This window comes from Nuphar pumila, chromosome 2 (assembly GCF_984573655.1).
Source record: "Nuphar pumila chromosome 2, dmNupPumi1.hap1.1, whole genome shotgun sequence".
Classification (NCBI taxonomy): Eukaryota; Viridiplantae; Streptophyta; class Magnoliopsida; order Nymphaeales; family Nymphaeaceae; genus Nuphar; species Nuphar pumila.
In genome coordinates, this window is record NC_143250.1 from 21,833,454 (window position 1) to 21,905,542 (window position 72,089).

Below are 72,089 nucleotides of genomic sequence, written 5' to 3' on the forward strand. Positions count from 1 at the left end.
GCCTAAGGCGCAGAATATCGTGATTTCTAATGTTGTGTTTGGGTTTCTTTCTAAGAAAACATATCTTTCTCATCATAGTAGTACTATTAGACATGCACAACATGTTAGTATAATGATGAATGGATTGGAGGTTTCTGGTAACCTCGTAATGCGATAATTCACCATGTTAAAGAAAATCATAAAAATGGAGATGATCGCCTTCACAAGCAAGATGCTCTATTTAGTTTAAAAGACCATATCATACTGAATCAGTCGTCAGAAAAATAAGACCTGAAGTACTCATTCATCCTTTGGTTCTGTCAAGAGAGAGGATATGAGGTCCAAACTCCTATGGACAAGTTGTTAACAACTATGCTCCTCGAGTGACAATGGCTCGACGTCCCCAATCATCGAAGTTAAGAGACTAGGCTACCAAATATTATCCTAGGTGGTAGATCTCATTGACTTTTGCAGAAGTTTGAATGCATCCCTCTGTTACAAGTGGCTTCTGGAGAATTCTCTCTCAGTCATTAGGTCGTCCCTTCTGGAGAGGATTTAGCTAGTCGTCCGGGGTATCAAAACATATAGAATAATAAACCCCCGAACGGTCTAGGTTGTTTCTACGTATTATCCTATGAGTACCCACAGGTCATAATTATCAAAATGAGATTATCATGTTCACTTAACTTCTTCTGAAACTGCATATTGTGAAATGTAAAATTCATATGTTAGTCGTGTTATGACTTCTGATATTGATTCACCTACCAGGCTTTCATGAGTCTGACTCGTTTCATGGGATACAGGCGATGAGTAGGATGATGCTACAGGAGATGGCGCAATGACGCGATGGTATAAAAAAAATACTCTCTTTGTTGTTTCGCTTTTGGGCACGTTTTGTAATTTTGTATAAAAGTCTCTTGTGTAATAACTCTTTCTATATAAAATCATGTTGTTTTGAATCTATATGGTTTCGAACGAATGTATGAAGATACGAACCTAAAGTATTGAAAAGGAAGTTTGCATATAATCAGCCCAAGGTCTGTTGACTTGTTTTTTTCAAATATTGTTTTCCACTGAACTATCATTTTTAGCTTTGAAAAATGATTGATTGTAAAGTTTCAAAATGTTTCTAAAATCTTACAAGTTCCGAATTTTGGGGCGTTACAGTTGGATATGAACCAAACCCAACCCGTTGACACCCCTAACTATAGCAAATGCCAACCCCCCCCCCCCCACACACACACACATATATATATATATATATATATATATATATATATATATATATATATATATATATATATATATATATATATATATGGAGAGAGAGAGATGGAAAGTTATGGACTATCAACATGCAAAAGCGAGCAAAAAAAAGCACAAAAATGCATTTTTTTCATTTTTTACCCTTTAGTGGTTCTTTGAAACACCCCTAAAAGCCAAGAGGGGACATGCCTGACATTCTATTTTTTGTGCTTTTAGCAGCATTTTGAAGCACCGCTAAAGGTCCCAGTGGGATTGGGATCTTTAGCGGTGCTTTGAAAGCGCTGCTAAAGGGCTCCTTTTGCCCATTTTTGCATTTTTGTGTGATTTTTTGTTTTTGCGCATTGACCGTCCATCACGCACACAATGAACAGTTAGCATGTTTGAGCTTGGGTTGAGCACCTATGGATTGAGCAGCTACCAATCACTATATGTGTGTGTATGTTGAGAAGGATAACTTAGTGGAGTGGAGGGACCCTTCTTGGAAGGTGATGAAGAATTCTCTCACAGCAGAACAAGCAAAGAAAAAAATTTGTTCTAATGACAACCTATAGGCAGGGCATTTTTGAGCAGCAACTTTTTCAAACACATGTAGAACAGTCTTATCTTGACCATAGTCACAAATATCAATGATATTTTGAATTTCTCACAAAAAAGTGAGAAAATCAATAAACAAGATATTAGCGATGAAAACATAAGACATTCAATATATTGCCTAGACTGAATATCTCACGATTTTATTGCGTATTTAAGAGAAAAAAAAAGTGAGATATAACACTTACAAATGACCATCGCCTTTTACCAATAGGTGGCTTCGGTTGTTTGGTAGGAGCAACTAGTGCATATCACCTTGTGTTGGGATGTTGCAAGTTCAAATTCTAATGGTATTGTTGTATAAGCACATGTGTTGGGACCTTGAATTAAGCACCTAATCACCCTCTATCTTGAAGACAGGCCTATCAGTTGTGGGGCCCAAGGCCTCATGGAGGGCGATCAAGTGCTTAATGTACAAATTTTGTGTCATGTGATTGCACCCAATTTAGACTCAAAGAGGATCCGTTCTTTTATATCATGCAAAGGGTCCTCCCTCCTCCAATCCGGAAGCAGATCAGGTCATGCTGAACATGAACGTTTTTTCTCATGCTGACATCGTGACCGTCTATTTGCATTTTAGATGAATGCCACGTGGTTTTGTTGACTTTTGAGCTTTTTAAAATGCAAAGCGAATGGCCACGATGTCAGCATGAGCAAAATCGCTCATGTTCAACATGACCTGATCTGCTTCCCTCCAATCCAGTCATTATTGGACTATTTTTGCTACTCAGGAAATTAATGCAATCTGATACCTATTAGGTTAAATTCCCATTTTTATTCACTTCATTTTTTGTCACTGAAACCATCTCTCTCTCTCTCTCAAATAAAAATATATAATATTTATATATTTTTAAATTTTATCAAGATTTTTCTTAGAAAAACTCATCTTTTGAATATATCCCGGGATATTCCTTTGCTGGGAATATTCTCAGAACGAGATTTGTGATTATGATCTGGGCACTGTTGGATGAGTGCAAAAGGATTTTCAAGTGCTTGCACCAAATTTTTCGAGCATATTTGATAATACAAATAAAAAGTCAACACCAGGCCTCATCACCAACCACACATTGGTTAGCCTCCAATTGGTAAAACCTTTGAGGTCACCCCTGCCCACTAAGAAGTTGATGTGGGAGCGGAGTAGAAGACCAGGGTCCATAAGGTTCCGTTTGAATCGATTTTGATGTTTTGGATATTTTTATCATTTGGATCATTTTATGTAATGGATCTATCTCAGATCTAAAGTAGACTTAGGGTTTATCGTGTTTTCCTATAAATACTCGTTATAGGGATTTTTGAGGGAGGGAGTTGATGAACGAGAATTGTTATTTTCTTGAGTTTTATGCAATTTTTGGTTTTTTCCTGTTATTATGTATTTTTCTTGCTTTTTTTTTGGAATTTGTGCATAGGAGTAGTGTAACATCGGTTTATTGTCTTCATGAAAAGAACGGTCTGTTGGGCGGTGCCCCAGCACCGGCCAAGATTTGACCGGCGACCTTTTGTAATACCCACCAAATTTTTAGAATTTTGAAGTAATTAAAAAGAGAATTATTCTAGCATTCAATTTAATTTACCATTTTGGGCTAATTAATTAGCTATTATTCATCGATTATATTTAATTAACAAATTAAATAATTTGTTTAAGAATTTAAGAGAGACTAATCTAAATTATCCAAGTATTGATTTGGATTTGCGATATCAAAAGAGGTATTCGAGTTTGGATATTAGTAAAGATCCGATCAAAACCCACCTACGAAATTTTGAATTCGAAATATCCATCCAATAGATCCAAAAGTCATTTATGTTTGGATCTTAACAAATCCACATGAGTCAACCCACCCGAAATGACTTTTTTTAACCCAATGTGTTTGGATCCTTATTTGGATCTAGGTGACCCAAATAGATCAATACAGTTGATTTAGATTGGATCTACTTAGTGGATCTGATCCAAATTAAAACTAAATTGTGTTTGGATCCCTATTTGGATCTAGATAAAAAAATGTGTAATGAATTTGAGTTTGGATCCAAAGACCCAAAATCCAAAACCATCACATTTCTTATTTCTAATCTCTTAAATCTCTCACCAAACTTCATCACAATCTCCTAAATCATTCACTATCTTCCCTCCTACATCATACATCTCACATCACACTCACCATTATTTATTTCGCTCTATAAATACTCCCTTGTTAACTCTTGCATGCATGGTTTTACGAATATAGGTATATATTTGCATGTGTTAAGGTTTATGTATCTCGTATTATAAAATATGTATGTTTGGAATTAAATATGCGCGTTCAGAATTATATACACATGTTATGAAATTTGATTGATTCGACGTATCAAATACACATGGTTTGAATTTTCGTGTGCATGCTTCAAGGTTCAATTTATGAACATATGAATATTATGAAATATGATGTTATGATATGCTGCTAGATAATATGATATCTGAAGCGATACATGTTGAATGATGATGTATGAAATGATTGAATTACATCATGATATTAATGAGATATATGATAGTTTCTTTTGATATGAGATCAACTTATTGATCAAGCCTAGACATGTGGCTCATTACCTTTCGTATGGTCATCTAAATTGATATACGTTGGTGCCTCAATGTGGTGGTTGATAATCTTGTGTTTGGTTAATCGAATGGATATGGGATGTTGGCATGGTGATGAGAGACAATCATTTTCCTTTTTTGGACTTTGAATTTTGGATACATGTTATTAAAAATGTTATTGTTTTTTGGGTTATAGTATTTTGAATGCAAAAGGTTATCCACATTAAATTCAATATGATTGTTATTATGTGGAATATAACCCGCCTGAGGTTTTAAATCAAAGTTAAAAAAGTTTTCGTTGACAATTTTAATAAAAAAGAAAGTTTTAAATTTTTATGTTTTATGAGTGGTTACAAATCTTAGAGTGTTACACCTTCCAGCGGTCGAATCCAGCCTGTCGAACGTCGCACCACCAGAGGATGCCCCGTCAGGCCCCCAACCGAGTAGAGGACTCCATACCCCCAACTCCCTCAAGGAGTTCCTTGTTGGCAGTGAAGTCACCGCTGGTGGGCTCCCAACCAGCGTGCGTTCGTCGATCGATTCCCATTGGCCGATGCACCCCATGCCTGATGGAGGCGACGAGGAAGAGGAAGTGGTGGTGGTGGCAGTGGAGGTTGCCTCCTCCACCATCGAGTTGCAGCAACCGTCCAGTGTGTGGACTGCGGTCATGGGGAAGATCTCAGTCAACGTTCGGTTGCCAATCTGATCTAGCCTGTCGGTGCACCCCCTGCCTGTTGGAGGCGATGCTTGAAAGGCCGACAGAACAGTCGTGGAGGGCGTGCCTCGACTAGAGGCTCTAAATTTGGGAGGGCAACTTCTCGACCCTCTTACAAACCGAACCAGCTCGACCTTGTTACACTGGTGGAACCAATATCTATCGACGATTTACTTCGGTCTAGACAATAATCAGACCGGTTTGGAGTAGGTTTTTGGCAGTTTGCATCCTAATCGGATCGAGTTAGAGACTGTCAACATCGGTTCTTGACCTCCAGACCTGAGTCTCAAGGGTCTAATCCCAGTTCAAGCTTCGATTTATGCTTTTAAAGTCGATTCAGATCGAGTCAGTGGCCATGCATATCGATTTGTGCCTTCAAATCCTGTTTCATTCGTCAAAGGACCCAAGTTTCTTGATGTCTTCAAGTTTTTGGGTCCAGAGCCATATTTTAAACCAACGTTTAGATCGCGGGTTGACAAAGCAGGTGGTTCAGATCCTATATTCAATGATTTCTTCAAGTTGGATCAAGCCTATATCGAGGGTATTTGATCTATTTCATCTAGAGCATTGTAGGGATTCATGACTGTCGATGGTTCAGAAAGAATGCTTCAGGGTTTTATATACATATTAGAGCAAATCTAACTCGGTTCACTCAATTTGTGGTGTAGTACACACACAGATATGGTTTCGTATTGTGGGCCCATAACCCACAAGGTGAAACGAGATTGAAAAAAGTGTAAGCAAAATCTAGACTTGAGGGCAAGTCTTTTCCAACCCAGGAAGAATGATGTAGGAGCGGAGCAGAATACCTGGGTTCATGAAGATATGATTGGATCCATTTTGATGTTTTTTAATATTTTTATCATTTGAACCATTTTATGTAATTGATTTATCTTAGATCCAAAGTAGACCTAGGGTTTATTGTGTTTATCTATAAATACTCATTATATGGATTTCACAGGGAGGGAGTTTAGAAATAAAAATTGTTATTTTCTTGAGTTTTATGTAATTTCCAATTTTTTTATTGTTATTCTCTATTTTATCCGGCTTTTCTTTGGATTTTGTGTGTAAGAATAATGTAACATAGTTTTCTCGTAAATCCAGCCTTCTCGATTTACATCAATAGAGCGACAACCTTGCTGCAAGGGACACTACCCTTGGAATGCCACTTAGAAGTCACCTCTTCCATATGAGTGGGCCCCTGTGCGCTATCGACACCAAACATTTAGTTAATAGAAAATCAATGAAAAATAGTAAGACCTCAAGGGTCCGACTTTTTCCCTGCTTTTTTAGTATATTTAATCCCTGCAATGCAAAATAATCCGAGATTAACTTTTACCCTATTTGAAATGCTCGAGGCATGAATGTGATCCATGTTTTTTCTTTTTTACTATGTACAGAACGTGGTCTTACTAACTCAAAAAGTCCTGGTTTATCTTTAGGCCCCCATTTGAATGACAAGATGCAAAACCAGGTTTTTCAAAAATTTGGTTTCCTTGTAAACTTCTGGTTTGCCAAAAAAAAAAGGTTTTTGCTGTGTTTGGATGACCCAAAACCTTAAAACCAAGTTTTAGATTTTCAAAATTCAAAAAATTAACCAAAAAAATAATGGTTGGCCACTTTCAGAGCCGCCACCAGCTGCAAAATGGTTAGCTATTATCGCCTTTGTCAGGCAGCACCAGTCCAATCATTTTTTGGTTGGAGTCCGGCAAAAAAAATGTTAAAAAACTACAAAAATAAAAAAATGAATAAATTAAAAAATAAGAAACAAACTGTCAGAAAAAACCAGAAAATGGCCGGACTGGTACCTCTCGGCAAGGTGGGCACCAATGCGGCCACTCGGGCAATGGTTCAAAGCAAAAAAAAAAAAAAAAACAATAAAAAAAAAGTGAAAAGGGGAAAAAAATAGAAAAAAAATTGGCTGGCCATTTTCAGCTAGCCATCAACTGGAAAAAAGACCAGACTGGTACCCCGGCAAGGTGGGTACCAATTCAACCATTTTCCGGCCAGTGGCTGGCAAAAAATGGCTGGAAAGTGAAAAAAAATAAATTGGCCGACCATTTTCTAGCGAGCCACTGACCAAAAAATGGCTGGATTGACATGGCCAAAGAGTTGGATTTCAGTTCGACCATTTTTGTCCGATGGCTGGCTGAAAAAGGTCAAAAAGTGAAAAAAAATAAAAAAACTTGAAAATTAGGGGAAAACAGAAAAAAATTTGGCCAGCCACTTTTCGGCTACCCACTGACTAGAAAATGGCTGAACTGGCACAACTAGGCATGTGGGTACCAGTCCATCCATTTTCCAGCCAGTGGTTGGCCCAAAAATGGCTGGAAATTAAAAATTAAAAAACAATGTGAAAAAGGGAAAAAATCGAAGAAAAATGGCTAGCCATTTTCTGATCGATGCCTAGCCAGAAAATGATTATAAGTTTTTTTGATACAAAAGGAGAAAAAATCTGGTCTTTTTCTGGTTGATCACTGGCCAGAAAATGGTCGATGTGGTTTCATGCCGGTCGGATGGAACCATCCCGGCCATTTTTTGGTCGGACAATGGCCAGACATAAGAAAATGCTTAAAGGTAGTGTGGAAGGGGTGGTGGAGAGGGTGGCCCCTCCCTTGCCATGTAAATCAAATTTTGGAATTAAAAAACAGGAGGACCTCATTTTATAAAGCTTTGTAAACCTAGTTTGTGTCACCCAAACAATACACAAACTAGGTTTTAACACATAAACCAGATTTAACACCCAAAAACCTTGGTTTTTAATAAGGTTTTGGGTGTCATTCAAACGCTACCTTAGAGAACGGGATTTAAAGCCTAAACTATGCTTAATATTCTATAAGAGTGTTTGAATACACTTTTTTTTTTGGATTTATAACCCGAAAAACCGCATCAAGCATGAAGACCTGGTCGCGCTAGCTCAGCCTGCCATACCTATGGTTGTCGATAAAACTTCGAGGCTAGGACTCCTGCCAGGGCCTATGCTACGCGTTGGCTTGCACAAAGGGGTGACACCCATGAGAATCAAACCTTAATTGCCGGTCTAACAGCCAAAGCCTCACCCCACTACGCCAAACCCACTTGGGGCTTTGGATGCACTCCTTAACCTCGAAAAACTAGGACAAGTTGAAACATTGTACTTTCACGCTTAATACAATATCCCAATTTATCCCGGATATCTGGATAAATAGGTGTAACCAAACACGGTTAGATTGAGTGAGAGAGAGGTTGTTGACTTAGTTAAGCTGGGTGCACAAAAGTGCTCACGTTGGCCAATGCATACCTACCAATCAATGTGTGTGTGAGAGAGAGAGAGAGAGCGAGCTTAAATTGCTGTTGTATACATATCATTGTTCTTTTTATCCATTCAGATCCTTGGTCGGTTCGGATTGTTAATGTGGACAGATATTTGGTATATTAGGTTCCCCGTAAGCGTCGGTGTCTATACTACAAATAGCGAGATAATAGGCTCAGGTATTATGTACAAACTCTTTGGGGTTATCATACATCCAAGGATCAACTCGTTTTTAAAATGAGTCCAAACTTTAGCCCGACCCGAACCATGAGACTGAAAAACCGGATCGGGTCCAATCGGTTCGATTCTTCGGATCCATCCTGCTTAGCCGACGCAATTGCGTTGCGCCCCTTGAACTACTTGAAACGTGTTTGGCATGTTTCAATAAATAAGTTATAAGTTGGGCCGCTCTTTCGTAAAAACCTAAATTCAAGAGAGAGAAAGGGGAGAGAGGGTGTGCGCGCTGTTTCAGATCCCCTCGCTTCTCCCCCTCGATTTGATTCCCTTTTTTTCTCTTCCGATGAAACAAATCTATTAGGGCATCGCCGTAACAGCGGAAACCTAATTCCCCAAATTCAGGGTTCGATTCGGTCTGTCTGCAAAGAGGTACGAGTTCCCTTCTCTCTCTCTCTCTCGTTCTCTCTCTAGGGTTTTCGGCTTCTTTTCTTCTTCTATCTGTTGGGCGTTTGGGAATTACGGTTTCTGGTGGTCGGGGCGCGAAAATTTGGGTGCCTTTCGTGCTTAGAGCGTGGTTGATTTGGCTTAGTAACCGGTAGGGTTTGTAGAGAGTTTGGGTTGATGGGGATTGGTGTTTTTGGTGGTCTGGGGCTTCGGTGGATCGGAGGGGTTTTTTGTCGATTGAGATGCAGGTATTTGTCTATGTGTTCGGGGGCGGATCAGATGGGGTTTAGTTGTGGAAGGAATCGGATTCATGATGTTGTGAGTAGTTTTGGTTGCGAATTGTGTTTTTTTTTTTCGGTTGCTTTTGGTGGGAGAGGGGATAGTTGATTATGGAAGTGGGTTTTGTTTGTCATATTGAGTAGGGATGAATCTGTGGTTGAATTTCTCAAGATTGTGTTGCATTAATTTTTTTTCTTAATTAGAACAGCGTATTTTGGCAACGATGTTTTGTTTGTTGTCTTTTGACTATTGTATGCTTTCTTCTTCTTCTTTTTTGTCGTGCGCAGAAGCTATTTTTTGATGCTTTTGATCTCCACATGAATCGTGTAGTTCTTTGAGATGGGTTTCCCCTAATACTGCTGGAGATATATCATAGAATCCAAATTTCAATCTAGAAATCTGCCCCGCAGGAAAAAGTACCCATCTCCTGCCAAAAACCAATTTATTTTTCACCCATTCCCACCATTTATCTATCATCTATACCCAAACATGCTACTTCAAAAAACTTTATGCATTTGATAAAATGTCATTTAATTGCTTTCTAGTCCAGAAAACTACAACGTTAGCAATTGTTAGTGTTCAGCAAACTCACACTTCCTCTCTTTCTCTTTATCCGATTTTCGAAGCAAACTCACCCTCATATTTTGAAGAAGTTATAGTTCCTTCCTAATGTTACTGCCATGTTTATCCAATAATTACTGAGTTCTATAGTTTGAGTCACAAACTGGTGAAGGATGGTCATCATAGCCTGCCTTGCTGGGTTCATTAGAATTCAAATCTTTCTATGTGACTCTGGATTTCTGGCCACCTACTGGACTTACTTACATCTTTCTATGCGACTCTGGGCTTCTCGCCACCTACTGGACTTTCACTTACTACTGAAAGTCCTGGTGACTATGTGACTCCTTTGTCTTATTGCTGTTCTGATATATACTTTTCTTTCTTTGGTTATTCCTCCTTTACGTCCAGTGCCTTTTATTTTTGTTGAATCTATATTTTTCCTGTCCTTTTTAATGGTTTCTAATGTTCAAATTTCAGTTCAATCTTTTTTTGTGGCAATGGATGCACCAGCACATGGTGCACATTATTTGAAACGTGGGTTTGCAGAAGGCTCTGAATCCAAGAAAGGGGATGGAGAGAGGTTTGAAGAAGATGAAGAATATGAAGGTTCTGAAAAGAAGAAGCTCCGATCAGGCAAATCAAGGAAGCATAGTAACATGGATGAGTCTGAAAATTGGGAACGTGAAGCAAAGGGAAGAACTTCTGTGGAGCAGAATGAGAGCAGAAGGAAATCTAATGGCTTGAGTAGAGCAGATGGCTTAGGTGAAGATGGTTATGATAGTAGAAGAGAATCACACCCCAAGATTCTTAGAGAAAGCCCAGATTTTGATGAGCAAGTAAACCGTGGAAGCAGCGGAGAGAAGAGAGAGAAGAATGAGAAGAAACTGATCAATGGGTATCCTGATGTTTTGCCAGAAATTGGCAAAAGGAGCAAAGATGATGCTGCAAATAAGAAATATGGCCGACTGGAGGAGGAAGTTCGGCCTAGAAAACTTGATGATGGTAACTTCTTTGATGATGATGAGCAAAATTCATCAAAAAAACTGATTGGCAAAGGTTCAAGTCTGGAGAATTCATGGAGCAAGTCAAAAACCAAGTCAGAGTACTTCATTGGATATCAAGTTGACAAAACACCAGACAAGTCAATCAAGGGTGAGTCTGAAGATTCACGATATTCAGAGAGGAAGGATAGTAGTAGGGAGAAAGCCCAGGGAAACCGGGGCAGTAAGCATGATAATGAGGAGCAGGGAAGGAACCCATGGAGGAAATGGGATGAGTCTGATGTGGTTATGAAGGCCAGCTTCATGAGTGATGATGGTTATACAGAAAGAGAAGATTCAAGGAGTGGTAAGGTTTCTGATAAGCCTGGGATTTCTCGGGAAAGAACTGTTGATGGAAGGATGGAACCAAGTGACATCTCTCCTAGAAGCCGTAGCAGATATGGAGGTTCTGGCTATGACAATGGTGACAAAGCTTGGAGTCATGCAAGTGAACCCAAATCTGTCAGATCAAGCAGTAGGGAGGAGAACAAGGTTGAATCTGAAAGAAGTAAGACCAAGGGCAGGTGGGAGACATGTGAAGAAGACAACGATGACAATAGGGTGATCACTGCTAGCCGTGAGAATAGATCAGACGAGGCAAGGGATGATAAAGCAAAAAGGCTGAGAGAAAAACTTGATTTTATGGAGAATGTAGAGTGTAGGCAGAGCTCCAAGGCTCATGGCGAGAAGCAAGAAAAATATCGAGAGCACAGAGACTCTGCGCATGGTGGGCGAGGTGAATCAGAAAGCTGGGAGAGATCAGCTAATACTGATGATGAAGGTCATGCTGACAAAGCACGGTTGAGGAATAGAAGGGACTGTACTTGGGAGGATCTTGACAGTAGAGGCAGGTCCAGTAATGTGACAAGGAGCACTAGGGCTGTAAAGAATACAAGAAAGTCTAGGAGCCCTGAGGGAAGTGGACACTATCGTCAAGACTCTGAAGAGTTTGACAGAGGGTTCTCTGATGATAGAGCTGAATCAGATAATGAAAGAAGCATCAGTTTCAAGGGAAAGGACAAGGAAAGGGAAGAAAGAAGAGATGATAGATCCAGGGGTAGGGGTCATGGGTATAGTAGTAGGGAGTGGGAAGATTCAAAAGATCTTTGGAAGAAAAGGTATCAAAGTAGGCATGAGAAAGGTATGAAAGATGGGGATGAAGACTCTGATTATGACAGGGAATGGGAGTCAAGTAGACGCCAGCGGGAGAGGATGGTTGTTGATAAGGTTCATGATAGAACTGCATACAGAAAGGACAGAGGTCGAACAGAGAGTACAAAAGGGGCATCAAATTATGCATCTGGAAACGATAATCCAGATACTTTTGCTGTCAGACAGAAGTCAGTTGATTATGAAAGAGGGGAATCTGGATCTGGTCTTATGATTAGGAGAGGTGATGCAAGAGGCCTTCCTGATTTTACTTCAAGCATGGGTGATGAAGATTGGGGGTATCCATCCAGTGATAGGGCAAGGATGACTGACACTTATGCTTCAGGCGAAGACCTACAGGAGCGATATGCTGATGATGGCTCCTCTCTAATTGATCAAAGTATTGTTTTGAACTTGGGAAGGGTTGACTCTGATTTAGCAAATGCTGGAAGAGGGAGGGAGATGAAGAGTGCTATGAGTGCTCCCCATGTTTCTTTGAGTCAGACAACCACTAATACACTATCTCCTTTTGGGAACAACCAAGGATCAGTATCATATAATAGAGTGGTTCAGCAAGGAGGAAAGGTTAACAGACCTGGTCGAGGAGGAAGAGGAAGGGTGCCAGCTAGAGATGCACAGCGGGTTGGAATTCATGGTCCCATGATGGGAAATCCATTTGGTCATCTTGGTCTACCCCCTGGTCCCATGCAGCCAATGGGCCCAAACATGTCTCCAGCTCCAGGTCCTCCAATTGGTCCTGGTCTTTATATGCCTCCTTTTCCTGGTCATATTGTTTGGCCTGGACCTCGTGGTGTAGATATGAACATGTTACCTATGCCACCTGGTGTTTCTCATGTTCCACCACCTGGACCTTCAGGACCTAGATTCCCTCCTACAATTGGAAATGGTCCAGGTCATGCTTTGTATTTTAATCAGCCTGGCCCTGTCAGAGGGGTTTCGCCTAATATGCCTGGTCTTGCTTTTGGCGGTTCTAATGCAATACCACTTGGACGTGGTATGGGGAATGATAAACCACCATTAGGCTGGGCTCCTCCAAGAAGTAGTGGGCCTCCTGGTAAAGCGCCATCCAGAGGTGAGCAAAATGACTATTCTCAGAATTTTGTTGACACAGGTATGAGGCCTCAGAATTTTATTAGGGAGCTGGAGCTTACTAATGTGGTGGAGGACTATCCAAAACTCAGGGAGCTTATTCAGAAAAAAGATGAGATTGTTCAAAAGTCTGCTTCCCCACCAATGTATTACAAATGTGACCTTAAGGAACATGTCCTTTCTCCTGAGTTTTTTGGAACCAAGTTCGATGTCATCCTTGTGGATCCACCGTGGGAGGAATATGTTCATCGTGCTCCTGGTGTTGCAGACCATATGGAGTATTGGACTTTTGAAGAAATACAGAATCTTAAAATTGAGGTATGAAATGAGTTTTCTTCTTTTTCTTCATTTTTTAATGCTAATACTATTTTCGAATGTGCAAATTGTGAGCTATTTTGGTTGCATTTTCTCCTAGCTGTTTGATGGCAGATTAGCAAGACTCATGGGATTCACATTGTCAGTCTACTCTCTTCTGTGTAAAGAATCTTCTTGTTATACCACACTGTTTTATACTAAAATATTTATGGTCCCTTGTCTGCTTGATGTTTACTATCAATAGATGCACATTATGCATTAGAAAATCATGGGGCTAGTTTTATCTACTCAATTGGACCTATAGACTTAATTAGCATGGTTAGTGTTTTAGGAAACATACTCTGGAGTGAGTTTGTTCATTGTAGGAACTCAATATTTTTTAATCGTGGAATTTTAGTGCATTGCAGGTTGTTGTTTTTTTGAGGATCTTGAAAAAGATATTTAATATGAGAATAACATGATGTAGAGCCTTTCTTTTTTTTTTTAAATTAAATAACCTGTTAAGTTTGATCCGCAAAACATTCAACATTAAAGTTATTGGTGGACTCTACTGGACAGAGTGGTGCTATCTATGGTAGCCAATGTTTACCCATATGTTTATGCATGTATATATATGTACGTATGCATGTATATATTCAGGCCATGCTTTATATTCATAAAAGTTATTTAGCTTGGTGGGTGTAAGCCTCTAACATTAGGATATTCATATTACATCTAAAGGGCCTGTACCTAGTAGTTTTTCCTCAGATTACCTTAGCTTTTGTGAAAATTAAATCTATATCATGCCTTAACTTTCACTAGGAAAACTGTAAAACTAATTTAGACACCTTAGCTATGTTTAGAAACATGTGTGGCTGGATATAGGTTGGTCAGAGTTGATCTACATCCAAGTCTATCTAAAATAAGACAATTAAGGATGCTATTCAAGTATGGTTTTGGTGTGCACTGATGTAAAGGAAAAATAAGAAAAAAAAAACAGAACATAGTCTAAGGCATGGTTTAAACCCAATGGCTCGTAACCCAACCTGGCATGGGTTTGACTCGTGACTTGGCTGGGTCATGACAACTTTACATTTTATATAAATTAGGTAAATCAGTGTCACCAATATTGCCGATATTTTGAAAATATTGTGATATTATCGGCAAATATAGGTCAGCCAATAATATCGCGATATTTTCAAAATATTGCCAGGAACAAAAATATCACAATAATATTGTAATATTATAACAATATTTTTTGAAAAAAGAATCTTATTTTATATATTTTATGCCCATTTTTTGTATTTTTGGTTTCTTTTTGTATTTTAATTTGAAGTTATTTCCTTATATTTTCCAAGAATACCTATTATTTTCTTATATTTCTTATTATTTTTCTTTTTTTTTTTGTGTTTTTAAAACTCAAACTCCTGAGATTTTCCAAGCCAAGAAAATACCTTGAACTATATAGGTGGCTATGATGTAAATCTATGTCTATAATTTGCTTTTTTTTTTATATTATATTACAAAATATATGATATATAATACATATTATAAGATATGTGTACAAAGTGGTATCTTTTATAATATGTTTATTATACATTATACTGCTAATATATGTATATATTCTGTTGCACATAATATATAATATACATAAGAGTAGGAGAAACTTATAATATGTATATTATATGTGATGTATGAATTATAATACATAATTGTATATAGAATATGTAATATATGTATTTTTGTGTGTGTATGTGGGTCTCTCTCTCTCTCTCTATATATATATATATATAATGTGACTTGGCGGGGTCATGCCAAACCCGGCTGACTTGGCCAAGTGAATGGAGTCTTGTAGCATTTTGGGTCATTCTGGGATAACCCAGTAAAAAGGTCGATCAGGGTCGGCAAGTTTCCAAAACACTGATCCAAGGAGCATAAAACAATGTGACAAGAGACCAACCCTAGATAAATAGGAGTAGAGGCACAGGTTAAAAGAAAAACAAAGTAATAATGATGGATTCTCATAGAGCCGATCCAGCTCACAGTCAGTTCCTTTCAAAACTTGCTTGACTTATGAATGAATCCCAAAGGACAAGGAAGATGCACCATAAAAGGTTCTAGATTTCTTCTCTTTCCATGTGAGCCAGATGCAAGTGAGCCGCCATTTTGAAATCTGAGATCTTACCATCTATTTTCCACTTGTAATAGAAAAATTTATGAATGAAGGGAAAGATATAAACAAATGCTGAGAATTTTCTTCAGCTTGTATGCGTAAAGGACATTGGCTGGCTAGCTGAAAGTATCTCAGCGTGCACCTGGCCTGAGTTGGAAGGGAGGTCAACTATATAAATGTAGGCACAAGCTGATTCAGATTAGTTCTCCATACCGCACCCTGGATGTCATCTGATGGAGAAAGGAATGATGGCAAGATTTAATGGGAAATCTGACTGGCTTACAACAAGGCTAGACTAAACCGCCCGCATTTTGTAAACTGAATACTGTAAGAAGCATAATCAAAATTTCCCACTCTTCTATTTCATGTTAAGTTGGTTCATAACAGACTAATCTACAACCTGGGTTTCTCTGTATCTAGCAATCTGGAAGATGGAAGGGAATGATGAAGCCAAAGGTACATCACATTCAATATCATGCCAAAAACTAGTACGCCAATTTGACACAAATATCTTCTTAGAACCTTCCAATGCACACAACCAGCTCTTCCATCAACCTGAACTGTGCTTCCATGTTAAGTTGCTTGTCCAAGAATAAGGTGAACCCACGTCATATTTTTCTTTTGATAGGGAACACCAATAACTCTTATGAATTAACAGCCACCTTCATTTCATGATATAACTAATACGAAGACCTGTAATTTTCTTTGGAAGTATAAACATTAAGTGTCACAAAATGGCACAGACCCCAATGCACTCCGAAATGAATACCAATAACTGAAATATAATGTATTTGAATACAATCTCACCATAAGAAATAAAAAAAGAAAACAAGTATTATGAATGAATAATTTTATTAAGAATGAAATTAAAAAATACAAAGAAGAAATTCAAAATACAAAGAACTTCACTACAAAATGCTCATAAAAACCTAAATCTACCCATCACTCTCTCGCTTTACAAAGTACACATCCACACATATTTATAGAGAAAAGAGGAGAGGAAAGAGAGTCCTCTCTAGCCGTGACTAGTTTGACTAGTCGTTGGACCTAGTCCAACGGCTAGAAAGGCTACCCGTTTGGGCTTAGTTCCCAATGACTAGAAGTAAGTAAACTTTAGTTGACTTTAATATATATATATATAATATAAATATATATTATATATATATAAATATATATATGTATATACATCTATATGTATGTATATATATAATATATTATATATACAAAAAGGATACATCAGTGTTATCAAAAACGCGCCTTGAGGCACAAAAGGCGTGCTTCGCCTTGAGGCACGACCCTCTGTGCCTCAAGGCACAAATTTTTTTTGTACAACAAGATTTCTAAGACATAATCAACAAGATTTTTGTAGGTTAATCTCATATATTTTCCAGTTATTTCAGTTATGTAATCAGTTTCTTAGTATATTTTAACTTTTGTTGGTTAATCTCCTATGTCACAGGGATTCGGCTAGCAGGGTGCCGCACCTGCATCGACGCGGGTGCGGATGCGAAACCGGATGCGGTCAACCCGTCCCTGGGTGCGGACCCGACCCTGGGTGCGGTCAACCCGACCTTGGGTGCGGTCAACCTGACGCACCCAGGGTCATTTTGGTCCAATTTTCAGACTTAAAAAAATTTTTTGCCAAGAATTTTTTTTAATATATGTCACAGATTCTCCAACTAGGTGCCGCACCCGCACCCGATGCGGTCAACCTGACCCTGGGTGCAGTCAACGCACCATGGTCATTTATGTCCAACTTTTGGACTATATATATATATATATATATATATATATATATATATATATATATATATATATATATATATATATATATTTGCCGCACCCCCGCACCCAGGTTTTTTGGAAGTGCCACATCCACGCAATCACAATCACAATCACACTCGCACCCGCACCCGCACCCGCACCCATGTGACATAGTTAATCTCATATATTTTTCAGTTATGTAATCAGTTTTTTAGTTACTTTTATATGTTAATCTCATATTTTTTAGAATAATCTCATATATTTTAACTTTAATAGGTTAATCTCATATATTTTCTGGTTATTTCAATTATGTAATCAGTTTCTTAGTATATTTTAACTTTTGTTGGTAATCTCATATATTTTCCAGTTATGTAATCAGTTTTTAGTTACTTTTATATGTTAATCTCGTATTTTTAGTACTTATTTGATATTTTCTATTTCTTATTGGTTGTTATTTCATCAATAAAGCATTTCTTTATTTATTTGTATTTTTAGGTATTTTTTTATAATGTTTTTAAAGTTTTCAAATTTTTTTTGAGGCTTACGCTTTATGCCTTGCCTCGGTTTTTGGTGGAACGCCTCGCTACGCCTCAACGCTTTTCACAACACCGGGATACATTAATCTTAACACCCCTCCTTAAACTTACGGTGAGTCACTATAAGTTTGCAATTACAAAATAAGGAACCCATTATATAAAATGTCCTCATTGACTTTATCAAGTTCTTGCATTCAGTGTTTTCTTAAAGGGTGCTCTTGATCTTCAATCATATGCTCTATTATACAAAGGATCTTTAGGATCTTCAATATCATCAATACTTAAAAACCTCTAAATAGAGCTAACTAAACATCCCAACTATACACACACACACATATATATATATATATATATATATATCATAAACTATAAAAAAGATTTCAAAATTAACTATATATATTATGGATTGAGGATGACCAAACACACCAAAAAATACAATATATATATATATATATATATATATATATATCCAAAAAGACGAGTGTTAAGACAAAATGTTTTCTAATAATTTTAAGCATAAAATTTTAAAAACATATATGAAGTCATAAATACAAATCTTTAAATATCACAAATAAGATCAAAAGAGAACAATTTAAATAGGACAACTTACCCGGGAGTTAAATCCATACAAGGAATAAAATATTCATGAAAAAGGTTTTTCAAAGAAATAGCCAAATGCAAAGCGGAAATAATGATAAAATTTACAAAACCCACGTACAAGAGAAATGATATTTTGCAACAATGGAAAATATGGATCAACAATTATATCAGTTAACATAGATACAAAGGGGATATTTTAAAGAGAAACAAAGACTCAATCTCATTATAACAATTTAAATTTCAAAATATGTTAACCTATGCAACCAAGACACATTATATGCATGCTAATGGACTATGTAATGACTAAAATAGAAGAACAATGAAAATGCCTACAAGAGCAACAAGAGAGTAATATGTAAAGGCCGCTTATAGACCAAGCACTCATACACAAGAACCAAATTCACAAGAGAGAATATATATATATATATATATATTATTTCACAATAATCAGCTTAGAAAAAGTCTCAAGATCTCACAAAGTCTCAAAAGAGTGCCATAAAGGCCACAGGAGATACCAATACAATAGTGGTCACTTATGGACTAAAAGAACTCTCACAATGGAGATACATACCAACAATTCACAAAGAGAGTCACAAGTAAAAATATAAGAGATCTTTCATTAACAAATGCTTAGAAAAGCATTAATTAAATTTATGCAAAACACGCAAGACAACCAATCATGAAATAAATTTAAAATATCCTTGATCATGCAATTAAAGCATATTCAATGCAAAATGCATGAAAATATTTCAATAACCATTTTCCATACAACAACAAATGAGTAGTAAAAGTATAAAAATTTTATGGAGGGATTTAAAAATCTCACATAATACAATGAATGATATCTGCAAATCTTAACAATAGTTTGACCACCACGAACAATCACTTCACTAGACCTCCAAACCTCAAAATTCAAGTGTATCAACTACTAGAACAAGAGCACAATACAAATGCCAGCCATTACCAAATCAGTTCAAATCTTAACAATAGTTTGACCACCACAAACAATCACTTCACTAGACCTCCAAACCTCAAAATTCAAGTGTATCAACTGCTAGAACAAGAGCACAATACAAATGTCAGCCATTACCAAACCAGTGACTATGCACCAACAAATTGGTAATCGAAATTGAACACAAATGTCAGCAATAATCATTCCTGTGTCCATGCACAAGCAATATAGGCTCCTTGACATTACAAGATCAAACACAAATGTCAGCAATAATCATTCTAGTGACGATGCACAAACAATACAGGCTCCTTGACAATACAAACCAGTTATAACCACAAGAGGTGCACATACCTCTTAAATGATTATAAACCTGCAAATAACATCAACGGGTGCACATAACTTACCACATTGAAAAACATCTTTTGTCTACATAAAATGACACTTAAATAAAAGGCATAATAGGAGGAAACACACGAGGTAAGAGATCTTGTAATGAAATCAAACTAGGCATTAAGAATTTTTTTTTTTACAAATCAAAGCAGAGATATTAAATTTTACAAACTTTCGACATGGTTTCAAAAAATAAATAGCCATCACAGATAAACATAATTGTAAGCATCCATAATAACAATGACTAAATCTACAGATGAGTGATACAACACACTCACAAAACCAGAGATCAAACAACCGTCAGTTATAGCCAAACTACAACCCGACAATCTAAACTGACAAAACCGAGATGCATACAACTCACTCCAACAAACAACTCTGGTTCAACACAAACAACATAGATCCATAGGCCATTCAACTATCAATCAGATCCAAAACAATTGGCAACACAACACTCATAAACTTTGGTAATTACAAACTAATAAGATGACTTGAGGTGCACGCATGACTCACCTCAATGACTAACTCCGACCCAACAACAACAAGGCCAAAAAGAAACGATGCATCATATAAAATTCTGTGATGGACAAAACAAGTGCCCCATAATAAGGCAATAAATACCCACAAAAATCAATTTCCAAATAATGAAGTTCATATATAAGAACTGATTTGAAAAAACAAAGTTTCAAATCAAATCCAATAAAGGTAGATGATAACTTAGAATGAATATAGTGCAATCAAATGCACATCAAGATGTCAATTGGTGCAATCATATGCATGGTTAATATAAGCAAGCTATATAGAGAGATAACTCAATCTATATTATAAGTTCACTATGAACCCACATATGTCATACAAGAAATTTTATCAGAATGCAACAAATATAAATTTTTTAAGAAGCATGTAATGAAATATCAATACACAAAAAAGCGACCACTAAGGGTTACAAAAGTGCACAAGCACTCAAAACAATAAGCCATCAATGGGAAAAAAACACATAAAGCTACTAAGTGCTAAACAACAAGCATACAAGAGTCTAAAAAATATAAGTTTTATTCATAAAATGCTCAAGAAGCAACAAAAACACAAGCCATTAATCTCGAGAATAATTTTACTTAATAAGATATTTTAAAATAGAGCAATATCACTCAAACATACATGTAATAACACATTCACACGATGATAGAAAGACCTTGTGAGAGCATAAAAAACATCTATGTTATAACCAATGACAATGCCATACAAAAATTTCTAAGATTCACAATCTTATTCATGGAGTTCACACAATATATCTTAAAATTCATGTTTGGTCACATAATTAAAATCACCAAAGATAATCTATGTATACACATATGTTAAGAGACATACAAAAAATATAACATGAAATTTAATATTTTGCAAAACATGAAACACATAAAAAACTTTAAGAAACCACATATTTTTGCAAAATATAATTTTTCAATATATATATTCAAAATCTAGAACATATATTTCATATATCAAAATACAACAATTTCTATATATTCTAATTTAAAAAAACATTTATTTTTTAATATAACCCTTTTAAAACACCTACCATACATATGAAAATAGAAAAACCAAAGGTACATACCGGAATGCGAATCCTTGAATCCATACCATTCATTGATTCAAATCTTTTCCAAGACCACGATGCCTTGCTCTCACACAATGTCACAAAATGGCGCAAATCCTGATGTACTTCGAAAGGAATATCAATAACCGAAATATAATGTATTTGAATACAAGCTCACCATAAGAAATAAAAAAAGAATACAAGTATTATGAATGAATAATTTCATTAAGAATAAAATTCAAAAATACAAAGAACCTCACTACAAAACACTCAAAACACTCACAAAGAACCTAAATCTGCCCATCACTCTCTCACTTTACAAAACATACACCCACACATATTTATAGAGAAAAGAGGAGAGGAAGAGATAGAGGAAAGAGAGGAGAGAGAGTCCTCTCTAGTCCAACGGCTAGAAAGGCTAGCTGTGGGGCTTAGTTCCCAACGACTAGAAGTCAACTTTAGTCGACTTAAGATATATATATATATATATATATATATATATATATATATATATATATATATATATATATATATATATGAGAACTTAACATATTAGGCCCCACTTCTCATTTTGCCCCATTCTACCCCATAGGTTTAATGTGTTTATGATAGATCTGAACCGTTAGATGTGTTTAGCATGCTTGATTTAGTGGGAATCAACTCTTGGATTATGTTTTTTTTTGACTAAAAAACATATTTTTCTAATCTGGGAAAAACTGATACCTTCATAGCCATTGATTTTGGATGACCGGAAAAACCTGTATACAGGTCAATTTCTGGCGATCCAAAAGCTGGTTCCCACTTAAAAAAACCTATAGATCACATCTACGGTGTTAGACGTGAGAAAAAATACTTAAAACTACGATTTTTGAAGGGGCCTAATGAGACCTAAAGAAAAAGGGTTCCTAAGGAACGCATTACTCTACATATACATATATATATATTATATCAATATATTATATAAAAATATATATACATATATACGTATCTATGTCACATAGGTGCGAGTGCGGATGCAGGTGCGGGTGCGGTACTTTAAAAAAACTTGGGTGCGGGGAGGATATATATATATATATATATAATTTTTAACTATTTTAAGTTAACACCTATGTCACAGGGATTCGGCCAACCAGGTGCTGCACCTGCGTCGACGCAATGCGACGCAGGTGCAGCACCCGGTGTGGTCAACCCGACCCTGGGTGCGGTCAATGCACCCAGGGTCATTTTAGTCCAGTTTTTAGATTTAAAAAAAAAAATTTCTGCCCGATGATTTGATGATATTGTGATAATTGTTTTTTATTTCATTAGTGTTAATGTTGTTAACTGATAAAACTTAAAAATTATTATATATATATATATATATATATATATATATATATATATATATATATATATATATATATATTTTTTTTTTTTTGCCGCACCCCGCACCCAAGGTTTTTGAAAGTGCCGCACCCCTGCACCCGCACCCATGTGACATAGGTTAACACTATGTGTATTTGTGTGCATTTATGTATTTATATATAATATAGATAAAAATGGACTGATTAGGGTTAATTGAATCTACTTTTGGATAGAAATGGACTTCAGTGTGGGTGACTTCACCTAACACAAAGGAAGCTGTGTCCAAGTGTCGCACCCGCCTGGGTGCGGTGCAGTGCCCTGTTAGAAGAGTCCGTGTGACAAAGATACGTATATATATGTAATATTATGTATACAAAAAGGATACATTAATCTTAACAACATGAAATACATCCCGATCAGCATTTTTTTGAAAAGGAACTTTCTCTGATACTATGAAATTCTTTTATTATATATATAAAGTAATAATAGGGTGCACTACTTCCCCCCTAGTGGAGACCATAATTTTCCATATTTTTGAGTTTTTGTGTCTATTAGACTGTATGAATATGATCTACGTAGATTTTTTAGTAGAATGAGTTTTGGATATGTGACTGACACATGCAGATTTTTTCAAGAGATTAAAAAGTCAATGGCCTTTAATGTACCAAAATCTCATGACTTGTAAAGTCAATAAGTCTTTTTATTTTTCACATTAAAAATATGCAATCCAAGGTAGATCCCTAGCAAAAAGATTATGCTGAAGACACCATGGGGTCTGATTGATGGAATAGTTGCTTTCGGCGCACCTTATCATTACAATGTATATATATATGATTAACTTTAAGCTAATTATATTCAACATTCAACTGATTCAAATGACCAAAACAATCTTAAATCAATGGCATGTTTGAAAATATGTAGTTACTTTCAGGGGGAGTGAATCATTTGTTTGATGAGAAAAAATTAAACACATTTTTTAAAAAGTAAATTTAAAAAGTAAAAGTAAACCCCAAAAAGTGGCTATGTAATTTTAAAAGTGCCATTGCTTTTAAGGTATGTTGGTTATTTCAATCATTGAATGCTGCTAATGTTATTATAACTAGTTTAAAGTTATGTAAACCATTAAATAAATAAATAACTTTGTATGTGCGTGTGAGCTTATACGATACTATTGGTACTGGTAGTACCACACTATCTAGCGAGCCCCATTTATTTTCCAACATTCTAATGAATGCTCTTGAATCAAACCCTACAAATATGATCTTCTTAGTTTATTATTCAAGAACATGTCCTAGATTAGGAAATTTTGATGTTTGGTCAGTGTTCTAAAGAAATTTAAGTTCAATGACTCATATTGCACCAAAATATATGTACTTTTATTTACATGAAAACACTATCTAAAGCATGGTTTCCTAGTAAGTGGACCATGATAAACACTAGGCTGCACATGATACAAAATTGAGCTTGACTTCACCTTCAAGTTTGGTTTGATAATGGTGAATATTGGGTCAACTTCAGCTCGAGTTTGGTATGAACTCTTCAAGCAAGCTTGAGTTTAAGTTTGATTGACTTGAGTAAAGTCTCAAGTTCGTAGCGTACCAGGCTCGAACAGTATATATATTAAAAACTTTTATTAGAGAATACTTGAAGCAAAAGTCAGGACTCAAACCCATTACCATTTTTCCAAGAAAACATTGTTAACCACTAGGTTGATGTTCATAAATGTGATGAGTGTTTACAAATATAATACAGATATCTGGCTCCTCTTAACGAATTATATTTTGAACTTTTACTGTTCTTTTACTAGCGTTAGATGGATTTACAAATGAACTCAGTTTGATTTCAACTTTGGCTTGTTTAAGGAAATAACCGAACTTATAACCGAGTATCTAATGATAAAAGTTTAGGTACTTCATGAACTACTTAGTTTGATGCTCACATAAATAACACACACAACTATGACTTTCTATATAGGACAATACTACCAAATATAAGACACACAAATGCACTAGCCTAACTACTACTAATATAGGAATAAAAGTCAGAGGGAAATATTTTTCTTGTTTTTGGTATGAGAGAAATAAATCTATTCAGTTAGCGAAGCTTGCTGACAATGGGAGGTCACCGAGAGTATAGATTGCAGGTAGAGATTAAACTTATAAATTGAGAGAAAACAACCTGGATAATCCAATACAAGTCCCAAATTGAATTTGCACATAAGTATTAATTCCCAGGATTATCTACCAGTGTGTTAGAAGTGATATCCTTGAATACCTGACTGTTCCTCTCCAGCCACACAACCCACCATGCAAGTAGCAACCACCACTTCCAAATATGCCTCCATTTTCTTGATCTTCAAAAGGGTGCTGGTTCGGCAAGACCTCTAATGCATGAACTTGGATAGAGGTTGAAGGAAAACAAATTCAGCAACAATAGTTTGTACATATATTTTACATGATTTGGAGTTGAAGAAGAAAAAATAAATTTCAATACAAGATTTTAAGAAGCATACAAAAAGAGAAGCACATGCACTTACACACATATACGGGCATGCATACAAACACAAATCATAGTCACTACTAACGGAAGGGTTTTTTTTTCTTGGGAAAAGTTATAGAATGATTCATGTTTGGCAGGGCCGCAGGGGTTTTCTCTGCGGAAGTTAGAATGGTTCATCTTTGTTTAAAAAACTTGGGGATTTTACGAATAAAAACTAAATCAAGACTTAGGCGCTGTTGGGATCTGTTTTTATTTATTGTTTACATGCATAAATTAAATCACATTTTATAAAGAAAAATGTTGCCTTTTATTTTTAATCAAGTGAATGTTTGGATTACCAATTATTTAAACTAAAATGAAAAGAAAAAGAGGCAAGTATTAACAGTGATGATGGTGGTGGTGACAATAGTGGTGCTGATGGAGGTGGTGGTGCTAATGGTAGTGATGGTGGTGGGGCTGATGATGATAGAGGTTGTAATGGTGGTGATGGTGATGGAGGTGGTGGTGATGAAGGTGGTGCTAATAGAGGTGGTGGTGGTGGTGGTAGTGGTGGTTATGAGGTGGTGGTGGTGATAGTGGTGGTGGTGGTAGTGGTGGTGGTGATAGTGGTGGTGGTGATGTTGGTGGGAAGTAGGAAAATAGATTGTTGCAGAAAAAGAAAAAGTAGGTTCCTCCCTATTTTTTGTAAGGCACATGCTAGTAAATTGCCTATGTTAGTTATGTTATATAATTTGGGCTTTCTATCAGAACCAAAATTATGCTCCTAATCTGTTTCCTCATCTTAGTCTGATGCTTTCTTTTTCCCAGGCAATTGCAGATACTCCATCATTTATCTTTCTTTGGGTAGGCGATGGTGTGGGACTTGAGCAAGGCCGTCTTTGTCTAAAGAAGGTATGTTGCTTTAAGTTTTTATATAAATGGACAATCAGTACATTCTTATTTAAACGCTGGTAGGTGGAATACACCAATCCATACATCCAAAAAATAATACATTGTTGAAATCAACATCATTAATAATGACTAAATACTAGTCTATATGCTTTTATGTGGGAAGTGCCTTGCTGATTGGTTTCTGAGACCAACATCTTTGCCAATTTCTAGAAATTGCTTTAGTGCTAGTCCTATGTTGGTCATATTTTTTGTTGATGAATTTAGTCGTGGATGCAAGGAAATTATATTTGTACCTCTTTGTGTGTCGCCAAAGCTTTATGTTGCTATTTCATGGAAATACTTTTAAGTGTTGTCTGTTCTTAAGTTTTAGAAAGTACAAAGCTTTTCTGTAATGACAAAAGTTTAATTTTTTATAGGTGTTTTCTTGTTTTAACAATATGTGTCGGATATGTGGTGTTTTAATTTTTGAACGCTATCCTTCATTTTTTGAGCTCTTATGTATGTGGTGACCTCTTGTGGATATCAAGCACCCAGTCATCTAGTTTTATGTTTTGTTGACCTAGGACCCCATGCTAGCAACTGAGAGTATGTGGGTATCTGGTGATCCACAGTTTTAATGAATGTCCTATAACCTTTAGTTATGGAATCTATGGGAGCTAATTCCTCAACTCACCTTTCTTCTTAATTTAAAAAAAAACACGTGGCTGTTCACAAGTATCTCATATTTTTAAAACAGTGCTATTTTATGAGATTCCCAGGAAACAAAAATAAGGGTATTCCATAGAAATATTCTGGAGAAGTGTTGGCAAACTTTAATATTACTGTAATATTTCTGTGAACACATCACATGATAATTTCCTCTGTTTGAAAATTAATATAATAAATTCTCCTCTGTTAAATAAAATCTTTTGTTAATTTCATATTTTTTTTAACAGTGAGGTTTCCCTGAGAAAAACTTATTTTTGAATTTTCTTAAGATATTGCGTTGCAAAAAAAGTTGTTGAAGATGAGGTGTCCTAAAAAATAATGCAGTTGATAATTCTGAATAGTGGAAAATGTCATCTTCGTTTTTTTTTCTCTTGTTGGAACTTTGATTATCAGATTTAATGATTATATTTTCACTGTTTAGCTTTTGGACTTGAGTCCTGTTCCAGGGAAGTCAGCATTTTCCATGTGGACTTGTTTGGAACTAGGAAGTGTTGCCATGTATAATCAATGAGAAAGATGTATGAATAGATAAAACATGTGTGCTTGTGCATCAAGATGAACTCCTTATTGAAGCATGATTTGCTTTGTTGTGTAGCACATCTAGGTACTCATGCTTTTGACTACTATGCATATTCAGGTTTTGATTATCAAGCCACATTAGGTTTAGGATGAGCGCCTGCCACAACCCGTTGGAGAACAATAATAATTAGCATGATTTGCTTTGTTGTGTAGCACATCTAGGTACTCATGCTTTTGACTACTATGCATATTCAGGTTTTGATTATCAAGCCGTATTAGGTTTAGGATGAGCGCCTGCCGCAACCCGTTGGAGAACAATAATAATTAGCATGATTTGGTGTTGCAGATATGCTCCACCAGGTTTCTCATTGCTGAGTTTGAAAATCTGATGAGTGACAGATGACCATGTTCTCATGGAAATAAAATATGAAAGTTTCACCTAAACATATGATAATTTGATCATATTATCTTTAAATGTCATATCATGTCACTTTATTCTTGAGGCTTTATGACTTAGAACTTCTGATTAAACTAAATGTAGTCATACAATATCTTTGAGGTGATCCTCATTTCCCCATGATGAAAGTAGTGTGTGTCAAGGTTATTCTGTTACCTTTTCATACACTAAATCTTTTCTTTTATTATAAACTACTCATAAAAACTGCAATTTCTTTTTATTTGTGTGTTAATAAGACTTCATGTATGCTTCCGCCCCTTTTGTTCTTAATTTTTTGCTACTAATTCTACTTTAGTTTCTGTTGGACTAGAGTTTTGATAATGCATAACCTTGGTTTGTTTTTCTGAATAATATTTGTACTTCTATAACCAGTGCCATCTGATGAGCTTGAATTGTTGATTTCAGTGGGGATTCCGGAGGTGCGAGGATATTTGTTGGGTGAAAACTAACAAATCAAATGCAACCCCAGGACTGCGCCATGATTCTCATACTTTGTTTCAGCGTTCAAAGGTTGGTACTGCTCTGTTGTACAATCTAACAAATAAACTTGGTTTCCAGAAAGGTAAACTTGCTTAGGCCTGATGTCCTATATCACATGAAAGAAACTTAGGTGGTTATGCTGAATGGGACCTAATCTGATTTGCGATCTATCTATGCTCGATTTAGGTTAGGTTTTTTTTTTCATGTGGTGTACAATTTATGCTGTTGGCTATCCTCTGCCTATATGGATTTGTAATTATATTGTCAGATAAATTTCTTGATTTGAGTTGGTGTATTGGTGACAGGAACACTGCTTGATGGGTATAAAAGGAACTGTCCGCCGCAGCACAGATGGGCACATTATCCATGCTAACATTGATACAGATATAATAATTGCTGAAGAACCACCGTACGGTTAGTGTTTCATCTTTGTTCTTTTTGGAACCTTTGTCTGCTACTGCAGTTCTTGGGCATATTCAGATACTGGTGCCCTTCTGTTTTAAAAGCATCTGAATATGCTGGATTATGTACCATGTTAATGACTGTTTGAATTTGCATCTGATTGTTTATCCATGATTTGGGGGTCTTCTTGACACACACATACACAGTGTGTGCGTGGGCGGCGCACATGCATATGCATATATGCTACAATAGGCTGTATGAACAATGTACTTGGAAATCATTGGTGCAAGTTGAAGTCACTCAGTCTGATCACATAGATGTATTTAGCATGATTTGTTTGCTAATATCACATGGATCATGCTTTTTTTTATAATGTAAAAATGTGGTATTTTGAGTCAAATTTTTGCACATTGTAGGCATAGTCACAAATCTCATTCTCGGAATATTCTCGGCAAAGGAATATCTCGGGATCTTTTCAAAAAATGAGTTTTTCTCAGAAAATTTTTGGGAAAATCTCGGCAAATAAAAAAATAAAAAATATATAATATATTAAGAGAGAGAGAGAGAGAGGCCCTAAAGGGGTTTGGCGTAGTGGGATGGGGCCTAGGCTGCTAGGCAGGCGGTCTAGGTTCAAATCCCATGGACGTCACCCCTTGCACAAGCTGAAGCGTGGTGACTCCCCGGGGGCAAGGGGTAAGACCTCGGAGTTTTACGCTGCCAGGACAGTGATCGTAAGTACCGCAGGCAGAGCCAGCGCGGCTAGGTCTCTGATCCTGGGGGGCGGTTTCTCCGTGTAAATATCAAAAAAATATATTAAGAGAGAGAGAGGGTGTTTGACTTGGGCAAGAACACAAAACACAAGTATGCAATGAACGAGAGAAGTTTAAATGGATATTGGAATTTAGTATATATACTGCATAATAAGTGACCTCCTTTCAAGGGACTTGAAATAGTCCCATATCGCACAGAGTGGGGGAGGGAGGGCCTTCCACATCTTATAAAATGAGGTGAAGGCCCTCCTTCCCGCAGCATAGCCTGGTTTGCCATTTTCCAAGGGCAGGCAGCAATCAATGCTGCCTGCCATGCGGCATTAAATGTTGCTGCCTGCCATGCAGCATTCGCTGCTTTACAAGGCAGTCATGCAGCATTGAATGCCTGGTATTCAATGCTGTTACGTGAAAAAAAAGAAGACTGCCATCAAAACCATGTCAGTAATTCAAGTGTTTTTTTCTGATGTTTTTTTTCAGATTTCATGAAAAAAACACGAGATATTGAGTTTAAGCAAGATTTATTTCATTTGATATTTATGTTGTGTTTTTATCACGAGATATTCAAAATATCGGCGATATTTGTTACTATGATTGTAGGCCATTGTTTTTTTATTTCGAAGCCTTTGAAAAACCTGCCTACTCATTTGCAAACACATGATCCAAAGCTTGTTTTCTGCTAACAAACCATGCAGATCACGTCTGTAGAGTCAGATCTACCAGAAATTGAAAAATGTGAAAAATGGATTTTATACTCTAGATTGTATGTACAGTCAACTGTACCAAACTTATCTCTTTCTCTCCATCTTTTTGTGAACCAAAATTCTCTCTCTCTCTCTGTATATATATATATATATAAGAGAGAGAGAGAGAGAGAGAGAGAGAGAGAGAGAGAGAGAGAGAGAGAGAGAGAGAGAGAGAGAGAGAGATGAGAACTAGAATTATGGGTATTTCCAACACTTTTTTTGCAAATCCAACCATGTGAATGTGCTCGACATGGTGAATTTGCTAGGAATAAACCATTGGATCATGTATTTTCAATGAAAAAATCTGTTTTTTGAATGCTTGAATATTTATGAAGATTATGAGCCATTGATTTTAAAGCCTTAAAAAAATCTCGTTTATGCATCAAAATCGGACGATTCAAGAATGAGTTCTTATGAAACCAGGCATGCAGATCACATCTGTATGGTTAGATTCAAGAGAAAAGAACAAAAAATCCATGAAATTCGCGGTTCACACATTAGTTCTTATATTTTCGGTTCTCATATTTTAGTGATTATATATATATATATATATAATCACATGCACACACATCTTGACCAGGAAAACATAAAAAGAATAAAAGACAAAAAATAAAATATGATCAGCCCCTAATGGGCTGATGCCTATTACAGTAAAAAGATCGAAATACCGCTGATGGGTATTTCGGTTTTTATATATATATATATAACAGTAACATGGGTACTTCTGGGATGCTTCTGTACCAAGAGTTTGCCAAGTAGAAAATGAAATTGAGGTGTCGAGAGCACTTTAGTGAAGAAGTCCGCGAGTTGGTACTCCGATGGAACATAAGGCAATGTGATGGTCTTTCTTAGAAATTCTTCACGAATATAGTGACAATCCGTTTCGATATGTTTTGTCCTCTCATCGAATGTATGATTGCTTGCAATGTAGACCGCGCTACGATGTGAATTTCCAAGTCCTCTAGTAGTTGCCACAACTATACTAAATCAAATGTGGTCGTTGCCATGTCATGATACTCAGCTTCAGTGGAGGAAAGCGACACCTTCTGACATGAAATTAGGGAATCACCTATAAACACACATAAACCAGTGGTTAAGCGTCTATCATTTACGTTCCCTCCCCAGTCAGAATCAGAATATACAATGACTTCTAATGAGGAAGAGGATGATAAAAACAATCTCTCATTGATGGAATTCTTAATATATCTAACAATTCTCATTTAAGCACTTGTATGTACTGTAGTGTGAGTATGCTGAAATTGACTAACAGAGTGAATAGCATGAGAAATATCAGGACGAGTAATTGAAAGATATGACAAAGCTTCAATCATTTGTCTGTACGAAGTTGGATCTTGTAGAGGTTTTTGTTAAAATATGTATATATAAATATATATCTATATATATACATATACTTATATATATACATGCATATATATATATATATATATATTTATAATTCAAATACCCGAAAGGGGTATTTGTGTAATTCCCATGTATTTTTTTACTTTTTCTTTTTCTTTTTGTTTCTCTTTTCTTTTCTTTTACTTTTCCTTTTTTTCCCTTTTTTCTTTTTATTGTAAGAGGACCACTAGGGGCCCCACCTGGGGCTCCCAACAACTACAAGGGAGCCCCTATGTGGTCCCTTCCTCTACCTTTTCTCCTCTATAAAAAGAGGGCCCTTCCTCTTGCATTGTAATGGGTTTTTCACCCTTTTCTTTCTTTCTTCAATAATATTCAACTTATGACTTTTAGTCATTTTCTCCTTTAGTGGGTTTTGTATACACTTTTAGTGTGTGTTCTTGGCTTCACTCTTCTAAAAGAGTGGTTTGCTTTGTTGGTGCTTTCGCCCTTTTCATTACATGGTATCAGAGCCAGGTTGGTGATCGGGCTTCTCTTCTTTTTTGGTATCTTGGGACGTGTGTCTCTCAAGTTTTTGAAGAAAGGAAGGCTATTCGGTACCTATGGAGCACGAATCTAAAGTAGAACTCTCTTTTAAGCTCAATGGATCCAATTACCTTATGTAGGCCTCCGCTATGGAAAATCATCTAAGAGGTAAGAAACTTTGGGGTTTTGTTGTGGAAACTACTCCCGAACCCTCTCTTGTTCTCACTAAAATTGAAAGTGGGATTGAAAAAGCTTTAGATGGCGATGAACGCATCAAAGCTATCAATAACCATCAATCCAAAGTTGAGGATTGGGAAAGTAACCATGCCAAAATCTTGGCATGGTTTATGAACAATGTTGACCTCAAAAATTGTGCCAACATTGCTAAGTTTAGAAGAGCTAATGAGGCATGGTTCTTTCTTAAGGGTATGTATACCCAAAAGGATCTAACTAGACAATTTTTTTGTCAAGAAAAAATTTCTTCTACTAGACAAGCGAATATGAGTGTCCGTGATTACTTTAGTTCTTTAACCCCCCTTTGGGATGAGCTTGTTCTTCTTGAGCCCAAATAGGTGGCTCCGGAAGATATTGAGTTAAGAAGAGAACAAATTGAAAATGAGCATTTTTTCCAATTCCTCCATGGTCTTCGGTCGGAATTTGAACAAGTTAGGGCATCCCTTCTCCATAGAAATAAAGCCTTACCCATTGAAGACGCTCTTGCCGAAGTATGCCAAGAAGAAACTCGTCTTGGCATAAGTATTAAGAGTGATGAAATTTTGGCTGTTACTAGGCCCAGATCAAATGTAAAAGCATAAAGACCTTCCCACTTTAACAAAAATAGTGGATATAGAAAGAGAGTGATTTGTCACTATTGTAATGAACCGGGACATATCAAGCCGGTTTGCCCAAAGCTTAAACGAAAAGTGGCCGCAGTTGGAGAAAATTCTTCAAAGAAGGAAGAAGAAAGCATCAAGGAAGGAGATATCAAAGAAACTTTCAACCATATCTCCGAAGTTCTCCAACATCTTCTCAAGACTTCTTCATCTTCAACATCAGGAGCCGCCATCGCCTATTCTTCATCACCTCCAGGTATGTGGATACTAGACTTCGGTGCTTCTTTTCATATGACATCTCATAAAAAACTCTCTTTCTAATATTTTTTCCGAACCCATATCTTCTTATGTTTCAACGGCCGATGGGACATCCTTAAAAATTGAAAGTATTGGAACACTTGATTTTAAGACTTCTCAAAACTTTTTCGTTCCTAAAGTAAGAGTCGCTCCAAAAATTAATCTAAAACTTTTTTCTGTTTCCCAAATCACCGATCATGGATGCTAAGTCTCTTTCTCACCTAAAGATTGCACCGTGCAGGATCTCCAGTCAGGGAAGTTGATTGGGCAAGGCCATAGAAGGGGTGATCTTTATTTTATGGACTTTTTGACTCTTCCATCGAAGTCATTTTGTAATCTTATAAAGGATAAAAGTATTGGAGTTTGGCATGAGAGACTTGGTCATCCAAATTTTGTAAAGATGTCTCTTTTTCCTTTTTTGAACAATACTTGTAAAGTTAAACACATGACTTGTAAAGATTGCATTTTTGGGAAATCTAAAGCTATCCATTTCCTCAAAGAAATTATGTCACCACTCGGCCTTTTGAACTTGTTCATTCTGATGTATGGGGACCTTCCCCTATTTTATCCAAAGGAGGCTTTTCATACTATGTGGTCTTTATTGATGATTTCACTCGATTTACATGGATTTACTTCTTGAGTCGCAAATCCGAAGTTTTCTCCTTTTTTAAAGAATTTCATGTAATGATTAAAAATCAATTTTTAGGAAACCTATCCATTCTTAGATCCAATTCGGGAGGCAAATATATGTCCAATGAATTTCAAATCTATTTGAAAGAAAATAGTATTTGTCATCAATGTTCTTGTCCAAACACTCCGCAACAAAATGGTTTTGCAGAAAGAAAGCATAGACACATAATAGAAACCACAAGAACTTTATTAATTTCAAAGAACATTCCAAAATCCCTTTGGGCCGAAGCGGTTCTAACATCAACATATCTTATCAATAGAACTCCTTCATCTTCTTTGAAAAATCTTTCTCCATTTGAAAACTTTACAATATGTCTCCCGATTATAAAAGAATAAGATTTTTCGGGTGTAAATGCTTTGTTCTAACTCACAAAAACGATAAACTTTCTTTAAGGGCGATTGAATGTATTTTCTTAGGATATGGCGAAAAACAAAAAGGTTATCGATGTTTTGACTTATTCAAAAACAAACTTTATATCTCAAAAGATGTCACGTTCTTAGAAGAAGAAAATGGTTTTTCGCATAAACTAAATGAAAATATTGATTACTCCTTTTTATTTGACTTGTTACCCCAAGAAAAGGTTATAGATGATCATGTTGAATCTAGTGAAGCTCTCGTAGAGGATCATTTTGAACCTCCAAATGATGGGCAACATGACCAACATGAAAATTTAGAAGAAAATATACCAAGTCAAACACAAGTTTACTCTAGAAGGAATGAAAGTAATCCTCCTTGTGTCCTTGAAAAATTTTCTCAAAACGAGTCGGTTGAAGAATCCTCTCAAAGAAGATCAAATCGTATTTCTAAAATACCAAATAGATTTGTATCTTATGATTCTTTTTCTCCAAATTTTCGAGCATGTTTGCTAGCCCTTCACTCATTCCATGAACCATCTCATTTTAATGATGCTAAACGATATGCTCATTGGAATGAAGCAATGAAACTTGAACTTAATGCACCTAAAAAGACACAAACTTGGGAAATTATTGATCCTCCTAATGGCAAGAAACCCATTGGATGTAGATGAGTTTTCAAAGTAAAAACTAAGAGTGATGACTCTTTAGAAAGATATAAGGCTAGGTTAGTAACCAAAGGATATGCCCAAGAATATAGGGTAGATTATGATGAAACTTTTGCCCCAGTTGCTCAAATGACTAGTGTTTGAGCTCTTATTGCAATAGCCTCTATTAAAAAATGGCCAATTTTTCAACTTGACGTTAAAAATGCCTTTTTAAATGGAAATCTAAGTAAAGTTTATATGGAACCACTTCCTGACATGAATTTAAATGGTAAAATTTTGAAATTGAAAAAGGTCTTATATGGTCTTAAGCAAGCTCCTAAAGCTTGGTATGACAAGTTTAGTAATCTACTAATCAATTTGAGATTTATTTCTTGTTATACTGACACTGCTCTTTTTATTAAGAAAACAGGTGACTCCATTGTTATTTTACTTCTATATGTTGATGATATGATCATCACTGGAAGTAACAAAAAAGGGAGTAAATGAAGTTAATGTCATGTTAAAGAAAACTTTTGATATGTATGACCTTGGATTTTTAAGATATTTTTTAGGTATTGAAGTGACATACTCTCCGCGAGGATATATTCTATCTCAAATGAAATTAGCAGCAGACATCTGTACCAAGTCAGGAGTATCTGATGAAAAGAAAGTGGAAACTCCTGAAGTTATTAATGCAAAGTTGAGACTTGAGGATGACGTTCTACTTGAGGATCCCACTCCCTATCGGTAATTGATTGGATCCCTTACTTACTTATCCATCGCCCGTCCAGATATTGCTCATGCAGTTCATACTGCAAGTCAATTTCAGCATGCTCCTACTATAGTTCACATGGCGACCATGATGCGAGTTGTGCGATACATCAAGAACACCATTTCCAAAGAGCTTTTCTTATCCTCTTCTTCATCTCTTAAATTAACTGCTTTTACTGATGCAGATTGAGGAGGAAATCTCAATGATCGTATCTCAACTACTGGTTTTTGCATTTTCCTAGGTGAATCTCTTATTTCGTGGAGATGTAAGAAGCAACAAAAAGTCTCTCTATCATCCACTGAAGCCGAATATCGGGCCATGACAATGACAACTATGAAAATTGTGTGGCTTAAAAGTCTCCTCTGTGACATGGGCCTCCTCATTTCTTCCTCCACCAAGATGTGTTGCGATAACAAGAGCGCAATTTACATTGCAAGCAACCGTACTTTCCATGAGCGCACCAAGCAGATTTCAATGGATTGTCACTATGTTCGAGACAAATTTCTCAAAGGAACAATCACACTACCATATGTCACTTCAGAATATCAGTTAGCGGATTTCTTCACCAAAGCGCTTCCAACTCCGCGTTTTTTGTTTCTCCTTGGCAAACTTTCGGTCTTCTCCCCGTAAAGTTTGAGGAGGCATGTTAAAATATGTATATATAAATATATATATACATGCATATATATATATATATAATATATATATATATATATTTATAATTCAAATACCTGAAAGGGGTATTTGTGTAATTCCCATGTATTTTTTTTACTTTTTCTTTTTCTTTTTGTTTCTCTTTTCTTTTCTTTTACTTTTCCTTTTTTTCCCTTTTTTCTTTTTATTGTAAGAGGACCACTAGGAGCCCCACCTTGTAGTCGTTGGGGCCCCAACGACTACAAGGGAGCCTTTATGTGGTCCCTTCCTCTACCTTTTCTCCTCTATAAAAAGAGGGCCCTTCCTCTTGCATTGTAATGGGTTTTCACCCTCTTCTTTCTTTCTTCAATAATATTCAACTTATGACTTTTAGTTATTTTTCCCTTTAGTGGGTTTTGTATACACTTTTAGTGTTTGTGTTATTGGCTCTTGGCTTCACTCTTCTAAAAGAGTGGTTTGCTTTATTGGTGCTTTCGCCCTTTTCATTACAATTTTCCATCATCTTTCTTTATTTTTGCATTCATGACCTTCGGAGTATCAACCCGTTTTTCATTTGAGAGTCCTGATCGTTCAATGATCTCTGCTGCATACTTAGTTTGTGATAAAAAATAACCAGAAGGTGAGTAAGCCACTTATATTCCAAGAAAATATCGTAAAAAACCAATGTCTGTCATATCAAAGTTATCTTTAAGAACATTTTTGATATGATTAACTCCCTGCTTGTCACCTCTTGTGATTATCATATCATCTACTTAAAGTAGTAATATCACCATTCCTCCATTGGAAAACTTAACAAATAATGCAGTATCAGTAAAACAAGATTTAAAATGAAGTGTCAGCACACTACTGAACCTATCATACCAAGCTTTAGGAGCTTGTTTTAAGCCCATACAAAGCTTTTCGTAACCGAAGGATTTTTCCATGTGTAAAATTCAAACCTGGTGAAGGATTCATGTAAACCTCCTCATTCAAATTACCATTCAAAAAAACATTTTTTACGTCCATTTGAAAGATAGATCATTTTTTAATTGATGCGATAAAAATGGGAGTTCTAACAATGGTCATTCGAGCAACTGGAGCAAACGTCTCGTCATAGTTTATTCCATATTCCATATTCTTGACTGTATCCCTTGGTTACTAACCTAGCTTTGTATATTTCTAATGTCCCATTCCATTTAGTTTTTATCTTGTAGACCCATCTACGTTCTATAGTCTTCTTTCCTTTAGGTAATGTTTAGATTTTTCAAGTTTTTACCTTTTCCAAAGCTTCTAATTTATCATTTATTGCCTTAATCCATTCTTGATGATTTTTAGCCTCATAGTAAGATGTCGGTTCTGAATATAAGTGTATGACCATTAAGCATGATCTATACCTTGGTTTAAAAGAATCATAGGATACAAATCTACTAGGAGCTTTTAAAATTCTTATGGATTTTCTAAGACTAATAATCTATATCTTGATTTTGAGAATATCTTTCTAAAACACATGGTGGATGATCTTCGGTACATCGAGCATAGGGTTGTATGTTATTATGAGATAGATCTATATTATTAAGACCCTAATTTATATTTTCATTTGCATCATGAGTGTCTTCATTTTCACTCTCATGCATTTTCACGCCTTTCATGTTCATTGACAAGGTAAAAAAGAAACAAATAATCACAACTCTTTTGGATTTTTTCTTTGTTAAAACCAATTTCATTTTCATGAAAAGTGACATTTCGAGAAACATATAATTTGTTTCTTTCAATGTCATAACATCAATGTCCCTTTTGGTTTTCAGCATAAAAAAACACAAGTGATTGCTTTTGGAGAAAGTTTGTCATTTTTATTGGTAAGGACAAAACATTACATCCAAGGATTCTTAACCTTTTATAATCGAGAGATGTTTTAAATAGTTTTTCAATAGAAGAAATATTTTCAATATTTTTTGAAGGCATTCTATTTATCAAATAGACTGCTGGAAGGGTGATTTCGGCCCAAAAACCTTTTGGAACTTTTCTAGACACAAAAAGTGTTCTAGTAGTCTCAATAATGTGTCTATACTTCTTCTCTGCTAATCCATTTTGTTGAGGAGTGTATGAATAAGATTTTTGATGAACAATCCCATGTAGACTAAGTTACTTTTCGAATTCTTTTGACACAAATTCTGCCCCGGAATCAGTTCTAAAGATTTGATTATTGGTTTTAACTTTTAAATTAATTGTTTATATAACAGTAATTTTTTTTAAAACAATCAAATACTTATAATTTTTGTTTAAGAAAAATTATCCAAGAATGTCTATTATAGTCATCTGCAAACACAACATAGTAGGATACACCATCGGGAGCCGGTATTGGTCCAAAGGGCAAAAACTTCATTTTACTAAAAATGCAATCATGACAAACAAATTCTTTTTCTTTATAACTTGTAAGAAATGAAAACAAGTGTAATTTGGACATGCTAGGATGTCTTAGAATTTTGTGCCAATTTTATATATCTTTATTTTCCATAAAATTAAAAAAAGTTTGTTTTGATAACTCAAGATTGTCTATTACATAGAGATCTACTCTTCTGTGGCCTCACCCAATCGACTTCCCGGATTGGAGATCCTGTATTAAACAATCATTAGATGAAAATTGTACTTTGTATCTATGATTTATAATTTGAGAAACAGATATGATATTTAAATTTAATTTTAGTACTACTCTAATATTTACTATGTGAAAGATTTGTTGTTTTTGAAAAATTTCATAACTTTTGATTTTTAAATATGTTCCATCAGCAATAAAAACAGAAGAATTATTTGGGTTAGCATGGCATTCGGATAGTATGAACTCATTTGGAGTCATGAAAAGATGCATCAGAATCAAAGATCAAAGAAGTCTTACAAGGGTCACCACTTGTGGACACGACGGCCGCTCTTGAGAAGGAAGAAACTTGAGTTTTGAACATTGGTTGTAGTGCCTCCATTAGTTGAGCCAAAGATAGCGAGCCGATACATTTGGAGTCGTCTACATCATTCTTTTCAACCGAAGTAACTTTTTTGTCATTTCTATGATTATTTTTCTTTCTTTTTGGGATAAAAGGGCTTGACGTGTCCCCGTTCATAACAATGATAGCATATGATTTTGCAACCTTTTTTGTATTCATGATCTCCTCTTTTGTCGTTTCTTTCATAGTTATTTGAGTTTCTTCTGTTCTCATTTTTCACAAAGTGAGGAGGTTTATAGCTCCTAATGTGATTGCCAAGCTTTGACATAGCAAGCACAAATTCTTCATCTTTTGAGGCAGATGATTTTTTAATCTATTTTCTTTCATAGTTAACTCCTCAAGAATTTCAACTATGGTTGGTACACCTCCTCTGTAAAGGAGAGCCGACTTGGTTCCTTCAAATTCGGGTTTAATACTGTTAATGAATTGGTAGAAATGCTCCGTTTTAATTTGGTTCTCACAGAGTTCTAAATCTTGAGGGCAATGCCATTTTTTTGGCTCAAGTAGAGTCAATTCATCCCAAAAGAGAGAGTGCATTATAGTATTCCCTAATGCTCATCTCTCCTTGAGTCATAATTCTTACTTTATTTTGAATATTGCATATGTAAGCAATATCTTTAAGACTATACATGTCTTTAAGATATTTTCATGCATCACTAGCGAAATAAAATTTTGCTAGACTAGAGCACTTGTAGATGTCCACACTATTGATGAGTCATCCAATTATCTTGGAATGTCTCATTTTTCATTTTTTTCATTTTCTTTTATAATCAGAAACAGATTTAGACATTTCTTCTCCTTGAAGAGCAACTTTCTTCACATTCTCAATTTTGGTAAAGATGAGTTTGGGCTCTTTTTCAGTACCATCAACCAAACCCCATAGACCCTTTTATCATATTTTGTGCTTCGCTATTGATGCCCACGTCACATAGTTTGTATCATTGAGTCGTATGAGAATGAAGATAATAACTTTCCTTTCATTCTCAATTCTTTTACAATAAAGAGAAAGAAGAGAGAGAGAGAGAAGGATAATACAAGATTTGAGAGATGGCATGCTTTTCGATGCAACGATCCACGATTCGTTGTTTTACTAGGCTCACGATATTCCTTTTGATGTTATCATGATCCTTCTCTTAATACTATTGGAATTATACCAAGCTCTGATACCATGTAATGAGACATACTAAATCCAAAATGCGTCACTTATGGACATGCAAGAACACATTTCCATCAAGTAGAATACTTGATTGAATAACTTAACCACCCACACAAGGGTCAAAATATCTTTGTTATTGCATAGAAGCACTCTTAGAAGAGTGAGAAATACAAGGGCCTATTTATAATACAAAACGGTACTAAAGAGGGCGGCTCCATATGGCTGTTGGTCTGCTCTCAACGGTCACATTTGTGACCGTTGGGGGCAGCTCCATGCTGTTGGGCTGTCCCCAACGGTCACAGAGCTGTCTCATCAAGTATGAAAAGACTTATTACACCAAAAATAAAAAGAATAAAAGACAAAAAATAAAATATGATCAGCCCCTAATGGTCTGACACCTATTACAGTAAAAAGACCGAAATACCCCTGATGGGTACTTCTGTACCTGTGTCGACATGGGTGTGGGTACTAGTATGTTTGGGTATGGCTCAAACCATCTTTTTAATCTGAAGCTGACCCGTACCTGGCCCATTTTCCTATTTTCTAAGTAGTCAATTTCTGGTCAAACGTGACGGGTCATTTTTGTTCATTTTTTGAGATCTATAGAGGGTCGACGGTTTTCATCCATTTGTTTGTGTTATAAACTTATATATGTATATATTTTAGATCTCTTGACCTATGTAATGAGTACTTCCTGGAAGCTCCTGTCCTGTGCCTGTGTTGACTTGGGCACAGGTGATGGTATGTTCGGGTACAGGTCAGACTACTTTTTTAAGGATCTGAGATAGACATGTCCCGTTTTCCTATTTTGTAAGCATCAATATCTGGTCAAACATGAAGGGTCATTTTTTGTCCATTTTATGGTGCATAAAGAATGTATTTCATTCATTCTTGCATGGTACGTGTACTGTTGTATATATATATATATATATATATATATATATATATATATATGACTGCATCCCTACCAAATGGTACCCGATTGCTTGGGCGCATCAATTTTTTACAGATGTGTTCAGCATGATTGATTTACTAGAAATTGACACTTGGATCATTTGATTCAGATGCATGGATAGGTTTTTATAAGATTAAAAAATCAACAGTCTACAATTTTCATAAATTTTTGAGGCTTCAAATACCATTTTCCATCCAAAATGCATGATCCAAGTGTCAATTTCTAGTAAATCAATCATGCTGAACACATCTGTAAAGTCAGAATTTCAAAAAAGCACCAAAACAATTCTTAGTGGGTATGGTTGGTACGTTTTCTATCTGGTAGGTTTCCATGTATATATATATATATGTATATATCATGTGTATATGTGTATGTATATAGCCGTGCCTCATACCTAGACTTTTAGAATTTCCTGTGTCACACCCTATGTACCGGCACCTGTACCAATTCCTATGTGCCTGACATAGGTTTCTACCATAGTTGGCAAACTCGGCGAGTCAACTCGTGACTCGCCCGAGTCGTTCGTCTCGGATCGGTCCCTAACTGTGTCAAGAAATCAGTATGACTCAGTTAGGGACTAAACTCGGTCGGGTCAATGTTTTGACTCGGTCAATTCAGCTAAAAACTGGTCAAGTTGTCCGAGTTTATCGGCCATGATGCTTTAAAAATGAACTGGTTCATTTTTTGTTTCAGAATTTAAACCATTAATAAGGCTGTTTTAAATTTCTAATGCTGGAGTTTTTGAAAGAGGGACTCTGTACACCACCTTCCAACGTTGGACTTTTTGGAAAGTCGATTACTATAGTTGATGGATGCATGGTATTTGGTAAGGTATTAATTGTGTGTGTGAGAGAGAGAGAGTTAACTGACAATAATGGTACTATATTTACCAAAAAAATAATGCCAATTTTTAATGCATCTTAAATAACTCATGCAGTTAATCTGTGAGTTTAAAATCTCATATTTAATATATATATATATATATCATTATAAATTGTGATATTTACATTTTATCACATATATTGCAATATTTTACAAATATCATGTTGTTTGATAGTTTTAACAGTGCTAAATTTGTTTTTTTGGTGATATTTGGAAAATATGATAATTTTCACACTGCACATGCTTACATGTTTTTTTAACTTATATGTATTGTTATATATGACAAAACACAGTTATATTTTAATTATTTAAGTTTTTTATTACAAAATTTATATTTATTATTATTTTTTTATAAAATAATTAAAAAGCAATGACTTGCCCGAGTGGCCGAGTTTCATGTGGCCGATCCGATATCGAGTTTCGAGAATTGCAACCATGGTCTCTACTCTCTAGTATTCGTCAACAAGACACTCTCAAGATAAAGGTCTTTTTTTATATATGGGGAAACCTTGGGAAAATATGAGCATTTTAGAAATTGACAAAATGAGAAATTTTGGGATAAAAAGAAAAATAGGTTAAGCAAGGTACCTTAAATTTGAGTGAGAAAATGATTGACAATCTAAATAACCCAAAGTTTATTGAATTTATGGTGTTACTACTAAAAATTTGACAGTTAACAAGTTACAAGCATTAAGACATGAATAAAATGAAATGAATCCACTTTAACATAAAAAATCAAGTAAACAATTAGCTATAAAGCAAGCGACAAAAAAATATAGAACAAATTAACTTCATGTAGGAAATGTTGAGTCGTTATAAGTAGAGACCAGAAGTCATAATATCCTTGCCAGTGGCATCATTGCAATCATGCCATAATAAATATCCTTATCACTCTATTTCCTCTAAAAAATCTATTTTCTGAATACAGTTTGATTCACATTTGATCTTTTCATCTTTATACTTTGTTCTTCATAGCATATTCATGTGCACACCTATCAAATCATTGAAGATCTTTGGTAAAAGTTGATTTTTTTCTTCGTAAATGTGGCATCAAATGCGCAAGTCCTCTTGTAAACTGAAGAACGGCATAGTTGGTCTAAAATTTTTGTACTAAGTTGCACAACTTGACAAATATTTCCCATCAGAATTCTGGAAAAGGTAAAAGCACTCTATTTGCTAATTTCATACTGCCACATTAAAATTTTAATAACGTGACATATATAAAAGATAACTGAAAATACGTATATATAAGGAGAAAAACTTGGATGTGCCAAGTAGATGAGATTGGCCAACCCTTTTGAAACGATTTGGAATCTCTTGCAGAGTACTTTATCAACTCTAGTGCCAACTCCTTGCATTAAAACCATTCTAGTGGTAACAATGTCAAGCGGCTTCTTATCCCCAAAAAAGGGGGATTTAAATATGCTGCTATTATATATAAAGTTTTATGCACAAACTCCTTCCATCTATAGTCAGTGATATCCTAGTATTCTGTATACTTACTGAGATCAGCATTGTGGACTGATGTCTTCTTTTGTTCCATGCTCGCTTCATAAACATAACAGATGCTAGCTCCTTGTCTGTCATTATTAATGCACTTGATGACTCACAATCATAACAATCTCATTTCCGCTTCTCCAAAAATCTTCTCCTGAATTGTTTATATTATTCTATATTTCTTTCTTTGCTAGTAACCTAAGATTCTCCATTTAGACGAGATAACCATAGACCTAAGTGTTCCTCTTTTCTCATAATTGGCTAAAAATATGTAAATAGAGAAGCATTGTGAAGATAGGACTTTGCAGTTCTCTTCCCTTGGTGTGGTTCCTCATTTTATCATAACTAAACTGTGAATTGTGAGTAAGCAATGATGCTTAAACCTATGTTTGCCTACTTAGGACTTAGATTGCTTGGTTGAAGCTGGCTTGCATGCAAGTCAGGCCTGTGGCAGGCAGATGAGTGCTGCCCAGACTGTCTGCATGATGATACTTTGCGTTCAACATTGTTGTCCATACTTCACTATATCATGTAACTAACAGAATTCATATGGCTAATTTTGTGTCAGGCTCAACAGCGAAACCGGAAGACCTCTATCGAATAATTGAGCATTTTGCGCTGGGCAGTAGAAGGATCGAGCTTTTTGGAGAGGACCATAATATCCGTTCAGGCTGGCTAACTGTTGGAAAGGGTCTAACTTCATCAAATTTCAATTCAGAGGTATTCACTTCTATGTGATTATTGATTGATGTATTAGCATTTCAAAGGAAAATCCATTGACCTTAAGCATGATAATTTGCACCTTACACACACGTCCTAATGGCTCAAAGTCTCTATAGTTACCTCTAGGTCTTCTGCTGAAGGAAATGTATACGTATCCCATTACCTTTTCCTAAGGACAGACGAATCAAATGATATTTCTCTTAGTTTCTGCCTCTTCTCCAAACTTTTCCTTGCCATGATGGTTTAGTTCCTACTATTACAAGTGGTGTATGATACAGATTGGCTCTTAGATGCATCAATATACATGCCCCCCATCTTTGTCAAAACAAAAAATGAGATTTTTTCCACACACACACACACGAGTGTAGAAACATCTTTACACTACTAGTTTCTGACCATCATGTTGCTGGACTCCTTGGGGATGATAGTCTTAAAGGTGATGCTTCCTCTTTCGATATCTGGTCTTGCTGATTAAAAAACCAATTATAGCATCAGGTGCATGTCTCTGTGTGTGGGAAACAGATAAATCATATATTCCACAATCTTGCAGGCATATATCAAAAACTTCTCTGACAAAGATGGTAAAGTTTGGCAAGGTGGTGGTGGCCGAAACCCACCACCAGATGCTCCCCATCTTGTGGCTACAACTCCAGAGATCGAGAACCTCCGACCAAAGTCTCCACCACAGAAAAACCAGCAACAGCAGGCGTCGGTCATTTCTCAGGCTGCAGCAAGCTCTTCCAACAAAAGAGCAACAGGAAATTCACCTGGGCACCAGAATCAGATTGGACCCACTCTTACGCCATCCCCACCAGGTATTGGCATGAACCAGGAAGTATCCAGCCTGAATGTTCAGGGTGGAATGCCATGGGGTTCACCTATGGGGTTAAAGGGTATTGAGACTGGAAATGTGGTGACAGAAGATAAATTTTTTGATAATTATGAGTTTAATGTATCATGTGCGCAGGTGAGTGGCGAACATGTTGAGTTTGAGTCTCAGAGAACACTAAATATGTTGTGATTCTTTGGTTTATATTCTGGCATTGTTGCCTGTAATTTTATGCATGCAAGGAAAATATCCATTTTTCACAGTTTCTTTGATATTTCCTTTTACCTTTTTCTGAAATTATTTTGTGAAAATGTTTACTAGTTGCGCTTTTCTTAATTTTGTCTTGAAATACTGTTTGAAAATATAGCCAACCATGCTCTCCAGTGTAGAAGTTTTCTAAGAAAACTGTATGTTTTCATTCTTAGGTGTGTTTTTTGGCATTATTGCTAGATTTTGTGCAATCGAAGAAGTTGCTCAAAATTGTCTTTTGAGAATTTCTTTTTGCTCAACTTCGGACTCGAAACCATCTTGTGGAAGTGTACCAACCAAACTCAAAATGATTGAGATGCTTCTTTAATCTGTGTGTGTGTGTGTGTGTGTGTGCCTATATTCTAATTCTCTGTGCACATTTTCTTTGTACATTTTGCACACACAAGAAAATGAAACTTATGAATTCCTATTTGAAAATTTCCTCATACTGAGCCTTTTTTTGGTTGGAATGGAAGCATTGATTAGTGGTTTTCTCATAATGAGAATTATTAGCTGTCTAGAGTCTAAAAAAGGTTCCCGTAGTGCTGCACAGCCACTTGAAAGTTGTGTATCTAGTACTTTGAAAATTCTCTGAGTCTTGGTTAATTGCCTGACCCTCCCCTGATCGTTCATGCATCGTTGAGCTGCAATAGGTTGTCTTCACTTTTGTCACATTTTGGAGTCAGCACGCTACTCCTTATATCTCCTACCCCTTTAAATTCATTGAGACTCTGTTCGGGAGCCGGTAGTCCGCGGTTGCTAGAAAGGAGCCAAGGAATCCCATGAAAAACGGGGAATTTTAGAGTGTGAGCATATGAAATTGCGGGCTCCAGTTCTGCAATTCAACGACCACTGATTGGAGGTGGTAATTATCCAGTACCACGCTGACGCCCATCTTCTACATGTGAACGGTCTTTCTTTCCTAAGCATTGTTCAGATGGAATTGGTAAAGGAGTGACTGGACTTTTAAAGGTGTTCCTAAACCAACACAATCGGAGGCCCCAGATCCATAATTTCTCCATGCGTTGGATCTACAGATACTTGCCCAGCGTCTGGGTTCCCATGTAGAGCATAAGGCCTTAATTTGATCGCTTATGGCCTGAGGATTGAGGTGATCTTAGGTTTAAAACTGGATCTGAAATAATAGGGGATATATATATATAGTGGAATGAAAACCTCCCCAATGGAAACCCTCTCAAACCTCCTTAATGGATTTTTTTTTTGTGTTTTTTTCAAAATTCTGACCATACAGATGTGTTCAGCATGATTGATTTACTATAAATGGACATTTGGATCATGAATTTTGGATATAAAAAATGGTATTTAAAACCTCGAAAATTTATGAAAATTGTGCACCGTTGATTTTGAAACTTATAAAAACCTATCCATGCATTGGAATCAAATGCTTCAAGAATTGATTCCTATAAAAACAAGCATATAAATCACTTCCGTATGGTCCAATTTTTAAAAAAAATACCAAAAATCCAATAAAAGGTTCATTTGAGAGGTTTGGGAAGGTTTTCCATTGGAGAGGTTTTCATTCTCCTATTCTCATATATATATATATATATATATATATATATATATATATATATATATGCCCCATTTCTCATTCTGCCCTATAATTCTGAAGTGTTTGATGACAGATCTGAACCATTAGATGTGTTTAGCATGCTCAATTTAGTGAAAATTGACTCTTGGATCATGCATATTTTTAAGAGTCAGAAAAAACTGATACCTTCGTAGCCATCGATTTTGGATCATTGGAAAAAGCCTGTCCCCACTAAACAAAACTTATAGATCACATCTAGGGTGTCAGATGTGAAAAAAATATAAAAAAATGATAGATTTTTTAGGGGAAGAACGAGAAAGTGGACAGAAGGTATATATATATATATATATATATATATATATATATATATAGAGAGAGAGAGAGAGAGAGAGAGAGAGAGAGAGAGAGAGAACGCAAGGCCTTAATTTGATCGCTTATAGTCTGAGGATTGAGGTGATCGGTTTAAAACTAGATATGAAATAATGAGAGAGAGAGAGAGAGAGAGTCACGTATGCCGTTTGGGCCACAAATTTGGCGTTAGATTCTGAGATTCAAGATAAATCAAAGAGAACCTTAAGGAGGCATTTGAATCTTTTGGATCTGAAAATCTAAGGATGGGAGATCTGAAGCTCTCTCTCATCTGACCCCCGGTCCCGTCGGATGGGACATCCTTTCTCTCCTCCACGGCCCTTATATCAAGGATTAAAGATCTCTAATGTTAGATCATGCTTTTGAATCATCTCAAATTTTGGTATCGAGCGTGTGCCATATCATTTCCCCCCCATGTTAGCTTAGATCCTTGGATTTGAGATTCGAGGGATTCAAATGCAAATTTTGGGTTTAAAATTCTCATACCAACTAAATGACCTAAAAAAGCAATGGAAAATGATAATAATGTCCTTGCAAAATGATGCATTTTTTAAAATACCTAACATTTGGTCGAAATCTACCCCATGTCAAAAATTTTGATTCTTGATTTTTTAGGACATTTTTTTCCATCCGCAAATATAGTACGACCCTCGCAACTCATGGTTGCGAATGTCCCTAAAATGTGATAACCACTTTTTACTAAAAAAACAATGCAAATGGGACATAGGCAGGATGGCATTTACAAATACAATACAACCTTCGCAACTCATGGTTGCGAATGCCCCCCAAAATATACGAACCTCCATTTACTAAAAAAAATGAAACACGGTGTATACACCTCAATTTTGACTGGGACATTTTAAAATTTTGCTAACTTAAACCATATTTTTGGAGGCTTTTGTCCCAAATATCAATTAAATTAGAGGATCTTAACTTTCCAATAAGTTAAAAATCAGGTCAATACGACATCACAGTAGAAAGTTACAACCAAAACAAGGTAACTTGTTTAGTAAAAATCATTTTTTCCAGGTAGAGCTTATTTTGAGTGTATTTATTACCTTTAAAACAATGTCTCAAAATGACATCCGGATAGAAAGTTATGGCTAAAACTAGTTACATTGTTATAATATATCTGACGTACGACCTGATTTGACCATGGAGATCCAAATTTCTTATAGAAAACCTTTAAAAGCCCCATCCATGTGTGCCATTTGGAAAGAAACCCAAAAGCCTATCCTTATCTCCCTAAAACTAAAAACAAAATACTTCTTTATCCTATCCTATCATATCCTAACCATAGTGACAAACGTTTTTAGCGACAATTTCTTGTTTTTCAAAAACTCATGAGAAATTGAAAAAAATCTATAAATCTCACATTTTTTTGTCAAAATCTCGACAATAAAAAAATTAAATAAAAAATATAAAAAATATTGTTTATAAGAAAATATTAATAAAAAGCATTTAAAAATAAAAATACACCGTTTTTTCATGATAAATAGTCATTTAAAACATAAATATCATGTTTAAATCATGATATTTATGTTTTTTCATGAATCTCATGATATTTTGTAAATCTTGCGAGAAATTACCGTTTTAAACTTTTAGGCAATTTCTCACGATATTATCACAAGATTTTCATAAATCTCGCGATATTTGTCACACTGATCCTATCCATCATAGATGTGTTCTAATCCCACCAAAGTTTTTATCACAAGCAAAATTCTTCTTGAATAAACTCCTATCCCAAGCATGACTCTTCTTCAAGGAGCGTTATCCCTTCTTAAAGATAAAGACATATATACTTGGGTTGGATTATCATCTATAATTATTAAAAATAGGAGATGACTCCTAGAGCCTAATAATCTAGAAATCCCTTATCTAAGTGTTGCTCTTAGAAAGAACACCTATCTTAGCCCTGCCTTCACTCTAACCCTCTCCCGGCTTGATCCCTAAGTTGTCATACCTATGTGAAGGCACTACCGAAGTCATTGCAAAAACCATCGTAACTATGCGAAGGTGTCGTTGGACTGAAGAGGAGCCTATAAAGAACTAAGTAGACCCTAAAGTTTGAAAAAAGTGTTTTTTCAAGATCTCTTTGATAGTTCATGTTTTTAATTTAATTTTTATTGCATATCTCGTATCGCTGGTGGTTTAGTAAAAATTATGTTTTTTCAGGTAGGGCATACTTTGAATGTATTTTTTACCCTAAAATGTTTGAATTAGGTTTTGCACTTAAAAAATGAATTAAAGTTGAGGATGTTATCTTTCCAACGCACCAAACATTGCCTCAATATGACATCTGAATATAAAGAAAAAGCAAAAACAAATTACCCTGTCATAATAGACCCTAAGTACGACTTGATTTGAGTGTGGAGATTCGAAATTCCTATAGAAAACCTCTAGAAGCCTCATCCATGCATGCCATTTGGAGATAAACTTCTAGAAGCCTATTCTTATCTCTCCAAAACAAAAAATAAAATACTTTTTTTATCATATCATAACCATCTTAGATGTGTTCCAATCCCACCAAAGTTCATATCCCAAGTAGAACTCTTATTGGATGAACTCTTATCCCAAGCAGGACTCTTCTTGGATGAACTTTATCCCCTCTTTGGGATAAGCATATATCCATTTAGGTTGGATTTACATCCATGATTATTATAAATAGGGGCTGACTCCTTTAGCCTAATAATCTTAAAATTTCTTATCTGAGTGCCGACCCTAGAGAGAGTGCCTACCCTAGCCCTGTCTTCACTCTAACCCTCTCTTGGTTTAATCCCTAAACTACCATACCTACACAGAGGTGCTGCTGAAGCCATTGCAACAACCATCGTACCTACGTGGAGGTGTTGTCAGACCAAAGAGTAGCCTAAAAAGAACTAAGCGGGCCTTAAGTTCAAAAAAGGTAAATTTTCAAGATCTCTTTGATAGTTTTTGTGTTTTTAATTTAATTTTGATTCGTTTATGTCATTATTTCTTGCCTAAATACTTATACACGTTCGATTTCTATTGCATATCTCGTATTGCTGAGAGTTAAAATCCCAAATCCATATTTTCTAGACTGTAAGCTTTGAGCTTCGAAGGTCAAAACATGCTTCTTCTTTACCTTCATGTGGAGAAGGACAATCGACTTGAAATGAGCATCCCACATCTTTTAAAATCAATTTGAAAAGGGGTTTGTGAAATACGGGTGAGTCCTATTTCTTTTATCGCAATTTTGACTAGGTCATTTCAAAGTTCTGCTAAATTGGACCTCATTTTTTACCTCCAAAACAACATCCTTAAGGCTTTTGTCTAAAAGATTAATTAAACTAGAAGATCTTATCTGTTCTGGATCGCCAAGCTTTTTGCTTTTATTGCTTGATGTAGTTACCACTTTTGCTTTCTTATAGTGCATGTAATGACCTTTGAACTAAGAACCCCCGAGTACAAGGTGATTTCGAGGTCCCTATGTACTTGTTAACTTTCTAATAAAAGTATATGCTTTCTTGTCTTTTTCTATGCTCTATTGCTTCCTTGCTTACTTTATGTGATTGTGTGTGTGCGTGCTTGTGCTATTGCGCCCACGTGCTTGTCGAGTGACACTTAGCTTGATTTTTGTTCTGTAGTTGAAAGGCCATTCTGGTGTTGGGGTACACTGGGGCACATCACAGGGGCCTTCGCTTTTAGCCCGTGACAAGTTGGTACCAGAGCTTTGTTGAAGTTTGGGATAAGGATTCAACATTCTTTGTTGAGAATGCCTCCAAAAAAGCATATGGATATTCCTTCGGTTAGTCCGGTTCCTTTCGAAAACGAGTTCATGGCTAATGACCATGTGATAGTTCTCGTGCGCGATATCGTCGAGTTCACAGAGAATGTGACTAACACAAAAAGGTTGGTTAATGATACTAATATTGCTTTTGGGGTGCTTGTTTAAGAGATCAAGACTGTCGTAGAGGGAGTGAAAGATTCTGTGGAAGATCTTGCCACTAGATATGAAGACTCCATTGAGAGTCTTAATACCAAGTTTGATGATCTGCTGAAAAGGTTCAATATCTTAACTACTGAATTGGATGTTGTCCGATAAAAGAATGACTAGTTAGAGTGACAGTTGAGGAATGCCTCAACTAGTGGAGCAATGTCACATGTGGGGCTGTGTATTAAGTTGCTTGAGCCTGCAAAGTACAAAGGCACTCAGAACTCGAGAGATCTTGAGAACTTTATTTACTTGATGGATCAGTACCTCGAGGTTGGAGGTATGATAGAAGGTTCAAATTCGTTGTGCACTACAACTATGTACCTTACTGATGATGCTATGCTTTGGTGGAGACATCACAAAGGCGATGTTGAGCATGGGCGTTTGCCTTAATAAGGAACTGTGAATTATTTTTGCCCAAGAATGATAATTGAATTACCTGCAATAAGATGTTTGCCCTGAAGTAGACTGGGTCAATTCATGAGTATGTCAAAGCATTCACCTCACTGTTGCTAGACATTCAGAACATAGGCAATGCAAACCAGTTGTTCCACTTCATGCATGGACTATAGGAGTGGGCAACTATAGAGCTTAATCGATAAGACCCTCAAACTCTTATTGTGGCGCATGTTGCTGCTGAGAAGCTCGCTAAGATTAATAAGAAAAATACGATATCTCAAGGACGATAATTCAGAAATGATCATAACAATAATAGAAGGGACAATCGAAAGAATAACCGATGGAATAATGCTGGTAATGGGAACCAACAGGGTGATAACCAACAAAATCGTGGCCAACAAGAGGGACAACATAATAACCAGTAGAGAAACAACAACTACCGAGGGAAAAAATATCACCATCAGGATTGTTACATTTGCCATGGTGATCACCGGGCAAATCGTTATTTGAACATGAATCATGGTTCAGGAAACAGAGATAACTGCAAGACTAGAGCTGTGGATGCTATCCAAGCTAAAGTTGGGCATGGTGCCGTAGAGCAACCGACTATTAGTGCTATGCAGATGAATAAGGTAAAGGAGATACCTGCTGTTAGACCACGCATGAGCAAAAAGTTGATGTACTTGGAAGTCCTTCTTAATGTGTGACTCACCAAGGCATTGGTTGACACAAACACTATGCACAACTTTGTTTCTCTTAAAGAAGCAGAGCGTTTGGTGCTACAATGGAAAAAGAAAGAGAGCCAGATGAAGGTGGTCAACTCGAAGCCAAGTCTATTTATAGAGTTGCCCACGATGCACCTGTGAGAATCCTGAGCTGGTCTGGAAGGGCCACATTTTCTATAGAACCAAAGGATGATTTTAGGGTCATCCTAGGTATGGAGTTCTTTCAAAGCAACAAGGTTATGCTGATGCCTCATTTGAATGTTGTTAGTTTTGAGAATAAGAAGCAACCTTGCATGATTGTCGCACTACCTGCGGTGAAGCCTTGTGAGTACTTGGTGTCTACGCTCCAGTTGAAGAAGGGTCTCAAGAAAGGGGATGAGACCTTCCTTGTGACGATTCATGAGATTGAGGAAGAGGAGAGCATTGTTGACATCCTAATGGCCTTATCGCCAATATTAAAAGAGTTTGGTGATGTTATGCCCATTGAGCTGCCAAGGAATCTACCTTCGCGAAGAGAGGTAGATAGTGAGTTTGAGTTAGTGGCGGATGCACAGCCACCTGCTATGGCATCGTACCACATAGTGATTGCCGAGCTAGCAGAGTTGCGAAAACAATTAGATGGCATACTGGAAGCCAGGATCATTCGATCGTCCAAAGCACCCTTTGGAGTGCCTATGCTATTCCAGGCAAAGCATGACTAGTCGAAGTACTTGTGTGTGGATTACCATGCATTGAATAAATTGATTTTAAAGAATAAGTATTTGCTTCCTTTGATCACATACTTGTTTTATCAGTTGGGTAAAGCTCATGTTTTCTCAAAGTTGGATATGTGATCTGACTATTGGCATGTTAGAATTTCCGAAGAGGATGAAGCCAAGACCACTTGCATGACACAATATGGGGCGTTCGAGTTCTTTGTTATGTCATTCGGCTTGATGAACGCACCCGCAACCTTCTCTACACTCACGAATAAGATATTTTATCCGCACCTTGACAAGTTCATCATGGTTTAGCTAGATAACATAGTGGTGTACATTAATTATATGGAGGAGCATGTTCAACACATTCAGATTGTGTTTCAGACTCTGAAGGATAATGAGTTGTACATGAAGCGGGAGAAGTGTCTATTCGATCAGAAGAAAGTGCATTTTCTTGGCCACATTGTGAGAGGAGGCATGCTGAGGATGGATCACCAGAAGGTTAGGGCAATTCAAGAATGAGGGCCACCTGCCAAGGTCCCAAAGTTGCATTCTTTCTTGGGGCTTGCCAATTATTATCAATGATTCATTCAGTGTTATTCTTTGACCGCCACCCCGTTCATTGATATGCTAAAGAAGGATAAGCCATGGGCATGGTATGATTCTTGTTAAGAAGCTTTTGACAAGCTAAAGCATGTATTGACTGAGGAGCCTCTGCTGAATTTGCTTTATTGTCACAAGTTGTTTGAAGTGCAGACTAACACGTCTGACTTCGCAATTAGAGGAGTGCAAGAAGGACATCCCATTACCTTTGAGAGCCACAAGCTGAAAGATGATGAGTGACACTACACTGTGCATGAGCAAGAAATGTTGGCTATCATGTATTGCCTCCGCATGAAGAAATACTATCTTCTGGGTCATAGTTCGTTGTGCACACCAACGATGTGGCGACAAGTTATTTTCAGACTCAGAAAAAGCTGAGTTTAAAACAAGCTCATTGACAAGAATTCCTTGAAAAATTTGACGTGGTCCTTGAGTATAAGCCTAGCAGGACCAATGTCATTGTTGATGCCCTAAGTTGGAAGGCGAAACTCACAACATTGCATGACAAGGAAGGTATCACTAGCCAACCGACAAGTGATCTTTTCGAGCAGGTTTGAGAAGGATTGATGAATGATCTGATGACCCAACAAATTATCATGTTGGCAAAGGAAGGAAAGACCTGGAGATTATGGTTTGAGGATGATCTACTCCATACCACTAGGGTTCGTTTGTATATCCCATGGTGGGGACTCTGCAAAGGCGGTTGATGCAGGAGTGCCATGACACACGCTAGCCTGGTCACCTAGGGCAGCAGAGAATGTTGGCATTGTTGGGGCATGCGTATTATTGGCCACAAATGCAGGATGACGTAGATGCATATGTACAAACCTACTTGATTTGCCAGCATGATGAAGTCATGAACCAGAGACCAGGAGGACTGTTGGAGTCGTTGCCTCTGCCGAGTCGTCCGTTGGAGTGCATCACCATAAACTTCATTATTAGTCTACCAAAGGCAAATGGTTGCAGTTCAATTCTTATGGTTGTGGATAGGTCTTCGAAGTGTGCTATCTTCGTGCTTGCCTCTACCACCTGCTCAGTTGCCAACACTACAAAGTTGTTCATGTAGAATGTGGTAAAATATTGGGGAATCCTAAAGAGCATTGTTAGTGATCGAGATGCTCGCTTCACTAGAAAGTTCTGGCATAAGGTATTTCGGTTGCTAGGGACAGATTTGCATTTCAGCACTAGCTTTCATCCACATACTGATGGGTAGACAGAGCAAATTAATGGCATCTTGGATGAGTATCTTCGGTACTTTGTGAGTGTTAACCAGAGGGATTGGGTAGACTTTCTTGATGTTGCCCAATTTTGCTACAACCTCCAGAAAAGTGAGTCATCCAGCCATAGTTTGTTTGAAGTTATAATAAGGCAACAACCACAAACTGCTCACTCTCTTGCTGCATGTGGACATGGGAAAGCACCATATGCATACTAGTTTGTCAGAAATTGGCAGGACCAAGCAGAGTTGGCAAAGGTCTATCTGAACAAGGCTGCAAAGCGCATGAAGAAATGGGTGGATAAGAAGCTTTGACATGTAGAGTTCAGTGTTGGAGATAAGGTGTTTGTGAAGCTCTACCTCGAGCACACTGCTATCTTTTGGGGTCACCATCGAGGCCTCATTTGCAAATATGACGACCCCTTCTCCATCACGAGGTGAGTTGGGAACTTGGCTTACAAGTTGGATTTGCTAGCAGACTTTTAGGTTCATCCAATCTTTCATTTATCCAACCTGAAGCTATTCCGCAAAGATGAAAGAGATCCGCAACGAAGCACATCTCAGCATGCTCTGATCCCATAATGCATACCTTCAACAATCAACATCCCAGGTAGAGAACTAGAAGTCATCCTCAATCACTTCAACAATTATCTTGGCGATGCAAAGAAGTACCTAGTGCAATGGAAAGGTTTACCAAAGAGTGAAGCTACTTGGAAGAAAGCCGTTAGCATGTGGAAGCAACATCAACTTGTGGAGGAGTACCACTCACGATTGTCATTGAGGACGATGCGAACTTAGGCGGGAGAGAGTGTTTCAGACCGCCAAGGTTTTTACTTTTGTTGCTTAATGTAGTTACCTCTCTTGCTTTCTTGTAGTGTATATAATGGCCTTTGGCCTAAGAACCCTCAGGTATAAGGTGATTTTGGGGTCTCTCTGTACTCATTAACTTGCTAATATAAGTCTCTGCTTTTTTGCCATCTTCTATACTCTCTTGCCTGCCTACTCTCTTTACGTGATTGTGTGCATGTGTGCTTGTACTATTGTGCTTGCGTGCTTGATGAGTGACATTTAGCTTATTTTTTTTTATATGCTTTAAAGGCCGTTTCAGTGTTTGGGTATACTAGGACACATCACAAGGGCCTTTGCTTTTAGCCCGTGACATTATCTTTCCAACAAGCTAAAAATCTAGTTAATACGACATCAAAGTAGAAAGTTATGATCAAGGCAAGGTAACTTGTTTAGTAAAATCATATTTTTTAGGTAGGGCCTACTTTGAATGTATTTTTTACAGCCATGAATTAATGTTGAAAATGTTAGCTTTCCAACACACCAAACAGTGCCTCAATATGACATCTAGATAGAAAGTTATGGCTAAAACAAGTTACCCTATTATAATACATCCAAAATTCCTATAGAAAACCTCTAGATGCCCGATCCATGCTTGCCATTTGAAGAGAAACCACACAAAATCCTATCATTATCTCTCTAAAATAGAAAAATAAAATACTTCCTTATCATATCCTATCCTAACCATCCTAGATATGTTCCAATCTCACCAAAGTTTTTATCCCAAGCAGAACTCTTCGTAAGTGAACTTCTATCCCAAGCATAAATCTTCTAGGATTAGCCTTATCCCCTTTTAGGGATAAGCACAAATCCATTTGGGTTGGATTCTCATCTATGATTATTATAAATAGGGGCTGACTCCTAAAGCCTAATAATCTACAAATCTGTTGTTTTAGTGATGCCTATCCTAGCCCTGCCTTCACTCTAACTCTCTCTCATCTCGATCTCGAAATTGCCATACCTATGCGGAGGTGTTGTCGAAGACATTTCAACAACCATCATACCTATGCAAATGTGTTGCTGGACAGAAGAAGAGCCTAAAAAGAACTAAGCATACCACAAAGTCTAAAAAAGGTGGTTTTCCAAGATCTCTTTGATAGTTTTTATGCTTTTATTTTAGTTTTCGTTCGTTTCTGTCATTATTTCTTGCCTAAATACTTATACACGTTCAATTTCTATTACATATCTCATATCATTGGGGGTTGAAATCTCAAATCCGAATTTTCTCGATAGTCAGCTTCGAGCTTTAGAGGTCAAAACTTACTTTTGCTTTACCTCCTCGTGGAGAAGGATGATCGATGCTTGAACGAGCATATCACATATTTTAAAATCAATTTGAGAAGGGTTTTGCAAATTTTAGGTGAGTCATATTCCTTTTATCATGAAATTTTTGTGAAAAGTTTATGGCGATCACACTGAGACACAATGTTTTTCATCTTTCATCGTTTAGAAATTCATTACTTAGGAGATTTGGAGTTTTCTGAGGCCCAAAATCATAGTTAGAATAGCTTCATTTCAGAATTCAAGACATTTCAAACCAAACAACAAACAAAGTTTGTTATTAGGGATTGAAACAACAAAGAAATCTGCCATCAGGGGTTGAAACGACAAAACTTTTGCCTTGTCAGGGACTGAAACGACAATCCTTTTTGTTGTTTGGTCCTTGTAACCTATTTGTTGAACAACTTGTCTTCCAGAGACTGTATCTCAATGTTCTGATATCGAAATTAAGTGATTTTATTGAGTTTGAAAGATTAGATTTCCAACTTTATTTTATCATTTGGTGATTCACCTGAAACTACATATTTCTACATCGAAAGTGCCCGAAAAGTTTCTGTTCATGGTTTGTAACAGAAATTTCTGGATAGTTTGCATTCTGGGAAGAGGATCTCCGCGCTTCAATGTTAAAACCATGTGATTCTTGATTCTTATGAAAGCTAATTCATTTTTTTACAATTTGTCTTTTGTGGGATTTTTCAAAAAACAAAATTTTTTGGGTCTAAATCACATGAAAACTTTTTGTTTTTTTGGGTAGCAGGTAAGGTTGCAGGATAATCTTCATTTTGGGAGGCATTTCTCTCTGCTCGGATGTCAAAAGTTGACAAAACCAATCTTTTTTGAAAGCTGATATCCTAAATTATTTTTGGTAATTTGAGAGAAAAATCTAAAAAACATTTTATTGATAAAAAATCCCCAGAAAAATTATGTTCTATCATTTTGGGGTAGAAAATCTCATTGGGTGATTGGCATTCCAAATAGAGCATCTTCGCGCTAAAAAATCTAAATACCATGATTTTTATTTCCTTTTAAGATAATATCATCATCTTTAAGATTTGTTCTTAGTGTTTGTCTTATCGCTTCAAGAAGTGATGTATACATATTAGGTTTAAGTTTTATCAAATTTTTAGAAACATTTATTGGAGAAAAATCATCACTTAGAAAATAAAAAAATGTCACCTTCAACAAGATAGGATTTTGATTGAGACCTTGTTTGATTTATTGTGTGCTCTTCATATTTTATTCCCTCTTCTTTTAGGATTGAAGTCCCTCTTTTTTTTTGGTTTTTTAAAAATCTCTTGTCCTATCATTTGAATCTTCGGATCCTCCACCAGTACCTTTAGGTTGTTAGATTAGGTATATTGGTGGCAGTACCTTAAAGCCAAATAATCAATAGATCAATACCTTTAATTTGCTAGTTTGAGTATATCAATGGTAGACCCGAAAGAGAACCTTGATCAATATAACCTAAAGAGACTTCACAGATCCGTGGAGCGATTTTCGAGAAAAATAGGGTATCCATTTAATTTTGAAAATCTAGCGTTACTTGTTTGGGCTTCTATTTGAACAATTATTTGGGGTATCATGAATACCTAGTATCAATCCCAAGAAACCAAATCCCAACCCATTTCTGAGAAGCAACCTCTGAAAAATTTCAGCTATGGGATGTCACCCTAGATGATGTCTAACATTATCTTTTATGAGAATCCTAAAGAAATGACCCATACTGATGTCCCCAATGATCTTGAGAATGTTCAGAGGAAAGAATAAGCTCTGACAATCCCAGAATGCAGTTCACATTGGTACTCTCATCATTCTCGCAAGGATCCTCCCTCAAAATATGAGACAGACAGTTCAAGCTCAGATGAGTCTATAAGGAGACGAGTCCCTAGGATTCCACGTGTCAAATATCCACCCAAATGGAGAGATTTGTTGGCACAAATAAGGCAATATATAGGAGAAATGGAAGAGAAAATAAAGGAAATCTAGAGGAGAGAAGAGTATATGCGAACTAAGGCAACATAGACACAAAGAAAGGCCAAACGGTTTTAGGAACAAGACTATAACGAATGAGATGAATCCAAAGCATCTTACTGAGAGAGAAAAGTTCACAGATCTTGGTTGACTCATCAGATCCAAACCACATTATCTGAGTTAGACAAAAAAATAAAGTCTCTAAAAGACATGGTCTAGAACCTCAGTGCTAGAATGAGATATATAGATATGGATCGAAGGGAATACTCCCTAAGAAACTTTCTACTCGAAGAATGTGATGATGATAATGAAGATATTCTTCCAAGTTTCAGAGTGGAAAGGAGGACCCAATAACTTACATGGTTCTATTCATGGGGAGTGTGGCCAAATATTGTAATAACGATAGGAGGTTGATTAATTGGTTTTTCATGAGTTTGGAGGGAGAGACATTTGAATGGTTTGCCACACTAAACTTCTAAATTATCAAGAAAATCAAGTAGATCATCAACCTTTTCATGGATCAGTTTTTCTTTAATCTTGAAGCCCCTTCCACTATAAGTCAATTATATGACTTAAACCAAAAGAATGATAAGAGTGCTTATGAGTTCATTAACAGGCAGTCCATGGCTAATAGAATGAATGAAAAAATCTCACTCCCATGCCCTAATCATCATTATGGACAACTTCTATCAACCTCTACGAAACCTTCATGGCTCAGGTTGAAACCTATGTTGAAATCATCAAGAATGCTACCACCTTTGAAGTAGGCATCAAAAGATGAGTGTATGACGGGTTCCTAAAACACAACAGGGACAATAACGTCTACAAGAAGTCAAACTCATCCAAAGGTCAGGTCAATGTTATTTGAACCCCGAGATAGTCTTCTTAGAAGAATGGCAATCAAGGCCAGAAGGTGGGCAACCAGAGAACCGCTCCAAAAAAATCAAGCTCAAATAGAAATGGATATGGCAGAAACCCAAAATAGACCAAGAATTAAAGGTTCAAAAAGTTTAGGCAAGCTCAATCATAGGTCATCGATCTTTTATTGCAAGACGATTTGGTGAAATTGCCTAAGGTGTGAAACCCACCACATATGAAAGGGAAAGACCTGTCTAAATATTGTCGATATGATAAAGTTGTGAGCCATGACATCAAAGAATGTATCGTTCTCACACATGTCATAAAAGACAACATCACGAGCGATGAGTTGCTTGTTTATGAAGATCAACACAATCAGGGCAACGATGATTTGGGTATCTTCAAAAAGTAATTTCTTGATCATAACACAAAAAAAAGAAGTCCGAGTTTGTGAACCAAAGGAGAATTGACTTCCAGAAAAGATCATTGAGCAACGACCACCTGCCAACATTGAGAACTGCATTTTCTGAGCCCTTATATGTAATGTTAGTCCTTATCAATGACTTGTGGCTCCTCAAGTGTATTATCAAGGAGAAAAAAGAGTGGGAGGAAGACAAATTACATGAGAGTGCCAAGAAATTTTGCAAAAACCCCTCATATAAATGTGATTCATCTGGATCCACCAAACAACAACTACACCAAAGTTCCTCCCCTGGCGTCCTATGATAGAGACACAATCACAAAAAAGGACAACCTCCCTATATTCTCTCTAAAGAAGAGTTAGTCAGAAAGTGATGTGAGTCGTATCACACGTTTAGAAAAGGTTTACCGGCCAAAAGTTATAAGAAAATGCTCACCCTTGATGCATCATCATATAACTTTTTAGCCCAAGTCCAGCAAGAAAACCTATGAGAAATCCAAAGAGGACAGGAAAGAAAAGTATAATATTGAGATGCAGTTGGCCAAGACACCTAACATCTCGATATTGAAACTAATCAGGATTTCTGATGAACACTAGGAGGCAGTAGAAGGAATTTTAAGAAATGTTAAAGTTCTCCCTTGCATCCAGCCTGAAGGATTGTCACCCTTAATTTTCCAAGTCATGACTTAGATACCAGTTACCTTCTCAGATGATGATATGCCAAAACTCGTGAAACCCCACACTAAGGCCATGTAAATTACTATGCAAATCAATGGCATGCCAATCACCAAATGTCTAGTTGACAGTGGGGGAGGAATGAATATATGCTTTATCATTATCGCTAAAAGATTGAATATTTCAAAATCAAAGCTAGGAAAGCATATGATCCAAATCAGCATGATGGAAACACTACAACAACAATAGGGACCATGATGTTGGATGTGGCAGTAGATCCCATTGTCAAAAAGGCATTATTCCATATGGTGGATGTACTAATCACTTTTTGAAATATGTAATTCAAATTATATAACAATATTTTTTTATAATTTGAATTATACGTTTCAAAACAGGGGGTCGCCTTGGATTTCAGACACGGTTTCTTCGAGTAAAATAATAATAATAAAAGATAGCGAGCCACCTAAGTGGTTAGGGAGGCCAGTGTTGAGGGAAAATTATGCCACGTCTCATGTTCAAATTCCACCATGAGCGTCCCTCGTGCACACCGAATCAACTGTCTCCCTAGGCCTGAGGGGGGCGCACCCAAAGTTTTACATCATCGAGCAAGCAACCATACCTTGGCAGGACTTGTAACATGGTTGGTCTTTCGATCCATAGCTGTTTTTTCCCCATAATAAATAAAAATATAGAAAATGCTATATGTCTTCCTACTTCTAAGAGAAAAGGTTGGAGCCAAGAGACGCGGCCTCAGGGTTTTACATTATTGAGTAGACGACCTTAGTTTGACAAGACCTCCAGCATGGTTGGTCTTCTGCAATAATGTTGTCAGTGTTGTTGCAAATTGGCTTGAATCGGCATATTCGTATCGTATCGGCCAAAAATCAATATAAATAAGCTGATTGGTTTTAAATAAGTATTAAAAATGGTTTAATTTGATTTTTTTTTAATAATTTTAATTTTATTTTCATATTTCCTTTTGATTAAAAAATAACAATTCAGTTCAAAATCAAAATCGACTGATTCCAAGGTCCGATACGATTCTAACAACATTGGTCTTCTGTTCTATCGTTAGTTTTTCCATGTAATAATATAATTGTGGCAACTTGTTAGGGAGGCCTTGGATTCATGACCTCAAGATTATCCCTTTCATATTTCATCAGTGCATCAAAATATTATGGCAAGATCAAATTGTGATGGTGTATGTTGATGTCTCTAGCATTAGAATGGTGCAACCCATGTTGTCCAAACTTGGGCAAATTGACATGCCAACCATTTGGTCGAAGGAAGAAACAATCCCACATCAAGTTTAGTCATGAGTGTGGCATCATCCGGTTTGAACAAGTGTCAGTTATAGACCTCTCTAAAAAATTCAAGGTCTTCAAGCTCAGAGGAAGGATAGATGATTCTCATCTGAAATGTCAACCCCCAATGCCGACAGGTTTTAAAGTATATTAATGGATGAAGAATTGCCTTATACATAGGGTACAAACCTTTTGATGGACTAGAAAAAAACTAATAGGGGATAAGAGTACCTCTCACAGCAGCACTCAAGGTCAGAACTTGAGGTCTTTGCTATACGAGGCATAAAGAAAAAGAGAACAAAGAAAACCTCACGTGGGTTCGAAAGAATCACTTCAAATAAGAGGACCACCATCATCAGCTCAGTATAGGGTCTGAATATATCAGATGGCACAAGATTGGTTCTCCCTTTGCATAAACTCAGTCTTTAATCTCAAGAGTCAAACAACAATTTGAGCCTTTTCAACTCTCCTTCTAAATAAGATCAGCGCACTCGAGGCAAGTCAACAAGTTAGGGTAGAACTGTAGCAATATGGAGGAGAAAAGACGTCATGCATGGACCATCGGCCCACGGCCCCAGGTAAGCCTTCAGAACTTGGTTTTTGTAAATAGTCTTTTAAAAATAAAAAAATAAAAAATCTAAAAAAATAGAAAAGTTTTGAAAATAAAAAAATTTAAATATTCAAAAAATAAAAAAAGCCAAGAAAATCCAAAAGATGTTTCTTTTCTCTCCTAGGGTCCAAGCTATCAACTTCATTGCAAGAGCATATTATTCATGTCAAAAAGATGAAGGAAACTTTTGTCAAGCCCCTTATTTTTATTTTCTCCAACCTATCTAATGATGTCTTTTTATCAAAATCATTTGAAGATGAGTCAAAGAAGTTTGAACCTAGGTGTGAAATCGAGAAAGAAGATATCATACAGTTACCTAATTTAAGTCTTTCATTGAAAGGCAAAAAAACCCTTTCCCATTAGATGAGAGGAGGCTTCTAACAATCGATCATGCGAACAATTATGGGAGAGGGATATAGTGTCATTATGCAAATCATGTGATTGAGCGATTATTTAAGGTCAGGGATCTTGTCATCAAGCATATTCATCACACTGATAGCCATCCTTTATGAAAATGGAGCCCGAACTGGGAGGGTCCGTATGCGGTCAACAAGGTTTTTCTCAAAAACTCATATTGGCTCATCAATGTCGATGGAGTTGAGCTATTAGATCTGGTCAATGCATCACTTCTAAAAGAATATTATCCTTGATTCAGTTCTTTAAAAAAAATCATTTTCAAATGACATTCCCTCAAGTGTATCCTTGCACACGAAAATATCACATAGGGCATTCAATTCTTAAGGAAAAATAAGGTAGCGATAAGGTGAGACCAAGGTACTTTAATCCAATAGTTCTAGCCCATGAGTTTATAAGGATGAATTATAGGAGCATGAAATTATCCTAATGCTTAATTATAGTTCATTTGAAAACTCACCTAGGTAACCAACTCTCTAGTTAAACAATTGGGGCCTCATAGGTCGATCCCTTGAGAGGTTTTTTTTTATCTCGATAGGAAAATCATTGAAAAAACAAGCAAAAAATGCAAAAAAGAGATAATGCATTTAAGCTAACACCTACTCCGAGTCTATGACATGGTGACAGACTCTGACCATAAGACTGTCTTAGAGGTAGAGATTGGAATAGAAGGGCATGTGCTAAAATAAATAATACTTACAGTCGAGTCTATAGCATATAATCGCCTTAGGGGTTGAGGTTGGAATAGAAAAGCATGTGGTCGGAGAAAGCCAATACTTACCTCTGAACCTATAGTGAGGTGACATGCTCCGATCATATAGCTTTTGGAGGCAGATGTTAGATAGATAGTGGCATCCCTCCTGTACTGGGTAGTCATGAAACCCATGATTATCAGGTCTCACGTCAAAGGATAACAAAAGTGAGAAATAACCCCATTTTCAACTTCAAGCAGAGAACTTTTCTAAGGGCAGAAAGGGTATTTTCAATGCAAATTCATCGAATTCTATTTATTTAGAGTTCAAGTCTTAATGGGGACCATTAGACCTAACAAGAATGCATTGAGACTTGGTCTCATAATCCCTATACCTAGTCACTAAAGCCAAGGCAAATTCACAATTCTACTTAAACCTCTTTTTTGACCTCCAAAATAGCATTATCAAAGGCTTTTTTCAAAAGATCAATTAAACTAGAGGGTATTATTCCAACAGGCTAGAAATCAGGTCAATACTACATCATAGTAGAAAGTTATGACCAAAATATGGTAACTTGTTTAGTAAAAAGATGTTTTCATGTAGGGCCTACTTTGAGTATATTATTGACCACTAAAACAATTAAATTGAGTTTTGTACTTAAAATATGAATTAAAGTTGAGTATGTTAGATTTTCAACTCATCAAACAGTGCCTTAATATGACATCTGGATAGAAAGTTATGGCAAAAAAAATTATCATGTCATAATAGATCTAAAGTATGACCGGATTTGAACGTGGATATTCAAAATTCCTATAGAAAACCTTTAGAAGCCTCATCCATGTGTGCCATTTGGAGAGAAAATGCCCAAAGCCCTATCCTTATCTTCCTAAAGTAAAAAATAAAATACTTCATTATCCTATCCTGACCATCCTAGATGTGTTTCAATCCTATCAAAGTTTTTATCCTATGCAAGACTCTTATTGGATGAACTCCTATCCCATGCAAGACACTTATTCCAAATGCCCCAAACCCTATCCTTATCTTTCTAAAGTAAAAAATAAGATAGATAATTTTCCTATCCTATGTGTTTCAATCCTATCAAAGTTTCTAACTTATGCTAGACCTGCCTTCACTTTAACTATCTCTTGGTTCGAATCTTAAACTGTCATACATATGCAGAGGTGCTGCCGAAGCCATTGCAACAACCATCATACCTATGCAGAGGCATTGCTGAACCAAAGATCAACCTAAAAACTAAGCGGACCCCAAAGTCCAAAAAAGGTGATTTTCCAAGATCTCTTTGATAGTTGTGTTTTTTATTCAATTTTCATTATTTCTTGCCTAAATACTTATACACATTCAATTTCTATTGCATATCTCGTATTGCTGGGTGTTGAAATCCCAAATTCGGGTTTTCTCCATAGTGAGCTTCGAGCTTCGGAGGTCGAAACCTGCTTCTGCTTTACCTTCTCATGGAGAAGGACAATCGAGGCTTGAACTGAGCATCCCACATATTTTAAAATCAATTTGCAAAGGGTTTTGCAAAATTCGGGTGAGTCCTATTTCTTTTATCACAAATTTTTTGTTAACAGATAGGCAGAACGACATTCAAAAATAAAGTACGACCTTCACAACTCATGATTGCAAATGACACCAAAATATATAAACCTACTTTAACTAAATACTCTCATATTTGTGAATATCTTAACCTTTGCATGCAAATGTCCTCATACATTTGTGAACGTCCTCTTGCTTATGACCCACATATTTTAGTAAAAGGAAGTTTAGATATTTTTGAAACATTAGCAACCATGAGTGGCAAAGGTCCCCAAAATGTGCAAATTTCCTTTAACTAAATAACGTCTTCCTGCCTGTGCTCTTTATGCGACTTTAGTAAAAAGAGGTTCACACAGTTTGGCGACATTTTTCAACCATGAGTTGTGAAGGTCCCCAAAATATGTGAACCTCTTTGAATCTAAATACTCTCATATTTGCAAATGTCTCTGCCTCTTATGTGATTTTAGTAAAAAAAGGTTTGCACATTTTAAGGACATTCACAACTTAGAATGTCCTATGCTCTTTATGCATTTTTTTTGGTAAGAGGAGGTTTGCACATTTTGAGAACATTCACAACCATGAGTTGTAAAGGTTTGTAAATGTCCTCTTGTGCCCCTTATGAGTTTATTTTTTAGTAAAAGAAGGTCACATTTTAGGAACATTAGCAACCATGGGTTGTGAAGGTCACACATTATTTGCAGAAGGGCAAAAATGCCCTAAAAAATCAAGAATCAAAATTTTGAACATAGGGGTGGATTTCGGCAAATTGTGAGGCTTTTTTGACAATGTGCCATTTTGTAAGAATACTACGGTCATTTTCCAAAAAAGAAAATTACAGCTTTTCTTTTCTCATTGGTGCATGCATGTTCTGGTGTGTTTGTGTATGAGAACTCGTGTGCTAGAACTTGTGCGCTAGAACTCGTGCGATCCGACATAGAGGACAATTATTTCCTTTTTTTGATAAGAGCAACACAATTTATTTTAACCGTTGAGAAAATGTAGGACCCACTTTGCATCAAGCCAAGAATCTGCTTGAAATGTCTAAAATTTCAGAAATTTTTTATTTGCTGATGTAATAATACATAACAAGGTGGTGATCCAGGTTGATTTTGTGTAAGATTTGGTACAACTACAACCAGAGCTATTAAGTTCCTAAGTGACAAATAGTAACATAAATTTTTTTGGGCTATACCAAAAATTCCCTTGCGAGGCATGCTAGGATTTTTTTTCCTTTACATCGTTACAGCAAAATAGCAAAAAAACAAGAAAAGAGAAGAAAGAAAGAAGAGGGCCTTCCTGTGCAGGTTTTCCTAAGATCATGCTTAACCAGACTCATCATATACAACAGCTTATGATAAAATGAACAACTTAGTCGAGGAGATGTTGAGCTACCAAACATGCTGCTAGCGTCCAGGAGCCTTTGCTACACGGTTTTCTCACCTTCAGGGTTCTTGAGCTGAGTACTGATTTCCGATGGCACTGTTAATTTACATAATATTTATCAAAATGGTAATGCTTAATTAGCAAACAGAAAAAATGTACATCATGGGTTTCTTGATAAAGCTATTAGGCGAAAGTGTTGACCATGAAAGTTGTATTTTTTTTGTGAATTTTATGCACTGCTATCACATCATCTTAAATTCATAAATATGAATAAAACTTTGAAGTAATGAATATTAATGATCTTATGTAGGTAACGAGTCGAAAGAGAAAAAACCTTTAGAAAAATTTTCAGTAGCAGATGGCTCTAGTTGTTTTGCAGCAGCAGCAGCAGCAGCTTCAAGTTGTTCTTCAGTTACCTTCAGATAATCTTCACTGGAATAAGGTTTTACAGCAGCTGGAGTGCCATCTGCAATTTATGACAAGATATGTAAGTATCCAAGGAGAGGTTTGAAGGAAAAACGATAGTTGGAACTGAAATAAAGCAATGGTTACTAGACCATACACAACCCAAATTTTAGAAGATGCCATTTTGGAACAGCAGTCACCTAGTAGATAATTGAGTTGAATAAATGATGGGGAGTCAGTTGTTTTAACATTGGCTTCTCTAGGAAGTTGAAGCAGACATGGCAGCAAGATCTAATCAGTGACCCTGGACCCTGGTTAGTTCCAAATCAAGGAATTCCTTGCAACCTAAGTCTCAGGTCAGGTAAGTCTAATATAAGATGGTGCACACATTATAGAAGAGTTGCTTGCAAGATTGACTTCACAGGTACACTGGTAACCACTGATAAGTTGACATAAGAACAAACAGCTAGATCAGACATGGATTCACAGAGACTTCATAATATTATGATGTTAATGTGTCATTCAGCGGAATTATCATTGGACCTGACTCAGGTCTCACCCAAAGAAAATCCATCTGGATAATATCCAAAACTGCAATTTTGGAGGCATCTCCATTCGACCCCGCAATGCAATGTGAGACCTGGCTGCATGTTCAAGCATCAAGTGGTCTCAAGACTAAATGCCCTTTCAAGGCTGTAATATGCAACATTCAGATAAGGGGCTGAGTGAAGCCTTTCAACAGTAGAGACAAACGATGAAATTGGCATTTTCAAGAACATAATTTTGAAGTTTTCTGCACCAAGATGTTAATACCAGAGACCTTCCAAGATGTGCCTCTCAGTCATTTCTATACTCAGGTGTAAATACAAATGAAACAAGGAATCAATGACATCAAAATAGCTAATCCAATTGTTGCAGACCAAATCGTGAGAGACCCAGATCAAGCTCCTAGGGTCCACAACTATGTCACATGGGTGCGGGTGCGGGGGTGCGGCACTTTCAAAAACCTTGGGTACATGGGTGCGGCAATATATATATATATATATATATATATATATATATATATATATATATATATATATATATATATATATATATATATATATATATATATATATATATATATATATATAAGAGGGGTCCGGGGGTTCCCCCCGGAGCGTTTTTTTTTTAAAATTTCGCAGGCCATTTCATAGGGCAATTTTAAAAAAAAATCCAAAAAATGGACCAAAATGACCCTGGGTGCGTTGACCGCACCCAGGGTCGGGTTGACCGCACAGGGTGCCGCACCCGCGGCGCGTTGATGCGGGTGCAGCACCTGTCTGGCCGAATCCTTGTGACATAGGTCCACAAGAAGCAAATAGATCCATTGATGACCGACTCGGACCCGTTATCCAAGCTCTACCTTGTGGACGTCTCTCTCTCTCTCTCTCTCTCCTTTACCCTGCGAGTTCCTGTCCCCTGACTTGTTCACCCCATCTAAGGGCTCTTCAGCATCAACTTGAGGTGGTTCAAACCTTGCATGGGTCTGAATTTGCCCAAGGTAGTGTTGTCTCTACCTTTGGTTCATGTGGACTGCACCAACTATTTTGAAAATTCAACCTTACCCAACCAATCTAGTGGAGCCCTGTGAACTGCAGATGACCCAAACCTACAACAGACCTTAGCCTACCTGGACCAAGTCTTGTAAGTCATTGGAGCCCCTTCCTTAAGCCTTTCCCAAGCCTAGAACCCCCTAAACTAAAGTCTGTCTAGAACATGTTTCCTGACAATACCCAAACTTTGTCAGACTTGCCGCTATTGCCCAACCTAGATTGTAAATCATTCGGGTCTAAAATTTGAACCCAGTACACTTTAGAGTGTCTAGTGTTAACCCTCCGAGTTTCAAGATTTATTGAGCTCTCTGTAAAGAGAACTCGATTTTACAAGTCGGCCTGTCTATTCTCAAAACCCAGTCCGACCCTGTCCTATCCCATCTGTCCAGCCACTTCCTAAAATCATATCTCCCTGTCCAGGTATCACCTAACCCCTAAAATCTTACCCGAACCTAGTCCAAGGTGTCTAGAAACATCCCTCCAAATTTGAGATTTTTCCTCCATACCGTTTGGGCGTACCAATTTTTCTACATAAACCTGTCAGAAAGCCTAGACCCTGTTTACCCGTTTTGACTGTTGACCTAGACCCAGACCTAACCAAGCCTACCAGCTGCCTAAAAGACCAAACCTAAAACCAGGAACACATCACCAATTAACGTGATGCATTCATATATTAAAGGAACTCAATATTAACCAACAAAAGCTTGAAGCAATATCAACCACAATTTCTTGACTGCCTGATACATTGGTGAAACTCTGACTAGGAAAGCATCAAACTCATAATGCTTCACTTCCAGCATGAGTTTCAAATGCTATGGCTGCTCAGCAAATGAGTATAAAAGATCAAAACTCCGTATATCCTAGAACCCCTTACAGAAGCATTCTAGAAAAAAAAATAATCAAACATGACAGCATTTGTTAAACACAATAAATTCTCCTGCAAATTTAGAATGAATGAAAAGGGCAAAAAAAAAAATACATTGTATATAATGGATCCAATACATGAGCAATTTTCTAGAAACTCTCCATACTTTAATTTACATCTGGTGCAGGCCAATCCAAGATGCACTTAATTATGCCAAGCAACAGTTGCACATGGTCCACATTCATATTGCACAAATGCAAGTGTAGTAGTATGGGAAGCCCCATGATATTCAGGGAGGCGGCAACTGTTGACTTGTTCTATTAGAAAGTAGGTTATTGGAGGATCCCGTGCAAGAGATTGGATGGTCATGTATCCCACCCATAGCATAGCATAGGGGCAGACGAATATCTAGATTTGTGGTTTAGAACCTTCTCAAGCCACATTCTGGTTTTGAAAGTCAAGCCATTAAGGCATTCTTCACAGAAATGGATGAGTGCCTAGCAAGCCCACATGCATTTTCAGTAAGAATATTGAAGTCCATTCGTACCAGGTCATGGTAGATAAACCAAATCCATATACTCAAAGGCCTTCTTTGGATCAAATTTTAGATGGATAAGCTTTTGTCTGGATTTTGACCTCCAGTTTAGATGCTTGTGCATTGCCACCATACTGGCTATTATATTTATGCCCACTGCCCAAATATCGGTCCCTTGATTGTGGAACAGCATACATGAGATTAGCAAATATTCTGTGAAGTGTTCAGCTAATACTGCCTAACTAACCTTATCTAAGTCTTCCTAGCTAATAAAATAACAATATGTATTAGAGTTGTCACAATTAACCATACTGCTTTTTTCAATAGATGCCATCATGTCAAATGTAAAAGTTACTAGTTTGCTATATCTCTTGATGAAATTGGACTTCATCAGTTTACATCTTATGGACTGCCAAGGATCATGCAAGAAAGACAAAGCGAAACAGTTTACTACTGCTCATCATCAAAGAGCTTCACAAGATTTACGTTTGCTATTCAAGTACACTGACAGCATGAACCAAGGCTTCTATTTGTGAGAGGAATAAACCCAAGATTTCTATAGGATGCTGATTTATAAGAGTTTAATAATTCTGTGGATGGATTACTTGATTTTAAAAATTACTGCTACAGGCTCTGCTGGAAGAGACAATTTCCCTCTTAGTAGACTGTTTCATTTATTTGCATGTCTGATATTTATGTTTTTAATAAGATTAATCATCCCTAGAAAAGAGTGCTGAAGTTAATAATGAATTGACAAAGAAGGAAGAAAATGAAAGGAAAGAAGTCACTCACTTTTGTCTACTGTAGCTTCCAAATTCTCGTTCATGTACGTTGAAGGGGGCCTATAATTCTGCGGGGATGGAACATCATCAAGTCCAATCTCTCGTTCAAGTGTGCTCTTAAACTCCCTTGACACATCCTGTGTCAAAAATAATGTCTCAATTCTCATATATAATTGAATATTCCATTTGACAACCACAAGAAACTAATTATGTCTTGCCATATCTGAAAAGTTACAAAAATCATCAGATATATAAATGCAAAATATTTCATATTCACGACAGTACAGTACTATCCAGTAGAAGATCATAGTTGCAGGTATCATCTACATAATCAAACCCTATAGATGTGCCAATCATCTTTTTTAACTATTAAACATGCTTTCAAACAAGTGTTCCGACGTAACATCCCAACTTCTGTGACATGAGATTTCAAGCATTACAGGACTGTTGATTTTTCATTGCTATTAAAAAATCTATACAAGTATCAACATATAATTATCTAAAAGATATCGAGATCACATATGTAGGGTCCAATGCATTAAACACCCCAACAGATAGAAAAAAGTGGGGCTTACTAGATAGTACTCTATGTCACATGGGTGCAGGTGCGACGCGGGTGCGGCGCAATTTTAAAATTTTTGGACACGGGGACTCGGCTATATATATATATATATATATATATATATATATATATAT

General features: G+C 36.5%; 2 protein-coding genes across 2 annotated transcripts in view; one reads left to right on the forward strand and one right to left on the reverse strand.

Moving 5' to 3' along the window:
• The first annotated feature begins 8,851 nt into the window (after nucleotides 1-8,851).
• LOC149845004 (uncharacterized) lies at nucleotides 8,852-45,695 on the forward strand. Its single transcript, XM_089995431.1, has 7 exons — nucleotides 8,852-9,015; nucleotides 10,348-13,487; nucleotides 26,123-26,206; nucleotides 28,296-28,400; nucleotides 28,676-28,784; nucleotides 44,450-44,601; nucleotides 45,155-45,695. Exons 2-7 carry the CDS (start codon nucleotides 10,368-10,370, stop codon nucleotides 45,623-45,625), a joined length of 4,041 nt encoding a protein of 1,346 aa, XP_089851557.1. The 5' UTR covers nucleotides 8,852-9,015; nucleotides 10,348-10,367; the 3' UTR covers nucleotides 45,626-45,695.
• A 21,407-nt stretch (nucleotides 45,696-67,102) lies between these two features.
• Nucleotides 67,103-72,089, reverse strand: part of LOC149845005 (sec-independent protein translocase protein TATB, chloroplastic-like) — a 7,320-nt gene continuing 2,333 nt past the window's right edge. The window contains exons 4-6 of the mRNA XM_089997421.1: nucleotides 71,404-71,530; nucleotides 67,546-67,677; nucleotides 67,103-67,307 (exon numbers count right to left, since the gene is read on the reverse strand). Of these exons, the coding sequence (XP_089853547.1) occupies nucleotides 67,252-67,307; nucleotides 67,546-67,677; nucleotides 71,404-71,530 (315 nt within the window). The 3' untranslated portion in view covers nucleotides 67,103-67,251. The remainder of the gene's footprint in view (nucleotides 67,308-67,545; nucleotides 67,678-71,403; nucleotides 71,531-72,089) is intronic.

Bases quoted from the DNA above. Each gene is read 5' to 3' on its own strand.
- LOC149845004 (XM_089995431.1), top strand. From the start codon at position 10,368: ATGGATGCACCAGCACATGGTGCACATTATTTGAAACGTGGGTTTGCA. The intron at 28,401-28,675 runs GTTGGTACTGCT...TATTGGTGACAG, and splicing joins CTTTGTTTCAGCGTTCAAAG to GAACACTGCTTGATGGGTAT. The intron at 44,602-45,154 runs GTATTCACTTCT...ACAATCTTGCAG, and splicing joins CATCAAATTTCAATTCAGAG to GCATATATCAAAAACTTCTC.